Raw genomic sequence first — 68,927 nt, forward strand, 5'->3', positions numbered from 1 at the left:
TACCTTACAAAAGCACCTCACAATGGTACCTCACCACTGTCCCAAGGTACCTCACAATGGTACCTCACTACTGCCCCAAGGTAACTCACAATGGTACCTTATAATGGTACCTCACCACTGCCCAAGGTACCTCACAGAAGCACCTCACAATGGTGCCTCACCACTGTCCCAAGGTAACTCACAAAAACACCTCACAAAGGTACCTCACAAAAGCACCTCACAATGGTACATCACCACTGTTCCAAGGTACCTCACTACTGACTGCTACACAGGCACCAACTACCATGGTGAATTTATATAGTAACTCATTCCAGACACGACCATGCTGCTTTGAACTCCACACACACACACACACACACACACACACACACACACACACACACACACACACACACACACATGTCCCATCTGTGTATATAATGAACATGACAAAATGGACATAACTTGATACACACAGAGACGATATTAACACATACTGAGCCTCACAATTATCACATCACTCGAGGCTTTATCACCACCTTATAGTCAACACCCATCAGGAAGACACCAGCAGGAGGCGACGGTCACTGAGGTAAGAGTAACATTGTGACTCTGGTGGGTGGTTGTAGACCCGGCCCGGCGGACAGGATAGGCACTCGGCAACTCGGTCTAGTCTATTCTCTCTCTCTCTCTCTCTCTCTCTCTCTCTCTCTCTCTCTCTCTCTCTCTCTCTCTCTCTCTCTCTCTCGCTCTCTCTCTCTCAATTTACGAACCATTGAACATCGGAAAAGGATTTAAAGAGATTGGAATTATAGGTGAAAAAACACTGACTAGATCGCATTGAGAAGGTATCAGAATCCTTAAGAAAAAGACTTCAATCTCCTTATATCTATGGTAATGCGATCGTCTTCTGTCTTCACCGAACAATGGGAAGAGAATTGAACTCTCTTTATCTCTCAGTTGAAGAAATCAGTCACGTGTCTTTACCGGTGAAAAATGGTTGTGTTTGTTTGTGTTTTATTGTGAAGGTTGTCAGTGAAAAATAGAAATATTCATAGAGATAGAGATAAAGAAACCATACATCAATAGACAAAGACAGACAGCCTGACAGATAAAGATACAGACCGATAGACAAGAGAGAGAGAGAGAGAGAGAGAGAGAGAGAGAGAGAGAGAGAGAGAGGGAGGGGGTCGCCAATATCGAGATAGTGTAAGTCAACCACAAGCAAGGGTTGGTAATATAGTGTTGCGGGCAAGATTATTTGGGGCAATATTTTCCCCACAGGTAAAACCATTCACTTAACCTGGAGAGCGGACAAAGAAAGTGGGACATAGACAAAGAAAGTAGAAATTAGACAAAGAAAGTGGGAATACACAAAGAAAGTGGGAATACACAAAGAAATTAGGATTTAGACAAAGAAAGTGGAAATTAGACAAAGATAGTGGAAATACACAAAGAAATTGGGAATTCACAAAAAAGTGGCAATTAGAAAAAAATGGAAAATTGGAGAAAGAAAATAGAAATTAAACAAATAAAACGAGATGCGAGGCCATAATTGTAAGGAGGAAGACTTTTGACTAACTCCAGGACAAGTTATGGCGCCTGAGCCTGGTTTATATATCAGTACTTCTGGGGTTAATGGTGTCTAATATGGCGGAGAGTTTATGGAGAGACTTGACTTGTGTGTTGGAATTATTATGATGGTGCTTAGTGGTGGTGTATACCGTACCTCCGCCTCCTCCTTTATCTCTTCCTCCTTCTCTTCCTCTTCCTCCTCCTCCATCTCGTTATTATTATTATTGTGAATATTTTCTTCTTCGTCTTCTTCTTTACTTTGAGTGGAAAGAAAAGGTTTTAATACCGAATTAGTCTCAGGATAATATACTCTCTCTCAATCACCAGTGCCACAACAGCTGTCATGCGTGTCGTCAACATCATAAGACCCGTCATCATAAGGCAGAGATGGTGCTATGACAGTTTAATGCCATGACAGAGGTGCAGGTTATGTCATGTCATATGCCAGCCCTCAACTGGTGCATCGAGGATCAGTCTCAACCAGGAATGGGCGTTCGTTCACCTCAAGTATGTCAGTAAACGAGAGCAGCCGTTCACGATGGTTCTGTACGGTCATTTGGTCTCTTAACTAGTGCTAAATGAACCTATCTAGTTATAGTAGTCTCAGTTATACAAATAAACACTCGCATATACATAAAAGCAGACAGGCAGACAGAGAGACACACAGCCAAAGCAAAGATTACTTTCGTCAGGTGAAGGTACAGTAGTGTGGGGAATTTTCCCTGAATAATCCCGAGGTCGAGAATAGAAACATTTATTCAACGGCTTTTCCCCCGCCAATCCTCAGGGTGGTGGGATACTGTGTTTATGTCTGTCTGCCTGTCTCTGTCTTGTGAATTGATATATAATTAGACAATCTTTGATGCAAAGATATATATTTAGGTATTATTTGTGATTTGATCTCTCTCTCTCTCTCTCTCTCTCTCTCTCTCTCTCTCTCTCCTGGCACTAACTAATGATGCTCGGCATCACAGTCATCAATTATGTAATACATTCTTTCCCAGCCTCAGCCTCTGTAGTTCTTATAACACTTCTGTAAAACTATTATTATTATTATTATTGTTATTATTATTATTATTATTATTATTATTATTATTATTATTATTATTATTATTATTATTATTATTATTATTATTATTATTATTATTATTATTATTATTATTATTGTTGGTGTTGTTTTTGTTGTTATTCTTATTGTTGTTATTATTATTATTATTATTACTACTACCGCTGAAACCATAATCTCTAGTGGTAGTAATGGTAGTGGTAGTGATGGTGATTGTAGTGGTGGTGGTGGTGGTGGTGGTGGTGGTGGTGGTAATAGTGGTGGTGGTGGTAGTGTTAGTAGGGTAGTGGTGGTGGTGGTGGTAGTGAGTAGGGTGGTGGTGGTGGTGGTGGTGGTGGTGTGGTGGTGGTGGTGGTGGTGGTAGTGGTGGTGGTGGTGGGCTGTTAGTATGGTGGTGGTGGTGGTGGTAGGTTTGGTGGTGGTGGTAGGTGGTAGTTGGTGGTGTGGTGTGGTATAGGTGGTGGTGGTTGGTGGTGGTAGTGGTTAGGTGGTGGTGATGGTGGTGGGTGGTGGTGGTGTGGTGGTGGTGGTGGTGGTGGTGTGGTGTTAGTGGTGGTGGTGTTAGTATTGGTGGTGGTGGTGGTGGTAGTGTTAGTGGTGGTGATGGTGGTAGTGGTACTGGTGGTGGTGGTGGTGGTAGTGTTAGTATTGGTGGTGGTTAGTTAGTATTGGTGGTGGTGGTGGTGTGGTGGTGGTGATGGTGGTGGGATTGTGGTGGTGGTGGTTGGTATGGTGGTGGTGTGTTGTGGTGTGGTGGTGGTGGTGGTGTGAGTTGGTGATGGTGGTAGTGGTAACAGGTGCTGTTGTGTGGTAGTGGTTGGGTGATTGGTGGTGGTGGTGGTGGTAGTGTGGTGGTGGTGGTGTAGGTGGTAGTGGTGGTGGTGGTGGTGGTGGTAGTGTGGTAGGGTGGTGGTGGTGGTGGTGGTGTGTTGGTGGTGGTGGTGGTGGTAGTGGTGGTAGGTGTTGGTGGTGGTGGTAGTGGTGGTGGTATTGGTGGTGGTGGTGGTGGTGGTGGTGTTGGTGGTGGTGGTGGTAGTGTTAGTGGTGGTGATGGTGGTGGTGGTATGGTGGTAATTGGTGGTAATGGTGGTGTATGGTGGTGTGGTGGTGGTGGTGGGTATTGGTGGTGGTGGTGGTGGTGGTTGGTGGTGGTGGGTGGTGGTGGTGGTGGTGGGTATTGGTGGTGGTGGTGGTGATGGTGGTGGATGGTGGTGGTGATGGTGGTGGTGGCAGGTGGTGGTGGTGGTGGTGTTGGTAGTGGTTGGTGGTGGTAGTGGGTATTGGTGGTGGTGGTGGTAGTAGTGGTGGTGATGGTGGTAGTGATGTGGTGGTGGTGGGTAATAGTGGTGGTGGTGGTAGTGGTGGTGGTGGTAGTGTTGGTATTGGTGGTGGTGGTGGTGGTGTGGTAGTGGTGGTGATGGTGGTGGTAGTGGTGGTGGTAATGTTAGTGGTGGTGGTGGTGGTAGTGTTAGTATTGGTGGTGGTGGTGGTAGTGTTAGTGGTGGTGATGGTGGTGGTGGTAGTATTAGTAGTGGTGGTGGTGGTATGTTAGTATTGGTGGTGGTGGTGGTAGGTTAGTGGTGGTGATGCTGGTAGGTGGTGGTGGTGGTGGTATAGTGGTGGTGGTGGTGTGTTAGTGGTGGTGATGCTGGTAGTGGTGGTGGTGGTGGTGGTGGTGGTGGTGGTGAGTGGTGGTAAAGGCACAACAGACCAGCTATCAAATAATTTAGCTCTATTGACAACTCTCCCGTGTTACTCACCCCCTACTCTCCTGTCACCTCTCTTTCCCCAACTCCACAAACCCTCCTCCTCACCTCACCTCCACTTACCTCTCACCTCCCACCTTCACCCCACCTCAACCCTCACCCTCACCTCCACCCTCCATCATTACCTTCACCCCTCTCTACCTCACCCCCTCCCCCTTTTTACTATTACACATTCCATTTGTATTATTCATAAATTGCCAAACCTATAAACCATCTCTTGTCTCTTTAATTCTATCGATTTTTATTCTAATATCTTGCACTGTTGGCTTTATTTGGTGAGTATAATAGATAGATAGATATAAACCTAGGTCCTCCTGGGTAAACCAACATCTCTTTTAAGGACACAATCATTTTGACCCCTGACCTCCCAAAACAAATAGGGTGTCATGTACGTCCCTCAGTCACCTTGGTCAGCCATACAGCCATGACCTTGACCTTACCTTGACGTTCCTGAGTTAATAGAGTATTGGCTCTTCCTGCGGGTCTTGTACTGATGTAATATGACGTCTGGTGGTGTCTAAGATGGTGTTGACCTTCGAGCTGACTCCCGCTACAACCCGGGTCACAGGTTACACACAGGTATAGAGGGTCACGCAGGTACACACAGAGTCACGCAGGTGCACAAAGGTACACACAGGGTCACTAAGGTACAGACAGGGTCACGCAGATATACACAGGGTCACACAGGTACACACAGGGTGACACAGGTACACACAGGTACAGACAGGAACATTCATTACAAAAAGTATCTACAGAAAATTCAACTAGACACTATGACACATCGGACGAAGGATTTTGACAGCCCTACCGAGACAACAGGAGTCGCAGTGTTCATCCTAACAGCCCTCGGAGCCCACCCTGCTGTAGTTGGTGTACACAGGAGCGCCTCAACACCCGAGTTACACCTCAGAAAACACCCAAAAATTATTATTTTCAATTCCAGTAACATTAACCTTGATCTCTGACCTTGACCACTGACCTTGACCTCTAACCTTGATTACTGACCTCTGACCTCTTACCTCCTGTGGTTGTGAAATCAATAGGGAAATTGTTCGTCTGTGGGGGCAAGCGGCTATGTGATCTCATCCTCTCATGGTAAATCGCGTTAAGGTTTGGCAGCAAAATTTTTATCAGACAGACAGACAATTGTTTCTCTCTCTCTCTCTCTCTCTCTGTTAAGATCATTAAACACTATAAAAAATCAAACCTTAAATTAAATGATTACATTTTTGTATGAATTGGCTGCCGATGGCGATAATAATACCGACGATGACTAGTGACGAGGAAGAGTTGGATGACGATGACACTGAAGAAAATAACAATAACCAAAAAACAACAATAATGACGACGATGATATCTGACGATGATGATGACAAAATAATGACAATAAAACAACCACAATGATGATGAAGACAGCCAACACTCACCTATAACGAAGATACACAGGAGGATCCAGTCGAGGACAAAGAAGCGGTATTTCTCCAGCCACGGATACCACCTGTACACTTTCTTAAGCTTCAACTCTCGGATTTTCTTCTTGTCTGGCTCATCCATGGCTGCTATAGGGTCCATAACCCCTCACTCTCTCACAGCAGTATTTACTGTTTCTACGTGATTTCAAAGTCAAGGGAGTGTTTTTGATATTGTTTTTTATTTCCAATTTCGAGGTAATTTAAGGTCAACAAAGTGATCTTATTTGTATTTGCTTCGTTTTTTCACTTTTCAAGCGATTTTTAAATCAAATAGGTCAGGTTAGGTCAGATGAGGTTAGGTCATGTTAGGTTATATTTTCTTTGATTCTATGTCGATTCGATAGTTTTGCTGTTATGTTCACCTCACTGACCGCCCTTCCTGACCTTACTGGTTGTGTTCTCGTACGACGAATAGTTTTTGTTTGGGATTTCAAGTCACAAAAATATATTAAACTTAATTTTTTATTTCTGTATCAGGTTAAAGTAATATATGTTTTTTAATCATTGTCACAATTTTCCTAGGTTGACCTGACCTAACCTAGGGGAGAGGGGGTCACCGATGAGGAGGGAGAGGGAGGGAGGGAGAGGGAGGGACGGGGTAAGTTAACAAATATTGAGTCCTTCGTTTCACTCCACCTTAAGAGGTGACCTTGACCCACACCATTGTGACCTTGACCTTGACTCAGCTTAATACTACCAGGCACTTGGTGGGTCACTTGTGTTTGACCTCTGATCTCCACCTTACGCTAGGACACTCACACAGTCATGGTCACTTGTTTCCTCTTTGACCTGACACCAGACAACACTGCCAGGTCCTTGTGGTCACTCAGCCTCACCTTTGACCTCTTCCCACAACTGGACACTGTCAAGAGTTATGGTCATTCTGGTTAAACTTTGACCTCGTGAGAGCACAACACTATCAGGTCACACTCGTTCCATCTTTGACCTCGACACAACTCGTCAGGGTCAACTAGCAGGCGTGACCTCGTGACCTTGAGTTTGTGTCAAGGAGTGTGTTTCAGTTGACCTTGATTGACCTGGCGTCGTGGCTCAGGTCACCACCGTCTGTAAAATAAGATAATGTTCTTATTAATTATTTAGTGTGTGTGTGTGTGTGTGTGTGTGTGTGTGTGTGTGTGTGTGTGTGTGTCTGTGTGTGTGTGTTGAAAGAGGATACCGTATATGTTTAAGTGGGAATTAACGTCTGTGTATGTGTTTGTACATGTATGTGTAAAGGAGGAATGCATGAATGAATACGTACGTGTGACTATGTACACTATCACGTGATCCTGCTCCTCTTCCCCCCGTGTGCAATATTTCCATGAGTCACGAATATTAACACACAAATAAAAACAAGTCCAATTCCACTAACACACAAAGAAGTTTTAACCCCTTCACTACGATGTTTTAACCGTTTAATTACGATATTTAACCTCTTCAGTGTGATGGTTTAACCCTCCAAGATGATGGTTTAACAACTTAATAAACCACCATCCTACATCTAATGTTTTGATAATCCGGATTTACGTCTCGGATTTTCAGCGGATTCGGAATTGTCGGTTTACTGAGGGTAGCAAAACGCGTGTGTTGTGATAAGACGTAAGTACAAATAGACTCTCTCTCTCTCTCTCGTCAACGTTTGGAAGCAGTCATACACGTTCACATATGAGTGAACAGAAGAACATAAGAATGGAGGAAACTGCAGCGGGCCTATTGGCCCATACTGGGCAGTCCCGTTTACACCCAACCCCTATTGCTCATATAAGCATCCAACCTATGTTTGAAGCTATTCAGCGTATTCGAGTTAATGATGATATTTGGTAACTTGTTCCATTCATCCACTACTCTGTTTCCAAACCAGTGTTTACCTACTTCACGCCTAAATCTAAATTTGTCTAATTTAAAACCATTGTTACGAGTACGCTCCTGGTTGGATAGTTTGAGTACCTTTGTAATGTCCCCTTTGTTTAGCCCTGACTTCCACTTATACACCTCTATCAGGTCGCCCCTCTCTCTACGTCTCTCGAGGGAGTGCAAATTAAAATGCTTTAACCTGTCTCTATACTCAAGGTTCCTAATGCCCGGGATTAGTCTTGTCATTCTCCTCTGAATTCTTTCCAAGAATTCTATATCCATTCTGTAATACGGTGACCAGAACTGAACTGCGTAATCCAGGTGTGGTCTCACAAGCCCAAGATACAGTTTTAGGATGACCTCGCTAGTCTTGTAACTAACACTCCTTTGTATGAATCTAAGTACTTTATTAGCCTTGTTACGAGCAAAAACACATTGTTTACTTGGCTTAAGGTTCCTACTTATCATTACTCCTAAATCTCTCTCGCAGTCGGATTTCTCTATGGCATCATTGTTCATCTGGTATCTGGTTTCCCTGTTTACATCTCCTATGCTGAGTACTTTACATTTGTCCACATTGAATTTCATCTGCCATTTTTCAGACTATTCGAAAAATTTGTTTAGATCTTCCTGTAGTTTTGCTGAGTCCTCGTCAGATTTAATAACACGTCCTATTTTAGTGTCATCAGCAAATTTACTAATGTTGCTGTCTATGCCGATATCTATGTCGTTTATGTATATAATAAATAATAATGGCCCAAGTATTGAGCCTTGGGGAACTCCACTTGTGACGTTGCTCCAATGGGACTTAGTGCCCTTAATGCTCACTCACTGTTTCCTGTCCTGTAACCACGCCCTGATCCATTTAAGGATGTTACCTTTGATGCCATGAGCTTCTATCTTTCTAATTAGTCTTTCGTGGGGGACTCTGTCGAAGGCTTTGCTAAAGTCGAGATATACCACATCATAATTGTGCCCCTCGTCCACCGATTCGAAAACTGATGAAAAGAATGTTAATAGATTAGTTAGACAAGAACGTCCGCTTGTGAAGCCATGCTGGGAATCATTGATCAATCTGTGCTTCTCCAGGTGATTTCGAATAGAGTTTGAAATGATTGCTTCCAGTAATTTGCCTACTATTGATGTTAGACTGATTGAGCGGTAGTTAGAGGATAGTGATCTATCCCCCTTCTTGAAAATCGGTATTACATTCGCTATCCTCCAGGATTCTGGTACTACACCTGTTTTTAAGGACATGTTAAACAACTTTGCTAAGGGCATACTAAGCTCTTCCTTACATTCCTTTAATACTCTGGCAAATATCTCATCGGGAGCAGGTGACTTATTAGGCTTTAGTTTGTCTATTTGCTTACTAACATCGTTACTAGTCACTCTATCTCGCTTAATTTGTTGTTCTTCACTATCTCTGAATAGAGTCGGTGCCTCGGGAATCATGTTTAAATTTTCGGTGGTGAAAACTGTTGAAAAATATTTATTCAAATTATTGCTCATTTCTCCGTCGTTATCAGTGAGCTCGCCGGTATCTGACCGTATTGGTCCAATCTTTTCTCGTGTTTTAGTTTGATACATTTGGTAGAACCCTTAGGGGTTTGTCTTCGCCTTCCTTGCTATCCTTACCTCATTATTCCACTTGGCTTTCCTTATCTCGGTTTTAACCCTACTCGCCAGTATCTTATAATGATCCTAGAGGTAAACTTCGCCACGCCTTATCCTTCTACCTATAGCCTTCACACGATCGTTTAAGGCTGAGGCCGGTTTTGCTTACTCTCGACCCACCATCTGTTGAGGCCGTTACCAGGCTCGTAAAATGCGTTGTTTGGGCGTCATGGTGTGTATGTTTGTGTGTGTGTGTGTGTGTGGATGTGTGTGTGTGTGTGTGTGTGTGTGTGTGTGTGTGTGTGTGTGTGTGTGTGTGTGTGTGTGTGTGTGTGTGTGTGTGTGCGACCTGCTGTACTCACGCTAAAGAAAACGAGATACCAAAGGAACACAGTGACCTCCAAAACTTGTATTAAAGAGATTGGTGAATCAAGGTAAACATTGTACCAGAGAACACAGTGTCCATGTCTCTTTGTTTATACTGGTAACTTTCATGTCTTGTTGAACGTGAGCTAAACTGGCGTGTCTTGGTGAACGTGAACTAAACTGGCCGTGTCTTGGATAAACGTGAACTATATTGGCCGTGTCTTGGTGAACGTGAGGTAAACTGGCCGTGTCTTGGTGAACGTGAACTATATTGGCCGTGTTTTGGTGAACGTGAGCTATAAAGTCAGCTGGTGACGTTTGTTCAACACAGTGATCGATGTGTACAGTCGTCGCCACCTACCAGGCTACTTCACCCTTCCTACCTTACCTGGTCAACTGGGCCCCTGTCCTAGTGGCTTAGGTTAGGTTAGGTTAAGTGGGATTGGGGCCTCGTAGGTCTGCGGCCCACTCGTACCTGGGCCTACTAAAACTGGGGGCTACTGGGACTGAGGCCTATTACCTATTAGGACATGGGCCTATTAGAATTGGGGTCTATAAATATTGGGGGCCATTTATTATTGTCAATATGTCCGTCCGTCTGTCTGTCAGTCAGTAAATTCTATTGTGTTTGTCTGCAAGTCATTGTGTCTGTGTGTTAGTCATGTGGTTCAGCATTAGTCTATATCTATCTATCTGTCTATCTATCTATCTGTCTATATATCTGTCTATCTATCTATCTGTCTATATATCTGTCTATCTATCTATCTGTCTATATATCTGTCTATCTATCCCCTCATTCATTTTCTCTTCATGTTTATTCATTTTATTTATTTTTATTCTTTTTTGTCTTTATTGACTTATTATATATACTCAGTGTTTATTCATATGTATTATTTTATTTATTATCAGGTACAGCAAGATTACAGTCAGGTTACAGCGAGCCTACAGCCAGGTTACAGTGAGGGTACAGCCAGGCTACAACATGGGTACAGCCAGATTACAGCGTGAGTACAGCCAGGTTACAGCGTGAGTACAGCCAGGTTACAGTGAGGGTACAGCCAGGCTACAACATGGGTACAGCCAGATTACAGCGTGAGTACAGCCAGGTTACAGCGTGAGTACAGCCAGGTTACAGTACAGTGAGTACAGGTACAGCGTACAGGCTATGGGTACAGCCAGATTACAGCAGTGAGTACAGCCGGGTTACAGCGTGAGTACAGCCAGGTTACAGCGTGAGTACAGCCAGGCTTACAGCGTGACAGCGGTTACAGCGTGAGTTACAGCGTGAGTACATGGTACAGCGATTACAGCGTGAGTACAGCCAGGTTACAGCATACAGCAGATTAAAATAGTACAGCCAGATTAATTTACAGAAGAAATAAATCATCAGCAGTTGTAATTCCGTGGTCCACTCCCTAATGGCCAGATCAACTCGAAATAAACAGCAGGTCTGTATTTTTTGTATATTTTTGTATTTACGTGTTATTGTGTTATTGTGAGAGGGTCAGTGTGTATGTCTGTATTAGTGTATTTTTGTATGTCTGTGTATGTGGCTGTGTTGGTGTGTGTGTGGGGGGCTGTATTAGTGTATGTCTGTGTATGTGGCTGTGTTGGTGTGTGTGGGGGGCTGTATTAGTGTATGTCTGTGTATGTGGCTGTGTTGGTGTGTGTGGGGGGCTGTATTAGTGTATGTCTGTGTATGTGTATGCTGTGTTGTGTGTGTGTGGTGTGGGGGGCTGTATTGTGTATGTCTGTGTATGTGCTGTGTTGGTGTGTGTGGGGGGCTGTATTAGTGTATGTCTGTGTGTGTGTGTGTGTGTGTGTGGGGGGCTGTATTAGTGTATGTCTGTGTATGCGGCTGTGTTGGTGTGTGTGGGGGGCTGTATTAGTGTATGACTGTGCACGCCTGGGTGTATGTAACTGTCTTGGTGTATAACTGAATTTAGTTGTGAAGGGGCAGCTCACAACGTTAGGTTAGGTTAGGTTTAGGTTAATAACGAACAAGACAACGCAGGTAATAACAGATGATTGAGGGAGTGAGGGAAGGTGTGCATTATTTATTGTTGGGAGGGGAAGGGGGAGAGGGGAGGGGAGAGAAGAGGGGAGGGTTACAGGAGAGAAAAGAATGGGGAGTGAAAGGGATGGAAGGGAAGTGTCTGTGTGTGTGTGTATTTCTGAGAGAGATCATACATTATATTTGTGTACACCTGCTCTCATAATCACCTCACAGTACGCGTTCAGCTAATCAGGAACAAGAGTGTAGAGTAATTACCCATATTGCCTTCACAACGACAACAAGCACCCAAACAAGACGCAATTAATTACCTTAAATCGAAAAAAAATCGAAGTCAATGGTAACTAGTGGATAAAATATTAACTAATTAGTAAGGGTAGTTGAGGACGAATTTATTAATTAGGTCAATGTTTCATTTACTATCCGTGTAGTGACCAGGTGGTATTATCTGGTTTATGGGAGGTCCAGGGTGAGGAACAAGGTGTAGGTGAGGTACAAGGTGTAGGTGAACCACAAAGTGTAGGTGAACCACAAGGTGTAGGTGAGGAACAAAGTGTAGGTGGGGTACAAGGTGTAGGTGAACCACAAGGTATTGGTGAACCACGAGGTTGTAGGTGAGGTACAAGGTGTAGGTGAGGTAGAAGCTGTTCACACCTCCACGTTTTGTTGTAATTAGCGGCTCCTGTGTTTGTTTGTGTAAGACCTGGTGGTGTTCTCTCTCTCTCTCTCTCTCTCTCTCTCTCTCTCTCTCTCTCTCTCTCTCTCTCTCTCTGCTTGTTTTTGTCAGGAACGCCCCCCCCTCTCCTCCTCCCAAAGCGTTTCCATTCTAGGTTTCTCTAGAAATTCTCACCCTTCGTCCCTCTTACTTCTCTCTCTCTCTCTCTCTCTCACGTCTCTTGCCCCTCACATAAACCCTTCCTGCCCTCACACACCCTCCATGCCCCTTTCCTGCCCTCACATACACCCTACCCTTCCTGCCCTTGCCTTCACACATACACCCTCCATGCCCCTCCATACACCCTTCCTGCCCCTCACACCACCCTCCATGCCCCCACATACACCGCCCTCCTGCCCCTCACATACACCCTTCCTGCCCCTCACATACACCCTCCATGCCCCTCCACATACACCCTTCCTGCCCTCACATACACCCTTCCTGCCCCTCCACGCCACCCTTCCTGCCCTCACATACACCCTTCCTGCCCCTCACACACATGCCCCTCACATTTTGCCCCTCCTTTCTGCCCTCACATACACCCTTCCTGCCCCTCACATACACCCTTCCTGCCCCTCACATACACCCTCCATGCCCCTCCCTGCCACCCTTCCTGCCCCTCACATACACCCTTCCTGCCCCTCACATACACCCTCCATGCCCCTCACACTGCACCCTTCCTGCCCTCCCACATACACCCTTCCTGCCCCTCACATACACCCTTCCTGCCCTCACATTCACCCTTCCTGCCCTCACATACACCCTTCCTGCCCCTCAATTACACCCTTCATGTCCCTCATACACCCTCCATGCCCCTCACACACACCCTTCCTGCCCCTCACATACACCCTTCCTGCCCCTCACATACACCCTCCATGCCCCTCACATACACCCTTCTGCCCTCACACATACACCCTTCCTGCCCTCACATACACCCTTCCTGCCCTCACATACACCCTTCCTGCCCCTCACATACACCCTTCCTGCCCCTCAATTACACCCTTCATGTCCCTCACATACACACAGAAGGAACTCCCTCCTCTCATTATACACATAAGTGAAGGGGAAACTCGTCAGTCACTCACCTACCTCATCTTAATTGTTTCTAGAAAGTCGATTGATTACTTACTTTTCTTTAAGATTTTTGGGGCGCCCTCTACCGTTTTCTGCGTTATTTTTTGGATATAAGTAAATGCCAGAAAGATGTTGTCTCACACACACACACACACACACACACACACACACACACACACACACACACACACAGAAAACTGAAGACGGTACAATAAGAAATAAAATAGACAAATAGAAAATTATAAATATTTTACTCCGCTGGACAAGCTTTGATGGGTCCAGTATTTTACAGCACGGTGTTGTATAATACTGGACCCATCAAAAGCACTACACCTCCATCACACTACACAGCACCACAGCACTGCACAGCTCTACACTGCACCACATAGCACTACACAGCTCACAGCAGCACAAATGCACAATACTACACAGCACTATAACAACACCACACTGCAACAGCACCATGGCTTAACACAGCACCATAACACCACACCACAACACCACACTACAACACAACACCATAACACAACATTTCTGACAACTAACTTGAGATACCACACAGACAGACACACACAGATACATTATATACTGTAAAATATATTATAAACAGAAATATACTGTATTCTTTGTGTGATATAAGTCCTGAGAAAATATTGTCGATAATTAAAAAAATATATAAAAATCAGAGTAATTTTTTTTCAATTTGTGTTAAAAAGAATAAAGTTGTGGTGACTTAACTTACATTTCATAACCATTGAGTCGATTTAGTCTTCCTGTTATGTGTAAATAATAATGATGTCGTTTGTTGGATAATATCTTAACAAAACACAGATTAAAAAACCCGGGAGGAGGAGCGCATCCACCTCCTTCCGTGGTGTCGAGGTGACTGAGCTCTCGTCCGCCCTGTTGTGTGTTTACATCGCGGCCTGAGGTGTCGGATGAATAATTTGGGGGATGTTTTTTTATATCTAAGCCAACATTAAGTGAAACCTGAACCCAAAATATAACTGGTAGAGTAAAAATGTCACATATTTACTGTGGTGTGGTGGATGTAATCCTAGACAAGGTTCTTGAAACTCCAGGGCACGAGCAGTAGGTATATTCAATAAGTGGTACAAGGCTGGGCGTGATAGCCAACCGATACAGGAGCGATTACTAGGGACCCCGGACCGTAGGTAGGCCGAGGCCGATCTGAGGGAAATTAGCTAGCCAGGCAAGGGGAGTTGCTAGACATTCCTAGGACAATAAATGAGGTCTTCTAATTACTCGACTAGCGCGGTACAGACATAGTACATCGGGACATAGTAAATGAACATAGGCATTAGACATAAGCATGGACATCAGACATGCTATAATAATATGTAGTAATACAGACATGTGAATAAATGGTACAATGAATGGTAACAAGAGTCCTGGTGTCAGGCGTGTTCACATATCTTGGTATGTACATATCTATACACCTCCCTCCCCCTTTACGCTCGTAGTGCAATCTCGAGCGGCTACGGACTCTTTTTCCATGAGTCGGGGGGAGCGGCGAGGGACAATGGGAGGATCAACTGACGACCTTCGTTCCTGGTCTGGGCAAGGGGACACAGGGGACGGGGAGGAAGGTTCGTCACTAGAGGGTGGCACTGGGCGGAGGTGGCGTCTGTTTCGCCACCACACACGACCACTGGGGAGGCGGACTTGGTACGAACGAGGCTCGCCACGGCCCATGACGACCCCAACCTTGTCCCAGCGGTGTGACGTCGGGTCCTGGATTCGTACTTGCTGGCCGACGGCCAACCTGGGAAGGGGGCGGGCTTGGGCGTCATAGTGGCTTGTCACTTGGGCCATCCGGGCAGCCTCACGGCGGTCACACTCGTCCGCCTTGATCTGCCATTCATCTAAGAAGGACTGGGGGTGGGCAGGCACACAAGTACGAAGGGGGCGGCCATACAACACCTGGGCAGGAGAGCGTCCGGCAGGGGTAGGGGTGTTACGGAGTTCCAGTAGGCCCCTGTCGAACTCCTCGCAGTCCAGGTTCCCCGTCGGTGCTGTCTTGAGGATGAGGTATTTTACGGACTTTACCGCTGCCTCGGCGTGGCCATTCGCCTGCGGGTAATGAGGGGAGGTGACGATGTGGTGGACGCCCCAGCGTTCGGCGAAGCTCTTGAACTCGTGGCTATTGAACGGGGGCCCACCGTCGGTTCGGAGGCGGAGAGGCACTCCGACTTCCCGGAAGAAGCAACAAAACATCCGGATGACCCTGGAAGAGGTGGTGTCCCGACCACAGGGAACTACCACGGGCCATCCAGAGAGCCTGTCGGCGACCACCAGGAAAGACTTTCCGGCCACATTAAAGAAGTCGGCGGACACGGACTCAAAGGGCCGCTTTGGGAGGTCATTGCACAGGTACGGCTCTTGTTGCTGGCTGGGTTGGAGTTGCTGGCAAGGCTCACAGGCCTCAACCGTGCTCTTAATATCGGCGTCAATACCAGGCCAGAAGACGGTCTGACGGGCTCTGCGCCTGGTGGCTTCAACGCCGCGGTGGCTGTCATGGAGGCGGGATAAGGTGCGCCGGCGGAGGGCAGCGGGAACGACGATCCTGGGGCCGTACAACACCAGCTCTCCGTCCGCATAGAGGCTATCCCTTAGCTTCCAGAAGGGGAGGGCGGAGGCGTGAATGTCGTAGCGGTTGGTGGGGAATCCAGCGGAGACGTAGTCGAGGAGTTGGACGTATGCCGGGTCTTGAGCGGCGGCGATGCGAAGCTCCTGGAGAGTCCTATCGTCTTCGATGGAGGGCGTCGTCGTCGTCTTGTCAGCAAGAGAAGTGGCTGTGTGTGTCACTAAAGACCGAACGTGAGCAGCGGCCGTGGTACAGTCGACTTCATCTTCAGGTGTGGGGCGACTAACAGGGGCTCGGGAGAGGGCGTCTGGTATGCACAGAAGCTTCCCGGCGCGCCACACAGCTGTAAAGACGTAAGGGGCGGTCTTCTCTTTGAGACGTTGGAGGCGAGGATTTTCGATGGCGTCCAACGTGTAGTGATTAAGAATGGGTATGAGCGGGCGATGGTCCGTCATGAGGGTGAAATGCCCAAGGCCGAACAGGTAAAGGCGGCACTTGGCCATAGCCCAGGCGACTGCCAGCATCTCTAGTTCAATGGTGGCGTATCTGGTCTCCGTGTCCGTCAAAAACCTGGAGCCACACTGAACTAAGCACAGTCTACCCTGGCCGTGGTCTTGAAGGAGGGCATATCCGAGGCCGTATAGACGGGAGGCGTCGGTCTGGAGGACCACTGGTAAGGACGGGTCGAAGGGTGCCAAGACTGGTGGTGACAGCAACGCCTTCTTAACATTCCTGAACGCTAGGTCGTGGTCAGGAGTCCAGAGGAAGGAGCGCTTGGGGCTCATGAGGGGGCGTAGAGGTTGGGCTGATGTGGCGATTTTAGGGGAGAAGTCGGCCAGCTGATTTACCAGGCCCATAAATGAGCGAAGGTCGGTCAGGTTCGCTGGAGTAGGGAAGTCCCTGATGGCCTTGACCTTCTCCTCATCAGCTGAGATCCCCTCTGGCGAGATGTTGTAGCCGCAGTAGTTAACTTGGGGGGCGGCGACCACAAATTTATCTTTGTTCAGGGTGATACCATGGGCACGACATCTTGTGAGCATCAGATGAACTCGGTTCAAGTGGGCCGGGAGATCATCGTCGAAGAGCAGGATGTCATCTACGACCTTCACGCAGTTGGTGACACCCTGCAGAGCCATATCCCCACGGAGGCAGTACGCATCCCCCGTTGCTGCGAAGCCCATGGGTCCGCGGCAGTGTTGGAAGCGGCCGTAGGGCGTGATGAATGTAGTGAGGTGGCGATCTTCTTCCGCCAGGTCGACTTGCCAGTACCCATGTAGTGCATCCGCCGTGGTAAAGAACTTTGCAGACGGGGTGACGCTGCGGACTGCTTGGATGGGCGTAGGCGATGGATGGGCGGGACGGGAGACCTGCGAGTTGAGATGGGTGAGGTCCACTGTGATGCGAACACCTACAGGCTTGGGTGCCAAGACCATAGGGTGGCACCACTCGGAGGGCTCCTCGCCAGCGTGTCTGATGATCCCCTGCTGCACCAGAGAATCGAGCTCTGCCTTCACCTTGTCCCGTATGGCAAAGGGGATAGGCCTGGGTGTGTGGATGGCGAAAGGCGTCGCGCCAGGCTTGAGGTGGATTCTCATCGGGGGGCCTGTCATCTTCTTGAGCGGCGTCTTCTGGAGGTCGGGCTTGGAGACAAGGACGTCGCTGAACTGACGAAAAAAGAACTCCCGGGCGGCAGCAGGTGTGGTCATGGCTGAAACAGGTATCTCTGCACACCTGTTGAGGTGTGTCACAGCGAGGATGGGCTTTGGGAACTCGGATGAGACGATGGCCAAGTCCTGACAATGGCCACATGACAAGAGAGGGGTTTGGATGCCCTCATGGACGTGGACTGTGGCAAGGCAAGACTTGGGACCGAGCTGTAGTGTTGCCTTGAAGCAACCCAAAGGTGGAGACATCGGGGACCCGTCCGCTGTGAGCACGTCGTTCATGGCTGTGGGTGACAGGCTACTCCTGGGGATGTTGAGGGCGTCCAGGTGTGTTGGTCCAATCACCGTGATGTCCGCGCCCGTGTCAGGTATCATCAGGAGGTTGGAAGAGTTGGTACCGTAGGACAGACGAACATTGACGGGCTTGGGGGACCTGTCACTCGAGGTATCATCCACGCGTCGGCATCCTTTGTTATTCTTGGGAGACGGTGGTGTGGACGTTCTGTCGGGCTGTGAAGAGACGTTTTGACCTGGAGATGGAGGCTTCTTGGTGGACCTGCAACACTTGGCGAAGTGTCCTTGCTTGTTGCAAGCGTTGCATGAGACCTTGTTGGCAGGACATCGAGGTGTGCGGGGCCAATGGCCTTGAAACCCACAGTTTCGACATGTACTATCAGCCGCAGGGCACTTTCCTGGACCATGCTGGCGCTGACAGTTTCTGCAGGATTCGGGAGAAGAAACTGGTGACTGTGACGGGGGCTGTGGAGAGGACGCCGTCTGCATCTGGCGTTGATTCCTCTTGTAGGTGGAGACGGCGTGGACTTGAGATGGCGATGAGTGTATAGCTGAGGCAGCCTCTCTTGTGGCCTCATACGACCTGCAACAGGTGACGAAGTCGGTGAGGGAAGAGGCGGCGTCGAGGGTGAGGAGTTTCTGGAGCAGGTCCTCGTCACGTACACCCATCAGCAAGATCATCTTGAGCTGGATCTCAGCACAGGTTACAGGATCGCCTGTACATAGGTCCACCTCGGTTGCTAGGTCCTTAAGTCGTGCATAGAAGTCTGAGAATGATTCCCCAGAAGCTTGTTTGCAGGATAGCAGTTCCCTACGACGCAAAGCTTCATTGCGGAGGCCACGGAAATGACTCTGCAAGGCGTTTAAAACCTCTGTCACTGACCTGGGGGAGTCAGGGGGGATGGCTAGCGTGTGCTCTAGGAGGCGTTGAACATCGAGGGAAATGCACGATCTTAATTGGATGAGTTGTTTATGAGGGGGCATTCGGTAGAGGTCAGACATAACAGCAAAGTCTTCGAAACGACGTCGCCATTGACGGTATACTTGATATGTTGCATCAGATTGAAGAGGTGGGGGACTGGGAACTGAAGACTTGCTGTGCAGGGGTGTACTCGAGACGGCAGGCGGTGGAGGAGGCACGGAGAGGTCGACGAGAGTTGAGACTGGAACGGGTGGTTGAGAAGACACTGAGGCATACCTAGGGGAGATAGGTGACGTGTGAGGAGGCGTTGTCTGAAGGATAGATGAAGAGGCTGAAGCTGGCGAGTTGGTTGTGGCAGCTGGTGAAGTCGTCCTCGTTGCCAGCAATTCCAATAGGTCCAGGAATTTGCGGTTATCAGCTTGGTGTTGTTGTTGAAGTTGAAGGCGGTAAGCTGATTCCTCTGACTGTCTTGACAATTCCTCTTGACGTCGTTTTTCCTCCTCTAATTGACGTCTTTGGGCTTCCTTCTCTTGAGAAACTTGTAGGAAGTGGATTAACTGACGTATATCCTGGCTCCCATCCTTTGAATTTGGCGCGCCCGGCGTGTGAGGCGTGAGGGGGGGTGGGAGGGTCTGTGAGGCGTCGTCTTCCTCATAATCCTCATATAAATTTCCCAGCAAATCGTCGTGGTCAGACATCTCGTGCTTGGTATTGTTGCGATGGGAAGGACAAGGAGAATAAGGTGAAGTGCTATATTTTCGCCAATGGATTTGCTTAAGTGCAGGAACTGGCTGGCAAGTAAAAGAGTACTGACTGTAATATTTGTGAAGTGAGAGGAGGCGGCTAGCGGCGGTGTATTCCTCCGCGCGCCCGGGCGAGATGCTGGTTCAGTGGGAGGGGACGCGGGCAGTGGCTTGCGAGCCTCCGTGGATGGGGGGTGTATGCCGGAAGTGCTGTCTTGGAAACTGGGCTGAAGGCGTGTCTGCTACCTGTAGGGCCGCAAAGAGACATGAAAGGCACTGCACTTCACTTAGGGCACTTCACAAGGTCACAAAGCACTTTAAATCCAGGGGCACTGTGGAGTATATCTTCTGGGCGGGAAACAGACGAGGCCGGAAACAGACGGGGCCGGCTCTTGAGGCTTGTAAACTGTCGTGTTGGAGCTACTCAAACTGCGCCATGTGGTGTGGTGGATGTAATCCTAGACAAGGTTCTTGAAACTCCAGGGCACGAGCAGTAGGTATATTCAATAAGTGGTACAAGGCTGGGCGTGATAGCCAACCGATACAGGAGCGATTACTAGGGACCCCGGACCGTAGGTAGGCCGAGGCCGATCTGAGGGAAATTAGCTAGCCAGGCAAGGGGAGTTGCTAGACATTCCTAGGACAATAAATGAGGTCTTCTAATTACTCGGCTAGCGCGGTACAGACATAGTACATCGGGACATAGTAAATGAACATAGGCATTAGACATAAGCATGGACATCAGACATGCTATAATAATATGTAGTAATACAGACATGTGAATAAATGGTACAATGAATGGTAACAAGAGTCCTGGTGTCAGGCGTGTTCACATATCTTGGTATGTACATATCTATACATTTACTATATTTTTAACTGGATATCTTAATGGAAGTTCATGGGGTTCAAGGTTTAATTTTTTTGATATTTGAGAGAAATATTAATTTTCGTCTATGTGAGTTGAAGCGCAACACAACACGACACAGTACTGCTAATAACGCTCAACACTGCACTATCGAACCATCGCCTGAATACTGCAGGTCCCACGACCACTTGTGCCACGACCACTAGTGCCACGACCACTTGTGCCACGACCACTAGTGCCATAACCACTAGTGCCACGACCACTAGTGCCATAACCACTAGTGCCACGACCACTAGTGCCACGACCACTAGTGCCATAACCACTAGTGCCATAACCACTAGTGCCATAACCACTAGTGCCACGACCACTGGTGCCACGACCACTAGTGCCACGACCACTTGTGCCACGACCACTGGTGCCACGACCACTTGTGCCACGACCACTGGTGCCACGACCATTAATGAGAATACTACACTGTATCACATTATTTGAGAAAGATGGTTGAACCATTTGAGGCTCTCAGCTCGAGTTAAATTGTGTTACATCCACGATATCAAAAACACCATAAATTTTCCTGGGAAAAATCATAAATGACGAATAATTAGCGCTGCAAAATGATTTTAAATTTTTCCAGGGTTGTTACGGCAAATAATTAGTCAAATTTCTAAATTCTGACGACTGAGTGTTCGTCTGCAGGTTCAGGAGTTCTCATACTGACGCTTTCAACAAAATCGGTGAATCAAGATTACGGCTGAATCAGCAAACCCTTATTTTTCATACTCTTCGCCACTGATCGTCTCGTTAGCTTGATTGCTTGATTCACCTTCTCACAATGGCCCGAGAACTTCAGTTCGTCGTCAACATACACACGCAAGTCCTTTTAACTTTTAGTCTACGGTAATGCTGTTACCTTGTCCCGTTGGTACGGCCTATAGATGCATCTTCTTACACTTCGTGACATTGTATCTCAGCAGCCATTTCTTCGACCACTTTTGAAGCTCACAGAGATTTTTCTGTGGCTCTTCATAGTCTGTTTGGTTCTTAATTCCCTGGATAACTTGGTATTATCCACAAACATTTGTATGTAGGAGTGTATAGCTTCCGGCATGTAATTTATGAAACAACAATCAATGTCAATGTTTTAACAATATTAATGAACAAATGTAAACATAAACTTAATTATCTTACTGCAGCTTGAGATCTTAGAGCTTTGATACATAGATATTTATTAAGTAAAATACAAGTTGACTTTGGATTAACTTAGTACATAAATAGTCGACCCTGCAACACTACAGTAGATCAACACAACAATCCAACACCCAGACCCTGCAACACTAGATCAACATAGCAATCCAACACCCAGACCTTGCAACACTAGATCAACATAACAATCCAACACCCAGACCCTGCAACACTAGATCAACACAACAATCCAACACCCAGACCTTGCAACACTACAGTAGATCAACACAACAATCCAACACACAGACCCTGCAACACTAGATCAACACAACAGTCCAACACCCAGACCCTGCAACACTACAGTAGATCAACACAACAATCCAACACCCAGACCCTGCAACACTAGATCAACACAACAATCCAACACCCAGACATTGCAACACTACAGTAGATCAACACAACAATCCAACACCCAGACCCTGCAACACTAGATCAACACAACAGTCCAACACCCAGACCCTGCAACACTACAGTAGATCAACACAACAATCCAACACCCAGACCCTGCAACACTAGATCAACACAACAATCCAACACCCAGACATTGCAACACTACAGTAGATCAACACAACAATCCAACACCCAGACCCTGCAACACTAGATCAACACAACAGTCCAACACCCAGACCCTGCAACACTAGATCAACATAACAATCCAACACCCAGACCCTGCAACACTAGATCAACATAACAATCCAACACCCAGACCTTGCAACACTAGATCAACACAACAATCCAACACCCAGACCCTGCAACACTAGATCAACACAACAGTCCAACACCCAGACCTTGCAACACTAGATCAAAACAACAATCCAATACCCAGACCCTGCAACACTAGAGCAACATAACAATCCAACATTCAGACCTTGCAACACTAGATCAACATAACAATCCAACATTCAGACCTTGCAACACTAGATCAACATAACAATCCAACATTCAGACCTTGCAACACTAGATCAACATAACAATCCAACATTCAGACCCTCAGCTGTGTCAAAAGTGATAACCAATCATTACTCCCTCTTCCACTCCAGTCTCCCTTCCCTCCCTCACTTCTCTTCTTCTTTCCCTTCCCTCCTTGCTTCTTTCCATTCCCTCCTTCCTTATCCTCCCTCACTTCTCTCCCTCTTTATCCTATCCCCTTCTCGCTTTCCTTAAACTCACTTACTTCCCTCCCTTCCTCCCTTCTCTCCCTCCTTAACAACCCTCACTTCTATCCTTCCTCCCTTCCTTTCTTTCCCTACTCCTTCCCTTGCCTTACGCCTTCCCTCCCCCATAAACCCCTAATAGAATAGACGGTAATGTCAGAGTTTGCCATATGCGTTAATACATTTTTTAATATTTAAAATTTGTTCAGTTTTCTTTCGTAAATTTAATGGTGGACTTTAATATTTTCTGTAAATGACGTAATATAAATATAGACAATGTAGGTTTACAGTTCAGCATGTATATAGACTAGACTTGGGCTGATAGACTGTTCCATAGGCCTACCTCCCTCTGTGAAGAAGTGTTTCCGTACGATCGTTCAGTATGATAACTTGAAGAGCTTGTAGTTGTCCCCTCGTGTTGGTGGTGCGTGACAATCCGTGACATTAACATAAGAAAATAAAGAGTCTGCAATAGGCCGGTTGGCCTGTGCATGGCAGCTCCTGTCGAGAGTTACTACCACTCTCTATCATCCATGAATCTATCTAGCCTCCTTTTGAAACTTTCCAGAGTTCCAGCACTTACTACAAAGTTGCTAAGCTTGTTCCACTCGTCCACCACCCTATTTGTGGACCAGTTTCTTCCTATCTCCCTCCTAAACCTAAACTTATCCAACTTAAATCCGTTGCTCCGAGTCCTATCCTGCTCGGATATTATAAGAACTTTATCTATATCCCCTTTATTGATTCCTTTCACCCACTTAAATACTTCTATCATATCTCCCTGCACTCTTCGTCTTTCTACGGAATGCAAGTTAAATTTCTTTAACCTATCCTGATATGGAAGGTTTCTAAGTCCCGGAATCATTTTTGTCATTCATCGCTGCACCGACTCTAGTGAATTTATATCCATTCTATAATAGGGGCACCAGAACTGAATCGCATAATCGAGGTGCGGCCTGACTAGCGCAAGATATAGTTGCAATAAGACCTCTGCACTCTTGTTACTTACACTTCTAGATATATAACCCAATACTCTGTTTGCCTTATTTCGAACATTAACGCACTGTTTTCTAGGCCGTAGATCCGGGCTTACAAGTACCCCTAGGTCTCTTTCACAAGTCGACTTCTCTAGGTTGATGTTGTTAAGGCTGTATACATTATAAGTATTTGTTCTTCCAATATTAAGTACGCTGCACTTGCTGGTGTTGAATTTCATTTGCCATTTTTCAGACCACCCCTGCAGTTTATTTAGGTCCTCCTGTAATGCATTTGCATCCTGCCCTGAATTGATCTGCAACCTATTTTGGTGTCATCCGCAAACTTGCTTATGTCACTGCTGATCCCAGTATCTAGATCGTGTATGTAGATTATGAACAAGAGTGGGCCTAGTACTGACCCCTGGGGAACCCCACTGGTTACACGGCCCCACTCAGATTTAACACCACCTACGCTGAGACTGGGGTGGGGATGACTTATGTCACTTCATCCCTTTGAGATGTATTAATGTTTTTTGTATCTCAATAAACGTATCAATCAAATCTACGCTGACCCTCTGCGTTCTATCGGTGAGCCATGATTTTATCCAATTTAAAACTTTCCCCTCGATGCCATGAGCCTTAATATTTCTCAGAAGCCACTGATGAGGTACTCTGTCAAATGCTTTGCTAAAGTCTTAGTAAATAACATCGTAAATTTCGTCATTATCTACTACTTCGAAGACTTTCCTAAAAAACGTCAGCAGATTTGTTAGACAAGATTTTCCCTTTGTAAACCCATGTTGAGAGTCGTAGATTAATTTGCTTTTCTCTAGATACGATCGGATGCTATTTGCTATAATTGATTCAAGAAATTTCCCCATTACTGACGTCAAACTGATCGGCCGGTAATTTGACGCTGATGCTGTCTCCCTTTTTGAATATGGGTACTACATTTGCCTGTTTCCACAAGTCTGGCACAACTCCCGTGTCTAATGATTTTGTAAATAAATTTACCTTAGAGGTGCATCCTCTTACACTTCGTGATACTGAATCTTAACAGCCATTCCTTTGACTATTCCTGAAGCTGATAATTTGTTTCCAAGGAATGTGGCCAGCTGCTACAAGGAGCGTGGCCAGTTACTGAAAGGGGTATGGCCAACTTCTGAAACGGGTGTGGCCTAGGGTGGCCATTTCCAAATTTCCAAAAAAGGACATTTTTTAAAATTTTACGACACTTATTTTTAACCTAAATTAAACATGTTTAATGATGAGTTGAAATATAACAAGTTGTATAAAATATACAAAATATACTTAGAAATGATGATTTGTCAAATATCACTATAATGTAAAGAAGGCTATTTTGTGGTTTTTCTACAATTAATTGTTTTTAAAACGCATTGTATATATGTTACATACATGATACATGCATTCATACAGTACAGTATAAATAAGGAACTGAAAGAAATGAATATTAATTTTTACTCCTGCTGGAACAACATACTGTATGCTAACCAAATTAACTTACTTCACAAACTAAAGGAAGTAGCCTATTTACCAATGTGGCCTTCAGTTCCCACTGTTTTAGTATACGTAAGGTAATTTATATAATTCTTTTTAGACAGGCCCAAAAGAGAAGGACAAATTAAGGTCCTGCTTGAAGTGACGCAGGACAGAGGACAGAGTGCTCAAAAGCAGGGCTGTCCTGCCTAAAGCACGACGTCTGGTCAGCCTAGTGTGGCCAGCTACTGGGAGGGGTGGATGTGGCCAGCTCCTGAAAGGGATGGGTGTGGCCAGCTGCTGAAAGCGATGTGGCCAGTTGCTTAAAGGGTTGTGGCCACCTACTGAAAGGGTTGTGGCCGCCTGCTGAAAGGGGTATGTATGGTCCAGCAATTGAAAACGGTAATATAATGTATTTCTTATCGCCTTCTGGTAACAATATACTGTACAGTACAAACACACAAGACACTTTATTAATGGCACTATTTTATGTTCGTCACAAGAAATACAAATAATATAAAAAAATCATTTTTTTTTTTACATTTAAGTTCTGTTAATTTATATAAAAAATAATTCGTTTAATTTCTTATGTAAATCCTCAAATATTATACGAGATATTTAGCGCTGTTCGCGAACACAACAACCTTAACTACTCATGTGTCAGTTGGTGGTTCCTTTCACCTCACACATGTTTAGGAATAGGCCAGCATTTTAAAGGTGTTACCTGAAGGTTTAAAACTGTGTTTTGATTGGTTTAAAGATCAGCGCGCATGCTTACTGGCGTCCTATCGGCATCGACCAGTTGGGGATGATGTTGCCATATAATAGTATTAAGATATATTTAAGTTGGGTTTTAGACATCTGTGAGTTATTCTATTGTGGTGGGTAGCATTTTATATTGTTATTATGTCGTATATCAAGTTTTTATTATAAATAAATAAATAAATATATATATATATATATATATATATATATATATATATATATATATATATATATATATATATATATATATATATGACTGTTGTTTTGGGGTTTTAAAGCGATTTTTGTGTACGGTTGGTAAAAGACTAATAGGTAACTGTGGCAACGTTTGGCCGGCCGTCAAGTGAGTGAGGCAGACTCAGAGCTCAGTCAACCCTCACCGTGTGTACTGGTAATCTGCGTTGTTGTGTGACGCGGCAACACTTGTGGATGTAGCAAGAATTATTATATTACCCGAGTTATTTTATTATAAGGTGTTGGTCGTGTGCGTATAGCTTGCCGCCATATTGACCACAGGAGTGTATCTGGCCAGTAACCAGCGGAGGTGGAAGTAACCATGTCTTCACTGCTCCGAGCTCTCTTCAACGGAACTAGCAAACACAAGAGTGAGTATTTAACTCGAAAAACTGTTTATTAAGACCGTAGGTAAAGATTCACTTTTAATAATAAATCAGTTTTACAATTGTTTTCCGTAAATACAGAAAATTAAAGCCCTTTTCCATTTAAATCTTAGAATTTTTGTCCAGGTAACAAAAATACTCGTATGGTGATTATTTTTAAGTAGACTTTATTTTCTCCGTTATTGTTTGGAAGAACTTTGGTAAAGGTGTAGAAAACGGTTAACAAAGCTGGCGTCCTGCACAATGTTTTAATGCTTAATGATTGTCCAGTGTTTTTATTTAAATGCTGTCTTAACTTGAAGATTAATACTCTTCATAATATCTTGATGGGACCACCTGAAGAATCCCCACCCCCAGCTTATTTCACCAAAATATTAAACCCAACAACGCTAACCTAACCCACCCTAACTTAACCCCATCCCACTCAAAGTGTGTTAGGGTGGTTAATCTTAGGTGAAATAAGTTGGGGTGGTGATTCTTCCGGTGATTCCTTCAAAATTATCCACATTTTAAGGCAAACAATTCCGTCGACAAATTCTCGTTAGATCAAGATTTTAAATTAAATTCTATTTCAGGATTTAAATTCGTTTAAAATTAAAAAAAACCAAACAAATGGGACCCGGAAGTGATAGGTATCGGTTCCTGGTTAATCGGATATGAAGTACGATAATGGTTATCGGCACGTGGTTAATTGGGCAGGAAATAGTAATTGGTTATCGGCACGTGGTTAATCGGACAGGGAATAGTAATTGGTTATCGGCACGTGGTAATCGGATAGGAATACAGAAATTCGTTATCGGGATTTGGTTAGTCGGACAGGGAATAATAATGAGTTATTGGGTTGTGGTTAATCGGCCATCATCCGGTTATTAAGAACCTACTTGTGTTATCGGGACGGCAGATACGATAAGATTATTATTGGTATGTTTATCGTGACGTAACGCTCTCTCTCATCCACCCACCTACCTACCTACCTACCTACCTACCTACCTGCCTTCCTTCTCTTTCACTCAAACCATCTGTACTATCCCTTCCACGCTCTCCTCACACACACACACAAACACACACTCTCCTCCCTTACACACACACACTCTCCTCCCTTACACACACACACACACTCCTCCCTTACACACCCACACTCCTCCCTTACACCCCACACATCCTCCTACACACCCACACCTCCTCCCACACACACCCACACCTCCACACCCACACACACCTCCCTTACACACACACGCCTCCCTTACACACACACACACTCCTCCCACACACACACACACCTCCCACACACACACACACACATACACACACACACACACACACACACACACACCCACACACACACACACACACACACACACACACACACACACACACACACCTTACACACACACACACACACACACGCCCTTACACACACACATATACACACACACACACACACACACACGCGCTCCTTACACACACACACACACACACACACACACACACACACACACGCGCCTCCCACACACACACACACACACACACACGCCACACACACACACACACGCGCCTCACACACACACACACACACACACCTCACACACACACACACACACACCCTTACACACACACACACACACTCACTCACTCACTCACCACACACACACACTCCTCACTCACTCACTCCTCCCACTCACTCACTCACTCACACACACACACACACACCACACACTCACACACACACACACACTCCTCACCACACACACACACACACACATACCACCACACACACACACATACTCACTCCTCCTCCTCACCACCCCACACACACCCACACACACACACTCCTCCCCACCTCCCTTACACACAAACACACACTCCTCACACCCACACTCCCCCCACACTCTCACGCCTCCCAGCTTCTGTACCCCCCCCTCCCCGTCACCTACCCTCTTTTCCTTTCTCTTTTTCGAAACATTTGAGCCCTCCCCCCCCTCCGTCTCCCTAACCTAACACCTAATACCAGTAACCTAACCTAACTCAACCTAACCTTTTATTTTCTTTTTATGAAGGGTGGACTAAGCCGAAGGAGGGGGACTAATCTTCATGTGACGCCTAAACACCTTGTTCTTTGTCAATACTCTTGAACACTTCACTTGTTCTTTTGTTTGTTTGTTTTGTGAGACTGAAGACGTGAGTGACTGTTTTAAAAAGTTGAAATGTTAAGCGCTTGATCTTAGAACCCTAGGTGGTGGTTAGGGCCGCTAATGGGATTGCCTGAAGATTAGCCACCCTCAAGTTATTTTGTCTCGAGATTAACCACCCTAACGCTAGCCTAAATTAACCTCACCTCGCCTTAACCCCCTCACAGGTAGTCTTAAGTTGTTTATTCTTCAGGTTAATTAAGCTGTGGGTTAAGCTTCAGTGGCTGGTCATATGTATTGCATCCAACGCGAACTCCACTTAACCTAGTGTGTGCGCCTGTGTAGTGTACGTGGGTTGGTGTATTGTGTGTTTGTTTACAAGTTTGGTGGAGGTTAACAACAGTGAATGAACGTGACTAGTAGTAGACGAGGGAGACTCAGGGCCGTGTGTGAGGTAAGTCAGCAGCTGATCACGTGAACAGTTTCTCCTTCCCTCCTCCCCCCACCATTTCTCTCACCTCTACCCAGTTCTCCGCCTGTGTACCTTACCCACCTCCCCCACGTCATACTCTTGATTACAAATGTGTGTGTCAGTCAGTCAGTCAGTCAGTCATCCCATTTTATTTCACCAGATTTAGAATCCTAATTTAATTTAAACCTAGCTTAAACCAAACTTAAACTCCAGGCAGCGTTAGGGTGTTTAATGATCAGGTGAAATAAGCCGGACCGCGAACAATATCATTCGGTCATAACTTGTCAATACAAATTACATGTCAATGAATCAATTCCTTAACACATGCTATAAAGTTTTAACATTATTATTGTAGACACAGTAATCATAGCAAGACACAGAACAGAACCACATTTAGCTATTCATCAAATTATAACACCTATAATGTTGTCTTGACTTATATTAAAGAATGTGTAATTATAAGATAAGTAATTCTCATATATGTTAATTATTTGGTACATCACAATCACACTAACGTGTTACGGGTCTAAGGCCAACAGAGGTTTAGATGTTCACGGTATGTCTGTAAGAGGTGGTCTGAGTACATGCAAGTCCAGACGGTCGTCGCCATCCGCAGAATTGTGTATTCAGCAGAACACCAGGATCGCTCAACTGTAAACGCCCTCCCAGCTCGCTTCACTCCCCTCCTAATATCTTCACCACTCTCGTAACTAAATTATATCTAACAATTTATTAACACTCCACGCCGTTTCCCGTGGGCGGTAACACACACACACACACACACACCAGACACACAGATGAGAGGTTAAATGTAGGTTCGATTAGGGTTGGGTTAAACAGGGTTATAATAAGTTGTCTGGTTTAGGTCAAGTTAATTTAGCTTAGATTAGTGGATGGATGGAACAAGGTGCCAAACATCATCATTAACTCGAATACGCTGAATAGCTTCAAACATAGGTTGGATGGATATATGAGCAATAGGGGTTGGGTGTAAACGGGACTGCCCAGTATGGGTCAATAGGCCCGCTGCAGTTTCCTCCATTCTTATGTTCTTATGTTACGGTGTAGAGCAGACGAACATGGGTTAGTTTTACTTGATTAGTGTAGGTTAGGTTAAGATTGTTAGTTTAGGCACACGAGTCTTAATGTAATCCAATATTCTTAGTGATTGAGACGACAGATTAGCTGATCCCTGAACTGTAAACATAAGAGATTGGGCGAGTTGTGACGGTGTTGTTGGCTTCAATATACTGATACTGTAGTACTGTCAGTGTTATCCGACACGGGGGTGATAGATAACAAGTTGTGTAGCATGTATAGTTTATTGTTGTGGTGTAGTGTAGTGTTATCCGAGTCACGTACTGCTTCTTGGGTCATCTGAAGATTAGCCCCCCCCCCCTCAATGTTTAGTTTACCATGATTAGCTTGACCTCTTTTCGTATCACATGGAGATTAGACTTCCCAGTTTACTTAACCATATTAACCTAACCACTCTTCTCGGATGTGCTTTGTGTGTGTGTCTGTCTATAATTGTGTGGCATCCTCGCCTCGCAAGCGAACGGACCTGAGTTCGATCCCCGGGCAGGGTGAAACTATGGGCAAGTTTCTTTGCGCCATTTGCATCTGTCTGCCTGGATGTTAATCGATTTGCGGATCGTATTCCGGGGTAATGGTTAGCCAATGCAGTTGGCGAGTTGTCCGGTCTTCTCGGACTATTCCTCGACACTGGGTCATGCATCTCGTTAACTCAGGGTGTGGTTGTTGTGTTGGCGACAGCTTTTACTCCTTAAACAAATTCACGCCTTGGGCCAGCCATCCTCGTCACACGAGAGGCAACCATTAATTGTGAAGGTATGATCTGTAATTCGCCTTGCCAATACAAGAGATGGGGGGGCAGGTGGGTGTTTTGACGACAAAAAAAAAAGCTGTGGAGTCCTCTTACACGCACACAAGCTTGACCACAGCTAACTCACTTAACCCCGTCTACCTTAATCTAACCTAATCGAGGTCACCTTCACCCAACCTAACCTATCCCAACCCAATGTCACCCAACCCACCCTAACCTAACCTCCATCACCACCACCAGATTTAACTTAGCCCTGGGCCCTCTGTATCACAAGCCACAGCTACTCTCGCCAGGTGACGTGTGACACGCTGGCCGGACCTGAACTTTACCCCGGCTGGAATATTTTATGAAGATGATCAACTGGGTGTGGGAGTCTAGCGCTAGTCTACTGTACGTAGTAAAACAATCGTCACTAATCAAATGGCCTTAATTGCTTGTTTGTTTGGGTGCTTGGTGTTTGTGTTTCGTTTCGATTCTGCATTTGTAAGTTTCTGTTCAGCTGTTTGGTCAAAAATTGACTCTCTCCTATTAGTCTGTATGTTTTAGCCCCTCTGAATGATAAATAAATTAGAATGGCCTTGTTGATTATGTTAAAGTGCGTGTGTGGGTAGTTACAAGCATTGGTGGACGTGGGTGGGTGGGTGCGTGCGTGCGTCCGCGTGTCTTGGGAAAGCATTAAGTGACCAACTAATACCTAACAGTTGCTTTAGTTATAACATGATCGTGTACAGTAAATAACATCCTAGACTGTTATAATCACAACTCAAAACAATAACTGGCAGTTTTTCCCCTAGACCAGTTATGGGACAAATAAAACTGACCGAGATTCTACGTAACGCGGAAATGTAACACAGGATCGAAGCATTATATATGACCCGAAATTAATATTACTCCAAGATCTAAAAACTTGTATGAACCGTAAAACTAAATGACTGATATTTAACTCGGGATCGAAAAACTAAGGACTCGGACGTGTTACCCAGAATCGAAAAGCTTTATAATGACCCGGAAGTATTAGCTACCCAGGATCGAAAAACAATCAGGAACCGTAAATATAACGCAAGGCTGTTAAATTTAGTGGACGAGGAGTATAAATTATCTGGACGCGTTACTCTTGGGGTCGTATGGTGGTCTAACCTTGTGTGGTGGTGAAGACTTAAACGTGGTGGACCAGGGCCCGTGTGTGTGTGTGTTGGCAGTGGTCTACCTTCCGGGGAGGGGGGGAATTGGGAGAAGCAGTGTCTTCCTTATTTCTTCCCCATCCCGTCTTCCTCACTTTCCCTTCATCCTCCTTCATCGTCACCATTGTTATGTGTACCTCCTCGTCACCATTGTTACCGGTGTACCTCCTCTTCACCATTCTCATTAACACCTGTGACCGTGACTGACCATCTCTGACCTCCAACAGTGGAAAAAAAAACACCACTTCCGCATCTCCCTTTCTCTCTAATTACACCGTAGAGTACGTGCGTGTTTGGGTCAGACGCCACAGAAGAGAGTAGCATCAGGCATCTTGGCTGCGGAAGTTCCAGGCAGTGTAGTTGGTCGATTAGTGACGTTTATACGAGGATGGCGCCACCATCTGTCGTCATACGGGCGCGAGTGTCCGTGTTGCTGCTCACACGGGCACCGCCATGATTAAAGCCGAGAATTGTACTGTACTTGTGGTTATGTAGGATCTCAGCCGTGTGGCACTGTCAGCATGTGTGGCACTGTCAGCATGTGTGGCACTGTCAGCAATGGGTCTGGAAACACGTATGGGTCTACCAACTTTACGAGTGCTTGTTGGGGAATGCTTGCCAACATTCACACAGTTAACAAGTACCAAGAACACCACATATCGTTGTTAGACCAGATGCTCACAAGACCTCCCCACACCAGCTGTTTAGGTGTTCAGGGACCAATGTCGCAGGATTAAGATCGCCTCAATATTAACCTAACTTAGCTAATATTACCTTATGACTAATATATTTAACTAGACCTTACTAACATATTTTAACCTAATCTTACCCAACCTAACCCCCCAGGTAGCGTTAGGGTGTATTAACAGGTAAAATAAGCTGGGGGTGTCCCATCGTCGTGACCCCAAAATAAGAATGACTCCCTGAGAGTAATATTCTCAATCTTTTCGTTAAGTTAGTACATTATAAAGGGCACATAACTATAGTGGAAAATAACAAGGTCTATATTGAACAACGAACTCTTGACCTAAAGCAATGTTTACAAAAAAGTCAATGTGACGTCAGTGTGAGTTGCCAACTACGTACTTGAATATAACAAGTTGGTCGCTGTGTTGTCATATTCGCGAGTAGCCAAGTAGCAAGTGCTGCTGCTTTTGTATGGGTTGTTATTCTTATATGGATGTTGTATGTGGTCTGTTTGTCTCTTGCCATGTGGGAGCACCGCCTGTATCCCATTACCATCTTGCTGGTGAGTTGCCAAGTACTGTATATTTCAAGTAAATAAAGTACAGTAGTAGATTTGAATGATATTTGTGTATTCATCTGCGTGTGTATGAATGAATGGTTGTGTTTGTATTGTTTGAACTGAGAAGTCCAAACGATAGGCGAGAGAAAGTATGAAAAAGAAGAGAAGAGAAGAGTAGGTGTAGGTTGACAAGACAAACTTAGAAAAGATAAATTCAATTCTCTCTCTCGCTCGCGTGCGCGGTAATCATGGTTAGTTGTCTTACTGCACCAGAATGTGTGCGATTGTGTGTGGGCTTGCTTGCGTGTTTGCGGGTGTGTGCATGAATGCCTGCCTGCTGAGTGTGTGTGTATGTATGTTAACTGGGTCGTGGGAGCGGGCACGTGGTGGTAGTGAGGTGTGCAGGTCTGGCCTTGATGCACCCGTCTGCTGGCTTCGTGTCACTGTTGAAGCTTACTCCACACTCACCTTCCTGCCACACCTCACCCAACTTGAATTCTAAGGTCAGTTTGTTAGTGGTGTTCCCAATATAGATCCTCAGCAAGTCTTAGGTTAGGTTAGGTCATCTTGGGTTAAGTTCGGTTAAAGGTTTAGATTACATTATGTAAAGGTTAGGTTAGGGTTGGTCATGTTAAGTTAGGTCAGGTCAGGTCAGGTCAGCCATTGCGATACAAATCACCAATTTGTATAATTTTATTTCCATGGCAACAAAAACCCAGCGGACCAGCCAAGTCTATTTTAAACTTGCGTGTCAGTTTATTCAGTGAGGCAGCATGAATTACAATATGCTGGTACAGGACCATACTTGTGTTGGTGTTAGTGGTGGTGAAGGTGTATGAACATTTACGAATATCATGCATTATCGATGTTTGTAAATATTTATACTGTGATGTATATCTATACCCTTCATAGCTTACTGGATACCGGTATACACACCCCCTCAACCCCCAAGCACAAACAGGACATCATCCAAGGACCAGATCACCATCTCGTAGGTAAATATTTTCCTAGTGATGTGTAACGTAAGAGGACTTCCTCTGGCTCCCTGAGTGAAACGAGGAGCCAGCTGTCAGGCCAGATGGTGACAACACTATACCTACGAGCCAGCTGTCAGGCCAGATGGTGACCACACTATACCTACGAGCCAGCTGTCAGGCCAGATGGTGACCACATTATACCTTCGAGCCAGCTGTCAGGCCAGATGGTGACCACACTATACCTACGAGCCAGCTGTCAGGCCAGATGGTGACCACACTATACCTACGAGCCAGCTGTCAGGCCAGATGGTGACCACACTATACCTACGAGCCAGCTGTCAGGCCAGATGGTGACCACATTATACCTACGAGCCAGCTGTCAGGCCGAGTGACCACACTATACCTACGAGCCAGCTGTCAGGCCAGATGGTGACCACACTATACCTACGAGCCAGCTGTCAGGCCAGATGGTGACCACACTATACCTACGAGCCAGCTGTCAGGCCAGATGGTGACCACACTATACCTACGAGCCAGCTGTCAGGCCAGATTGTGACCACACTATACCTACGAGCCAGCTGTCAAGCCAGATGGTAACCACATTACCTACAAGCTAGCTCTCAGGCCAGATGGTGACCACATTATACCTTCGAGCCAGCTGTCAGGCCAGATGGTGACCACACTATACCTACGAGCCAGCTGTCAGGCCAGATGGTGACCACACTATACCTACGAGCCAGCTGTCAGGCCAGATGGTGACCACACTACCTACAAGCTAGCTGTCGGGTACACTGGAATTTGAACTAACACACTTATACTCTCAGTCAGCTTGTATTACGTGTCTGTGGAGGTGTGGGTCTGTGTGTGTGTAGCAGACCTCAAACATTTTAACACGTCCGCGCACACGGGATCCAAGAATCCGTACTACTTCAAGGTCAACCTCCAAGGTGGTCCTTCAAGTACCTGACGTGTGTGTGTGAGAGGACGAGTTGTGTAACTTCTCGAGATTTAGGTTTTTTTAGATTGTCCCCGAGGGGGCTAGTTTATTGGGCACCCCTTACATCCTGTGCAACGTCTCGAGTCTCGCCAACAAGATGTCGAATATGGACCTTCTTAGTGACCCTTTTGTACCCTGTGAACCTGTAGTGGGTCTGTGGGTGGTGGTGTACGGGCTGGAGGAGTGGGTGGTGGTGTGGCGGAGTGGGTGGTGGTGTTACGGGGTGGAGTGGGTGGTGGTGTACGGGGTGGAGGAGTGGGTGGTGGTGTACGGGGTGGAGGAGTGGGTGGTGGTGTACGGGGTGGAGGAGTGGGTGGTGGTGTGCAGGGGTGGAGGAGTGGGTGGTGGTGTGGGGGTGGGTGGTGGTGGATGGGGTAGAGGTGGGTAGTGGTGTATGGGGTAGAGGAGTGGGTGGTGGTGGATGGGGTAGAGGTGGGGGTGGGTGGTGGTGTATGGGGTAGTGGAGTGGGTGGTGGTGTATGGGGTGAGGAGTGGGTGGTGGTGGATGGGGTAGAGGTGTGGTGGTGTGGGGTGGGTGGTGGTGGATGGGGTGGGAGTGGGTGGTGGTGTGGGGGGTGGTGGTGGATCGGGGAGTGGGTGGTGGTGTATGGGGTAGAGGTGGGTGGTGGTGTATGGGGTAGAGTGTGGGTGGTAGTGTATGGGGTGTAGGTAGTGGTGGTTGGCAGCTAGCTGGTGATGGAGGTTGGCAGCTAGCTGGTGATGGAGAGGAGGTTGCAGCTGGTGATGGAAGGAGGTTGGCAGCTAGCTGGTGATGGGAGAGGAGGTTGGCAGCTAGCTGGTGATGGAGAGGAGGTTGGCAGCTAGCTGGTGATGGAGAGGAGGTTGGCAGCTAGCTGGTGATGGAGAGGAGGTTGGCAGCTAGCTGGTGATGGAGAGGAGGTTGGCAGCTAGCTGGTGATGGAGAGGAGGTTGACAGCTAGCTGGTGATGGAGAGGAGGTTGGCAGCTAGCTGGTGATGGAGAGGAGGTTGGCAGCTAGCTGGTGATGGAGAGGATGGCCAGTAAGAGACTATGCTTAATATTTGGCACAAGTCCTACACATTCTTGGCCAGTACAATGACCAAGAAGTATTATGCATCAGGTGAGTCCTCCCAATAAGTACACGAGTACAGAGCTAATATTAGAACATAGCTGATTTGTACTGTGGTGTTAAATCTTGTTAAAAGATGTTTACATACTGTGTTGATAATGTACATTGTCTGTAAAGGTGTACTTATTGTGTGTAGAGATGTACATAGTGTGCAAAGGTATATATTCCCACGAATATTAGAAATGTAATATTAGGTGTTGAATATTGTTCACAACTGTACATTAACTCTTCTATGTGTGTTTAGAGGCGGCCAAGTAATGATGACTTGTTGCCAGACAGTTACCAGGCTGGTCCCCATGACGTACTTGTGTGTATGTTAGTACTGCCATAACGCGAAGAAAAAAAAATATTCATCTCAGGTTGCCAGTCCACCTTGATGCAGAACCTGCCACTCAAGGTCAGCTGTTTAAAGGACCAGCTGGGAGTTGCTAGGGAACTGACTGCCCAGGAGTTGCTAGGGTCAGAACCAGCTGCGTGATGGTCGTCACCAGCTGGTCACAGGAGGGTAATTGACGGGTTGTGGTAGTTCGGCCATTATGCCTTGTTACTTCCTGTGGTCGGTTAGTTGTACACACACCAAAAAGTATCTTGACGGGTCCGAGGAATATCAAAATGAACACTGCGGTAGGGTTGTCAAAATCCTTCTCCCTTCGTCAAATTGTTAACACAAAATCGTAAATATACTTTTTGGGTCGCCGTCTGGTTCCTCGGGAGATAAATATAGCTTGTAAGGGAAAATATAGGACTTCTTACATAATACTCCCTCCTCTCCCTCGCTCACCTCTCCCTCCTTCCGTCCCTCTCACCGTGGACCCCTCAAATATTCTTAAAGGCTTTAAGAATATTTAAGTGACCTTCCTGTGTGTGCTTGTTAGCGGGTTTGTGTGTGTGTATCAGTTTATCTAAGGCTTAAAATAACAGATATGTTCTCAAAGTTAAGAGAAATATTTTCCACTAAACGATGAAAAGGACTCGGGTGTTGCCCAGTTAACGCTTCGAGACAATGAAGATGGCGGAGAAACTATTTAGAGACTCACTACTATAAAATGTTGAAGTGAAATTTGTGGTCTGTCAACACTGAAATTTGGTCTTGGGTAAATTTTATTATTTTTTGAACTGAACATGTGGCAAGGAAGACTCGTAACATAAAACTCAGATGACACTAAGTAACACTCGTAGCTCACAAGTAACATTACTTGTAGTTTTCCTCATCTGTAACATCAAACCACATCTTTACAGAGTTGTCTGAGGAGTGGGCGACGATCCGTGAGCCAGTGGTGGAGGGGGTGACATTCTACTGCAAGTACCTGGGTTCGACGCTGGTGGATGATCCGAAGGGGGAAGCATCGACAGCGGAAGCGATCAAGCGCATCATTCACGCCGCTAAGCAGGTGGCCCGCAAGCCCGAGCGTGTCTCTCTTCATGTGTCTCTACAGGGCATCCGTATGTCCGACACTACCACCAACGACCTTCTCCTCCATACTTCTATATACAAGTGAGTTCCGTCCCCCTAATCTACCTCCTCCTAATTACCGGTACTCTACCTCGTCCTTCTTTCTCGACCCCCCTCTTACTCCACCTCCATCATTGATCTCATCCTCAGTAAAGAAAGGAGTTATCAATCATGTTCCCACTATCAACATTGTTAGTGCTAACGTGTATGATAGCTCAGCAGCGGCACTGTAAAACGTGGTAAACAGGTCAGCAGCAACACACTTACAACGTTTGATAACCTCTGCAAGATAACAAGTAGTGGGAGGGGTGCAGGAAGAGAGGGAGGTGAGCTCTGTGGTGACAACAAAAGAACGTCAGGGTTAACACGGCTCATAATAATTCACAAAGGTAACATTTAAATCGTCTTGGAACCGTATGTCCTGTGAGCTACCTGCTCACTCTCAAATAACAGCCCACCCGGGAGTGTGGATCCTGGAGATGGTGTTAGGTCAACGCACTCAATGCCAGCAGAAGCGTCATCATGATCAGGGGGGAGGGGGGTGTTAAACAGCAGTGGATCAGCCGCTTGGATCTTGACTTGCTTACAACTTGGGAGGCTGTGGCGTCATGTCCCAGTTGTCCGATTCCTCGACCGTGACTCTAGTGGTGATGGTGTTCGGCTTCGTTTCAGTAATCGGCATCAACTTATGTGGATTATGTATTTTGATCATTTTGGATTGGTGTGAGAGGACCGGCCAGAGTTCACCAGTGTGTGGGGAAGGTGGAACACGGGAAACTGAGATAGATATATATATATATATATATATATATATATATATATATATATATATATATATATATATATATATATATATATATATATATATATATGGGTTTAAACGCAAAGGTTTACTTTCCTTTAAGGACAATGTCTCAAAATCTGTATCAATATAATTATTTCTTTGAATCAAATTAATAAAGTAACTTGGTACTGAACAGTACACAGTAGATAGAACATGGCGCTATAACCCTAACACACACACACACACACACACACACACTTGACTTATGCGCTCTGTACGCAGTCAGCATAATGATCTAGTTCACTATAATGCGTAGTACAGTATTGTCAACAAATATTTAGTTGAAAGTTTAGTTTTTAATCAGTTTTTTGTTGTCTGTGAAATGAAGCTAAAATAGTGAGGCGTCATTGTCATCACCTATTAATATGCATTAGTGTCAGATTGGAAAAAAAAATTAAGTGTACCCTGAACACAGGAGAACTTGATAAAAAAAAATTCTATATTGTGAGTGTGTAGGGAGTGTTGGGTTGGCGCCACCACCAAGGGGCCTGTCTCGCTCACCTCGGGGAGGATCGGATATTGTTCTTGTCATCACTAGGAACTTACGGGTATCCTAATGTGTTCTATATTTGTTTACCTATTTCTGTAATATGCCTTTATGTACCCATAGGTGTATCTAAAGTAATTGAAGTTCCTCATAAAAATTAACAGGTACTTTGTGAGTTTAATTAAAAATTCTTGTATTATTTGTTAAGATTTAAAACAAGAAATATATGGCCGAAACGGACTGAGCTGAAGGTGATTTTTGATCGAAACTGATCAAATGCGAGAGAATTGTCGACTTTCGGACGAGCGTTGTTGTTGTTTTGATGTGATTGTTTCTCTTCAGTTATTGTAACGTTTTGTTCTGAAAAATTATCAAGTGCTGTACAGAATGTCTTTCAATTGGTTGATAGTCATCCATTATTGGTTCAGAACATTAGGGAATTAAGAGATTAGACCCAAGATGTGCTGTGAGGGTCTCTGCTGTCTCGGGGGAACAATTCAATACATTATTATTGTGTACATACTGTACTGTACAGCTGTGTCCAACCCGAGTGCAGGACAAAAGTCCCCCAGGAGAAATAATAAGAATTTTTAAAATAATTATTAAATTTTTTTACAGTTTATGAACACTTCTCTAACCTAACCTTCGGGAATTCTGTTATAGTTATAAAGAAGTATACAAGGAATGTTTATTAAATTTGCAAAGACGTATGTTTTGTCTACTGGGGTAAATTACTCCCTTGACATTCAGTGACCTCACTGGGCCCTAGGGTCACCTCCGTAAATACAGAATGAACATGAAGGTAAAATATGTCGTCTTTTTTTATTATTTATTTAATAATGTTCTATATCAAAATTGAAAGTTATAATATTCTAATTATTTAAATTGTAATAATTTCATGTTTAAATCTATATATTTTTAATATTTCTAATGACCCTCTCTTTAACATAAAAACAGGGGGCTTCTGTCCTATTTTGCACTTTTACTGAGGGGCTTTTGTACGGGCCCAGTCTAACCCAGATCTCTGCGAGACTTGAGCCGGACGTGGGTGGCCAGGTGGGGGCCCAGGCTTAATATTATACCACAACGTAAAGTAACGCTTGAAGAATGACTGTTGGGTATGTACACACGTGTTATTTCAATGAGAAGTGACAGAACAACGCGCATGAGTCCTAACACCCAGAACTTTGCGAACCAATTTGGGGGGTAAAATTGTGTTGTATTTTGTATGTAAGGCTAGGGTATGAATAAGTAATGCGTGGTTAATTTTCCTTCGCGCTCGCGCGCGCACACACACACACACACACACACACACACACACACACACACACGGAGTGAAATAAGGACAAGTCGTATGTGATACTTAAGGTTAAAGCGTATCTCGAGGCAACAACTAGAGTGATGGTTGTAGTTTGTTGTTATAACGTGTATTTGCTGGTGTAAGGTTTGTTCTGCCTTTGGTTGCTGTAAATATGAAGGATGGGGTTCAGCTCCGACGGGAAAAATCACAGTCCACGTGATGGTATATTGCCAGCAATTGGTCGTCTTGTACATTTTCTTAACAAGTCACTGGAATATCACTTGAAGAACCGGAGGCCGTCTGGAGGAGGAGGACCGGACGCCATCTGGAGGACAACGACCTTATCCATATGGAGGGGGACCTGCAGCCCTCGAGGAAGAACTGCGTCATACACACAAGACACTACTATGGCACGTAGTGAACACTCGACCATAATGTTGAAGCATCAGTTATAAAGTTACTGTTCCTGTTGTGCTGTGAATTTATCAGATAATTTGTTGTTTAATTTTATTTGCAAGGCATGTGTATACGGGGCTGCCATATCACTAGTCCCCAGCAACATAAATATCATAAAAGATTAATGTGTTAACTATGTTGAGTTTACAATGTGTTTTTACCAATATTGTAAAAGAATGACCTCAGAGCTCGGCAGTGGGGTTTCATAGCGCGCACTTAGCCAAGTGAAGCATTTGTAAACAAGATGAATTCTGGGTCAAGTAGTCTGATATCACCAACACATTGAGATGTCATGACAGATTTGGTTTACTGATAACTGTCTGTTGGCGGGTGACATGACTTAACTTCGCCATCAGAATATTGTATGGCTTTCTGGAACCTTGCAACACTCGACAAGGCTCGGCATTCATTAGAGTCTTCTGGGTTATCAGTATCATCGCTTTAGCTTTGTTTTATAATATCTGGTGGTGATAGCACTTATTTAGGGTTGATTTTGTCAGGGTAGAGAAAGACAAGGAACGGAAATAGAGGTGAAAATTAATGAAGTTTGTTTAGTAGCTGGCTTGGGCGGGTCTTGAGGGGTACATGATGCGTCATCTACCTCGGCCGCCCCCCCCAATCCTCCCTCCACACATCCACTCCTTCCCTCTTCCTCCTCCCTTCATACGTCTACTTCCTCTCTCCTTCCTTTGGTACGACTCTACGAGTTGGTGGGTGGTTGGGTGGGTATTTTTGGATGGTTAGGTCACTGAATGCGAGTTGCTTGGTGGACGAGTTTTAAGGGTGGGTATGTGTGTGTTTGTGGTGGGTGGATTAAGTATTAAGATTCTAGTCAGGTGTGTCGTTCAAGCCGCCCCAGCAGCACCAGGATGGGGGCAAGAGGAGGACTGTTCTTAGTGACCTTGGAGTCACGGCTACAAGATAGCTGGTTTGAGTAAACAAACAAGCCACACTTTTGACTTACGTTACACGACCGGTTACATAAGAACATAAGAATGGAGGAAACTGCAGCGGGCCTATTGGCCCATACTGGGCAGTCCCGTTTACACCCAACCCCTATTGCTCATATGAGCATCCAACCTATGTTTGAAGCAATTCAGCGTATTCGAGTTAATGATGATATTTGGTAACTTGTTCCATTCATCCACTACTGTTTCCAAACCAGTGTTTACCTATTTCACGCCTAAATCTAAATTTGTCTAATTTAAAACCATTGTTACGAGTTCGCTCCTGGTTGGACAATTTGAGTACCTTTGTAATGTCCCCTTTGTTTAGCCCTGCCTTCCACTTATACACCTCTATCAGGTCGCCCCTCGCTCTACGTCTCAAGGGAGTGGAAATTAAGATGCTTTAACCTGTCTCTATACTCAAGGTTCCTAATGCCCGGGATTAGTCTTGTCATTCTCCTCTGAATTCTTTCCAAGGATTCTATATCCATTCTGTAATACGGTGACCAGAACTGAACTGCGTAATCCAGGTGTGGTCTCACAAGCCCAAGATACAGTTTTAGGATGACCTCGCTAGTCTTGTAACTAACACTCCTTTGTATGAACCTAAGTACTTTATTAGCCTTGTTACGAGCAAAAACACATTGTTTACTTGGCTTCAGGTTCCTACTTATCATTACTCCTAAATCTCTCTCGCAGTCGGATTTCTCTATGGCATCGTTGTTCATCTGGTATCTGGTTTCCCTGTTTACATCTCCTATACTGAGTACTTTACATTTGTCGACGTTGAATTTCATCTGCCATTTTTCAGACCATTCGAAAAATTTGTTTAGATCTTCCTGTAGTTTTGCGAGTCCTCGTCAGATTTGATAACACGTCCTATTTTAGTGTCATCAGCAAATTTACTTATGTTGCTGTCTATGCCGATATCTATGTCGTTTATGTATATAATAAACAATAATGGTCCAAGTACTGAGCCTTGGGGAACTCCACTTGTGACGTTGCTCCAATGGGACTTAGTGCCGTTAATGCTCACTCGCTGTTTCCTGTCCTGTAACCACGCCCTAATCCATTTAAGGATGTCACCTTTGATGCCATGAGCTTCTACCTTTCTAATTAGTCTTTCGTGGGGGACTCTGTCGAAGGCTTTACTAAAGTCGAGATATACCACATCATAATTGTGCCCCTCGTCCACCGATTCGAAAACTGATGAAAAGAATGTTAATAGATTAGTTAGGCAAGAACGTCCGCTTGTGAAGCCATGCTGGGAATCATTGATCAATCGGTGCTTCTCCAGGTGATTTCGAATAGAGTTTGAAATGATTGCTTCCAGTAATTTGCCTACTATTGATGTTAGACTGATTGGGCGGTAGTTAGAGGATAGTGATCTATCCCCCTTCTTGAAAATCGGTATTACATTCGCTATCCTCCAGGATTCTGGTACTACACCTGTTTTTAAGGACATGTAAAACAACTTTGCTAAGGGCATACTAAGCTCTTCCTTACATTCCTTTAATACTCTGGCAAATATCTCATCGGGACCAGGTGACTTATTAGGCTTTAATTTGTCTATTTGCTTACTAACATCGTTACTAGTCACTACTATCTCACTTTGTTTTCTTCACTATCTCTGAATAGAGTCGGTGCCTCGGGTATCATGTTTAAATTTTCGGTGGTGAAAACTGTTGAAAAATATTTATTCAAATTATTGCTCATTGCTCCATCGTTATCAGTGAGCTCGCCGGAGTCTGACCGTATTGGTCCAATCTTTTCTCGTGACCTTTCCCCTAGTGAGGTCAGAACAGTAGTACGGTAGTGGATATTTTAATGAGCCTCTCCAATATTGTATATTTTTTTAATAATTTTTTGAAACCCAATGACTTGATTAATGATAACGTCTCTGGATGTTTAGTCCTGTAGTGGATTTCTCCCCTACAAACGCTGTTTGTCGCTGCGTAGCCGACCCCACGAATTCCCCAGTGTATGCCTCGTAGTCTGGGTCAACCAGCGCCGCCATACGCCACGGAGCGGGGGTCAACTACTAAGCCACGCCAACCCCTGCCATTTAAGACCTGACCTCGTGGTGATCGCTCAGTCACACTCTCCAACCCTCTCTCACCATGAACGGTTACGAGTTTGATAACGTGGCGCGGATACGTCCGGATACGCCGACCTGCCCCAAGAAATTAAACCTCCTAGTTCTCCAGAAGTTCTTTGAAACTAATGGGATCGTGGGGGTCACCAAGGTGGAACGACTGAAGCTCCATGGTGACATCAAGATCACCTTCGCGGAGAAGGGTATGCCCGTACAGCTCGCGGAGATTCCAGACATCAACGGCATTCCATTTAAAATGATTGCCTACAAGTGGGACAACCTGAAGCTGGGTGTAATCTCCCACGCCGAAATTGCCCACATGGACCAAGCAGAGCTGAGTGAGCTCCTCAAGGGGCAACTCCAAGTTGTGAAGAAGCTGTCCGACACTCTGCCCTCATCGGACACCATACAACCTTACCCAAGGAGGCTCAACTGGTGTGGGTAACTGTGCCAGTCAAGCCCTACTGCAGACCGAAACGCTGTTACAAATGCCAGCACTACGGACACACTGTCAACAAGTGTGAGGCGCAGGAAGACACCTGCTCCATGTGCGGCAGCCCCGGACACCGCTACACGGTCTGCCCCAACGCAGTGAAAAAATGCGCTGCCTGTGGCGGCCCACATTCCTCCGCCGATCGGACCTGCCCGAAATGGAAGGAGGAATGTAGGATAGCCAAGGCTCGACTCGACAAGAAACTGAGCTACAAAGAGGCCCTCCTTGCTGTACGCTCCCAAGACAAGAAAAAACCAGCAGAAAAAAAACCAAGAAAAGAAAACTCAAGAAAAGACACCCGCCACACAGAATCAAGAACACCACGAGGCCCGTGGAGCTGAAGCCCACGTGGTCAACCTCACCGTCTCCGACTTCTTCCACACCTATGAGGACATAAAACACGAGGAAGACGAACAACAAGACCCAAACACGAATGAATGGACACTTCAAGAGAGCAAGAAGAGGAGGAGAGTTAGAAGAAAATCTACATCAAGCTAAGAAGAATACCAAGACATTTCCTCCACACAAGAAAACAACACACACAATCTAGCCGACCAAGCACTGAGAATCCATGGCCCAACCCAACACGCACCTGACGCTTGACCTGACGCTAGCCTGACTGTCCTGTCGCCTCCTGGCCGCGTCCGGGTGAGTTGCTGCTGCCTCCAACTTATACTCCCTCACGCAAGCGGTGTTTAGCCACTGCACCTATTCTCTCCTCCTAAAATTCGCTTCAATCCTCCCTTTATTCTTGCCCTGAACCTCCTTCCCCCCTGTCACTAGCATTTCATGTCATGATCGCTCTCTTACTACCTACACCAACCAGCCAGCAACACCTCCTCCGCCTGCCTGGCGGTCCTCGCTCCCGCCAGAGAGCATGGCGACCCACAAGCTGGTCCTCCTCTGAGCATCCTCACCAACCAGCTCTCTTCTAGCTACAGCCGCAGCAAGCTACACCACCTCCTCCGCTGCTGCCTGGCGCCTCTCGCTCCCGCCGGCGAGCATGGCGACCCACAAGCTGTCTTCCTCTGAGCACCCTCACCAACCAGCTCTCTCTTCATCACGCTTGTAACCATGCTGCCTTCCCAGCACCAAGCTGCATTGTACATCCAATACAACATGTATACAGAGAGCACATTGTGAGTTTCCTTTCTCCATCCCATCCTGAGTGTGAACCCAAACAACCCATACCCCACGGTCCTAAACAGGAGTGATTGAATTGTCCATTTTAGGATTTGTGTGATTTGTCCAGTGAAACTGTTATCTACTGTGTGGAATATTGTCCAGTGAAACTATTCCAGGTTGAATTTTTTCTCCATTCCTGGTTAAATATTTTTGGGTAAAATTTTGTCCAATTCTAGTTAAATTTTGTCCAATTTTGGTTAAATTTTGTCTAATCCTGGTTAAATTGTGCCCATCCTTGTTACAATTTATCCATTCACGAATTTTTTTTTTGCCTATTTCAGTTCAATAGTTTATAGAAGATGGGATATTGAGTCAGATGGAACTAGTCGAGAGGAAGTTTGTTGACGGGAATTTAATATAGTATACTATCTTGGCGCCACTCAGGGTGACTGGCCAATTATGAGCTTCCTGTTGCCAATAACTGTATAGTTACCATTAATGAGTCTCTTGGTATCTTACAGGATCTCGTACTGCTCAGCTGACGCGCACTACGATCACGTCTTTGCCTTCATCGCCACCAACGATAATGAAACGTGCGAGTGCCATGCCTTCCTGTGCCCGAAGAGAAAAGCTGTGAGTACTGTACTGTAATGTACCTTGTCGAGTTTGATGAATAAATTATTAAAATGGATAAATTAATTCCTGGTAAATAAATTGATAAACCTGTGTGGGAAGGGGGTTACCCAGCCATGTGACTGCTAAATGTTTTACACTTACAGTAAACCTCTGGAACATAATTAAACCATACTTTCATTTACATACACTTTTGTTGGCAAATGGACATTAATATTTACAGTGGACTTGTGCATAATTCATCATATTAATTAAATTTGTATTGCCACGTTCAAAGTTGACTTTACACTGAATTGGAACCTCAGACACTAAACATCTTGATTACAAACAGTCCATAAACATTGATATACCAACTCTGCCTTACTGAATCATTCCCTTAACCCTTAACCGAATAAATTGTTTGGTGGGAGCCAGAATAAAAAACAATTCTTCGTTAGTACAGTACAGTACAGTACTCCTCAGGGTAACACATGTCATGGCAGATTGTGTGGTAATTAGAAGAACTGGGAGGAGTTGAAGATGTAATATATCAGGAATTATTGTACACTGTTTGATATAATGTACAAGTCAAGCTGTTGTGTTTATTGTGTGTAAGTTATAATAATTGACGTATTTACAGGCACAAGCAGTAACCATCTCAATTGCTCAGGCCTTCAACTTAGCGTACGAGTATTGGAAGATGGCCGTGGAAAACAAACAGAATGGGGAGATTTATGCACACGAGGAATTACCTGCTGAAGTTAAGGTAAAATGGGGTTTATGTCCCTAAATGAAAGAAAACAAGGGATCAATTTTAGAGGTAACAGCATTACAGTACAGTAGATACAAGTTATATTAGAATGTTGAGTGGGATCTTGTAGGATAGATCAACTACAGTATAGTAGCTATTGTATTTGTTAATTACTGGTGACTAGAAGGGTGTCAAGGTCGAGTCCATTCACCTCTCCCCCTGAACCACGAACCCCAAGATTCAGACTCCTGATTCTGAAGCCTCTATGGACAGAATAATACAGTATATCAGTACTGCTTCGGATTCACGAGTCTGAATCTCGGGGTTCGTGGGTCAGGGGGAGAGGTGAACAGACTTTGGTAGTTGACTGGGTTTGATATTACCTATTATTCTGGCAGTAGAGTAATAATGGTTGATTCTTGAAATGGTTGTAAATAAATTTATTGTAGTTTCAAGGAACATTGTAGAGAGATACACTTACTGGTAGCCCCTGGTGTATTGCTAATATGTTGTTTGTGAACTGAATGAAGAAAACCACATAACCGTCATGTATAGCCATTACCGTATACAGTGGCCCCTCGGTTAACGAACTCAATCCGTTCCAGAAGGTCGTTCGTTAACCGAAACGTTCGTTAACCGAAACCATTGTTTCAATGGGTTTTTGGGTAATTGGTTCCAGCTCACCGAAAATTTCCTAAATTCAACAAAAATGGTAGAAAAGTTCACTTACTTTGAGGTGTGTATGTAGAAGGCTCCTGGATGATGATGATGATGATGGGATTTAGAATGGGGGTGGAGGAGAAGGAAGAAGAGAAGGCATTGGGGTGGAAGAGAAGTCACCCCATGGTGCCATTTCACCCATAAAATTTTAGCTCTCTGGTTTAATTCAAGATTATTTTCTTTAAATCAACGCTGCACTGCATTATATATTGTCAATATATAAAATATATTTCAAAATGACCAATAATTTGCTTGGAAACACAGAAAAAAAGCGTTTAGTTGAAGAGAGTCTCAAGCAAGATGTTACCTCCAGTGAAAACAGAGAGACTAACGCCTGTTTGCTGTGTTAAGAGGCTGGATGCCGCCCATTAAACTAGTCACTTTACCTTCAATTTTGTTCAATAATTGTTAAAATGACTAAAAAATTGAATATTAAACTTTTAAAATTATTGAATAGTATAAACTTCTTGATATTTACAAAAATAGTAAGGAATTTAAGCCCTAGAACCGATTAATGTATTGGCGGACTGATACTAAAGCTGGTTGCCCAGTCAGTGCAAGCGAAAATATGTTGAGGTCGGTTCGTAAGAAGTTCGTTAAGCGAATTTTTTTTCGTTAACCGAATTGAAGATCCTTATGGAAGGCAGTTCGTTAATCGAAATTACGTTAATCGAGGTGTTCGTTAAACGAGGGGTCACTGTAACTGTATAAGACCGCCGTGTGGGTTATGCAAGTGGAAATTGGTTCATAGATAATTATAACCTGTATTAGTAAAACTCTGGAGCTACCAAATAAGAAGTTGTCATTTGAAATATTGTACTGTGTGTTAGTCCTCAGTCATGTTTTAAGTTGTTAGAGAAGTGATATCATATAAAGATTAAGAACATTATGCAGAGGTGATAATTTTGTATCATAAACTGATATGATCCAACAGGTGAGCTCGGCAGTGGTCCACAGCAGTAGTAGAAATGCCCACTCGCAGCCAAACAGCCAAACTTCGTCTCCAATTCCCATTCGTTCAGATTTTGGATCATCCGACATGAGCACTTCAGGTATGGTAATGTGATCACTGTCTGTAAGAGTCAATACCTCATTGTTCTGGTCTCCTTGAGCTTAAAGTCTTCATCACTCCTCCTGAGGCTTGATGGAACTCCCTCACTTCTACAACTGTTTTTTTTAGCTTTTTGTTTGGTATCTTGATTTTTCAATGCAAGATTTAGAACCCTTTGTACTCTTTGATCTCAAATTGTCACCCATCCCTTTGGTGGGAAATATGGAAATAGTACTTGCGTGAGATGTTTGTGCATGCATTGTCTGCCAGTTAAATTTAGCAGCACAACATAACTCTAGAAGTGAATTTCATTTTAAGTTAAGTTGTTGCTGTAACAAAACAAGATCTCAGGAGCTCAGAGTACGTGTTCTGGGTATCAAGTTCTATCTACAGGAGCGAACACAAACACCTGTAGAGTTTCGTAGGTTCTATTTACTGGATAAACAGATATGTACACAAGGGAGGTAGCGATCCTTACTCTGTCTGGGGGTCAACTAGTCTCTAGGCGACATGTGGTGAGTGATACATTAACAGCTTCCATATGTCGCCAGGCACATTAATTAAGCATGTGGGACATGGTAAATACATTGCCACACGCTGCTAGCTAGGTTGAATAAATAGTGTATACAAATGGAGCACATACATAATATACATACAGCATACATAATATACATACATAATATACATACACTCAGTAATCACGATTTTCTCATATTTTGAGGTATTGATCATCATTCATCTGTAGGAGGACATTAGATCCTTCATCACCACCCTCATCTCCACCTCTCTCCTGTATCATCACCGCTCCCTTGTCAATCTATGTATCTCCACCTCTCCTACCTGTATCATCACTGCCCTCGTGTCAATCTATGTATCTCCACCTCTCCTACCTGTATCATCACCGCTCCCTTGTCAATCTATGTATCTCCACCTCTCCTACCTGTATCATCACCGCTCCCTTGTCAATCTATGTATCTCCACCTCTCCTACCTGTATCATCACTGCCCTCGTGTCAATCTATGTATCTCCACCTCTCCTACCTGTATCATCACTGCCCTCGTGTCAATCTATGTATCTCCACCTCTCCTACCTGTATCATCACCGCTCCCTTGTCAATCTATGTATCTCCACCTCTCCTACCTGTATCATCACTGCTCCGTGTCAATCTATGTATCTCCACCTACCTCATCCTGGTATCATCACTGCCCTCGTGTCAATCTATGTATCTCCACCTCTCCTACCTGTATCATCACCGCTCCTTGTCCAATCTATGTATCTCCACCCTCCTACCTGTATCATCACCGCTCCCTTGTCAATCTATGTATCTCCACCTCTCCTACCTGTATCATCACTGCCCTCGTGTCAATCTATGTATCTCCACCTCTCCTACCTGTATCATCACCGCTCCCTTGTCAATCTATGTATCTCCACCTCTCCTACCTGTATCATCACTGCCCTCGTGTCAATCTATGTATCTCCACCTCTCCTACCTGTATCATCACTGCCCTCGTGTCAATCTATGTATCTCCACCTCTCCTACCTGTATCATCACCGCTCCCTTGTCAATCTACAGTATATATCTCCACACCTTCTCTCACCTGCTGTTATCACCCCATGCCACTTACTCAGGCTGTTGACCGAGTTACTCAGCTTTGTATGCTGTGAGTTAATGTAAATGAATTTGAATGTGCAAGTTGAGGATTTACTTTTTATGTTGTTTGAGGGAGTTCCTTGTACAAGAAAGTGTGCATGGAGTATTTTGTCTTGGCCATTTCCTGTTGCTTCTCACACTTGCCATGTTCCACTCTCTTTTACCATTGCCAACATTTGTTTTAATAAAGATAATACAGGGTGTCCATACATTTAATTATCTAACCCATTTTAAAACTTAATAACCTCAAAACACAGTATACGTACATCTACAAGTCAACTCGGAATTACTTTGCAATTATCAAGATAATATAATAAATATTGTTTCCAGGTTACCAGTCCAGCACACAAGCTCTGCTGATTGACCTGGATGATTCTTCTGACCATGCTGCCGCTGAGTCATCGAAAGTTAATCAGCTTGAGTGCAAGACTTCTGTTCTCAGTAAACCTTGGGTGGGTGCTTGTCTTGTGCTTATGTTCTAGTGTAGAGTGAGGGAGTGCAGTATTGTATTATAGTCAAGGTAGTATAGTGTATAGTCATGAGACTATACACTATACTACCTGGTACAGGGTTGGGGAAACTAGTGAATGTGAAACACTAGTTGTGCCAGATAGTAGATTTTTGGTATTTTACACATATTCACTGGAGCATCTATAAAGAAAGCTCTCGTGATAGTGCTTTATTCTCAATGACTTGGAGATAGACAGTTGGCTAGTACACAGTAATAACTTGACGAGATGGAAAGACTCTGAGGAAAATACTTTAAAAACTGATTTAGTATAAGGATTCTGCTGCTTACAATACTTCCCTGCAGAGACTTTTGTGGAAGCAACTCGGGACCTACTATTCATCTCTCGAGTTTGTCCTTAAATCAATTTATTCATCCCCTATCATAACCTAAACAGTAATTAACTTTTGTCTCCTAATGATAATTTAGTTTTAGCTGATGAGATTTTATATAAGGTCATAAGGAAAGATTCTATGTAATGGTGACAGGATTGCTTGATGCACATATACCTTAATGATATGCTGTCATTACTTGTTTTTTGTTTTTATCGATTCCTTTCCCAGACACAGTACAGTAGGCATGGGAGTGTAGCATATTGTGCATTTCGTTATGGCAAGGTAATGATACTAATTGGTTATTTCCTTTTGTATAAGGAATAGCGGAGACCATGTACTGTAGAAGGCAAGTAGATTAGAGGTTCCCAGTAGTTTAAACTGCTGCTTTGTTTATATTTTTCACCTTTACTTCCTATTACTCTAACAAACAGTTCATTGTCTTGTGACTTTATCACTGCCCATTTCTTTTGTTGTAATGGGTGACCTTGTCCATCAACATGCCAGGATTACTTTAGATGAAATTTCAATGTCTCTCAATGACATATAAAGAGTCTACAAGGAATTGAACAGGTTGACCTCACTCTTAAAGGTTTTACTGTGTGATGCATAATTATGAGGGTTGCTGCCCCTTTTTCTTCCTCGGTTCACATTATCACAAGTTCACCACTCCGTTTGCTGGGAAGTGCTCAGCTCGGTAGTGGACTCCACGTTGCCTCATCTTGCAGCTCCTATTGTTTTCTCTTAAAAAAAATTCCTTTAAGACTTCTATTGATATTTTTTTTTATTGCCTGTTTCCCCATTTGCTTCACACCTCAGTCTTCCTGTATCTTCACGCCTTTTCTTCTTGTTCTCAGCTTTGTATGGTATTTCATGTATTTGCCTCCTCCTAAAACATCTATTACTGTATTTACTCTCATCTGTATTTGACTGCTTATGTCATCTGCCTCATTCCTGTTTACTACAAGATGGATCCACCAACCTGCGGATTTATGATTACTGTACACTATGTACAGGGTGTATTTGTTTTTGTTGGATTATCAGCACGTGAGGATGTGTAGGTAACTGGTATACACACTGACTTTCAGATTTTCATGGCAGTGTGTGTGTACAATTACAGATTTGTGACATTACTTTATATATATATATATATATATATATATATATATATATATATATATATATATATATATATATATATATATATATATATATATATATATATATATATATATATATATATATATATATATATATATATATATATGTATATATATATATATATATACCGTATATCACGGCCTATAAGACGAAATTTGAACATTAAAAAAATCTGCCCAAAGTTAGGGGGTCGTCTAAACCACCAAGTTTAAAATTCTTACCTCTTAAATATTGTGGTTTAGTGTGTCAAAAGTGGTGATGAAAACATCGTAAGCCACTCACAAGGTCTTACCACTAATTATTTTATACTGAAACTTACGTTTGGCAAGCTGGATTCAAATTAAGATTACCGGTATATTAAAATAATAAAAATGTATTATAAACCTGTCTAACATACCGTAAAAGAGATTTATACCCCTATAATAAACACAGCTATCATCACACACCCCTCCCCATTTGCCAGTGAGGAGCCGTGGAGGTGGTCAGTAATGCATACCGGTATCGGTATATTTACTCATAATAATATTTATCTCCTATAAATAATTGATTTAAATTTTATTTTTTTCCAAAGAATATTCAGTAAATGAGTGCATTAATTCTTGAAACTATCGACGGTTAATTACAGACGCTCAAGTGACGTCACTAGTGTTTACACTACACCAGCTGGTAATATTTGATGCCATTACTTGAAGTGAATTGGCCTTATTTTAAGTAACTAACTATAAATAAATACAAAAATTAAAAAAAAAGATCAAAACTGAGAAATAATATACTGTATGTATGTTGTGTTGTCAAAGTAAGAGGAACAATTGTGTAAGTACGTAATATTTTTTCACTCAAATCCTAATGAAACACTACTGGAGAACATTCCTTTGTCGCAAAACAGTTTATAAATTAAAGAAAATAATTACAGTGTGTTTAATATATTACAGTATATTATAAATAAATAAATAAAACAAATAATTCGGTAAATCTATTTAAAGTAAATGGAAAATAAGCAAACATGTTATTTACCAAGACCCTTCCGTCTGGCTCAGGGTGAGATGTAGGGGAGATAAAGAAGGCTATTTATAGCCCATCAGAAGTGACCAGTACCCTAATGCACCATAAATAATTCATTGAACATTCATTTTTTGTACATAGTATATTCAGTATATATATATATATATATATATATATATATATATATATATATATATATATATATATATATATATATATATATATATATATATATATATATATATATATATATATATATATATATATATATATATATATATATATATATATATATATTTGTGTAATAAATGTATGTAGTAAGTACATACTGGTAACCTTTTTCACTCAAATCCTAATGAAACACCACAATTAGAATACGGTGGTTGCTGTTGAACCACATGTTGTATAAATAGTCACACCACCGAGACGAGGGAACACTCCCAACACGCTTCAGTGACGTCACTAGTGTTTACACTACACCAGCGGGTATAATTTGATGACATTACTTGAAGTGAATTGGCCTTATTTTAAAAAATCAAGGATGGTTGGTAAAGGACTACTGAGTCAGTGGGTAAGTGTCACATTTGGGGTACTGGTCTTATACAGCAAATAGAGCTCAAAAGCTACTTTTTAAATGGAAATTTGGGGGGGGCGTCTTATGCACCCCGCCGCCTTATAGGCCGTGATATACGGTATATATATATATATATATATATATATATATATATATATATATATATATATACATATATATATATGCTATAATAACGAATCTAATTGGTTCTAGAACCTTGTTCGTTACAGCATTCGTTCGTTATAGCATAGGATTAATCCGTTCCAGGCCCCCAAATACAACCACTTAACACTGAAAAATATAATATAAAATTGTAAAAATTGTAAAAAAGTGCATAAATATGCATCTAAACCCCTGAAATAAAGAATATCATTAATATTTGTAATAAAAAAACAATAAATTAGAAAAAAAAAAATTAAATAATGTTTGTTGTAGGAGTTTCGTTCGTTATAGCATTCTCAATTTTATAGGTAAAACCGTTCGTTATAGGAATATTCGTAGTAGGATCCGTTCGTTATAGCATACTACTGCATATATATATATATATATATATATATATATATATATATATATATATATATATATATATATATATATATATATATATATATATATATATATATATATATATATATATATATATATATATATATATATATATATATATATATATATATATATATATATATATATATATATATATATATATATATATATATATATATATATATACTTCGTTCCAGAAGGTTGCTCGTTAACCGAAACCATTGTTTCAATGGGTTTTTGGGTAATTGGTTCCAGCTCACCGAAAATTGCCTAAAATCAACAAAAAAGGTATTAAAGTACACTTGTGTTTGTGTGTCCGCACGAGAATCTCGGAAACTACATTACCGATCTGTGGTGATGATGGATGGTGTTATATGTAGTGATGATGATGGATGGTGTTGTATGTAGTGATGATGGGTGGCGTTATATGTAGTGATGATGGATGGTGTTACAGTATATGTAGTGATGATGGGTAGTGTTATATGTAGTGATGCCGGGTTGAGCTGATCAGATGGCGGTGAGAATTCTGGTTCCCTTGTGAACTTGACTTCTCTTGGGTCAGGTCTGGACCTCTCCTACTGAAATGGGTGTCTCTTGACTGGGTTGTTGGGTCGAGTGACGGGTGCTGGTTGATTCGCAGTTCCTTGAATTAACAAGGTCATGACGCCGGGTTGAGCCGATCGGGTGGCGATGAGAATTCTGGTTCCCTTGTGAACTTGACCTCTCATGGGTCAGGTCTGGATCTCTCCTGGGACTGTAGGGTGTGTCAAATTATGGACCCCTGATCAAAATTGGCATGACACGGTCTTTAGAAACACATTAATGACTTTAAAACACACTTGCACACACACACACACACACACACACACACCTACCTTTAAAAAATATTATCTTGCCAACTTTGAGCTTTCTGATTTAAAGCCTTTAGTAGAAGTTTCTTTTGAAAAAATTAACATTATATTGGAGTAAGTAGACCATCCCAGACACGGATAGCCAAAAGAAAGAGATTGTGGCGTATACTGTATTGTATGCTTCATCTATGTACTGCAATTAGTTGTTTGTATTGGAATTGCATGTTATTTAACCCTTAAATGGCAGTTATCATCAGTGGAAGTTAACTGTAGGAATGGGGGACTACATCAGTGAATGTTTCATGTTCCTTGCAGTTCCATTTTGAGCATGTTGGGGTGTTAGTAGGGAATCCTTAGCTCCTTTTTAATGGTTAAGAAAACTACAGAGCTGTAGAGGTCATCTAATTCATTGCTTCTTGAGAACATTTGATATTTTACATAAAATAAACTGGATCAAATTTGTGTATTTTATTTAATTTTGGATTTTATCTCAACACTGAAATTGTAAAGTGTGTGTTGACCTCCCCAGCCTGGAGGAACAATATACTGTATAATTACCAACTACAGCAGAAAAGTTTTAGGGGAATACTGTATGTCTAGTGTGTGTTATAGTAGTACTGTTGAGCATAACTAACCCCTCATTTGTGTGACTACTTAGCAGGATGCCTTTGGTGACTTCGATGACATTAGTGATGGCTTCTCAAGGTATGTTCCCATGCCTCGCCTCTTATTTGGCTACATCTGTGTCAAGTTGAAGATGTATATTTGATATAGAATTGGCCATATCTTTTGTAGTTGTACACGAAACTCCTAATCACAACTGAAGGGATCTGGTCCTAAAATATTACATTATTCTTGTATCAACTTACTATGTATCAGATATGAGCGACATGTTGCCTTAGTTTACTCCTTGACAAACAAATAACTGGGACAATTGTTAGCTTTATCCACGACTTTGGTGATGACCCAATGGTCCATTTTTTAGGTTGGCCTTAAGGCGAGAAGACCAGGCTCAACTTCTGCCTGGGACATCCCCACCGGGATGGGTCGATCTCGATCTTGCAGCATTCACGGATCACCCTCCAGCTTCTCCGACCGGGAATGGCTTCTGGCCGTCAGCTAGTTCCCCTCTTCCAAGCTCTACAGCCAGCTCGCCAACAGAGCCCTGGCTACTGGGTCAGTCTCCACCACATGCTTGGGAAGAATTCTCCAGGTCACCTAACACAGCCTTCCTTCACTCATGCCAGTCTCCTCCAACACATTTAGCATTCTTAAGGTCTTTACGGTCTCCTGCCAGTGTGACGAATAACCCATTTGTTCCTTGCGAGTCGGTAAAAGACCCATTTGTTCCAAGTGAGGTGGTGAAACATCCATTTGCTCCTTGTGAGACAATTAAAGACCCATTTGTTCCATGTGAAACAATGAAAGACCCATTCGTTTTATTAGACAGAGGGAATGATGCATTTAACTCGAGCCACAATTCAGAGAGTCCGTGTTGTCGTGTACAGTTTACAAGTGACCCATTTACCTCCAGTCATCCGGAGACCTCAAGTGCTACTGTTAGCCCTTCATCGCGGTCCATCAATGGCTGTGGGTCCGGCCAGCCAGTGTGGAGCAATGATTTCTTTGATAGTCCTAAAGGGAGCAAAGTTATATGTTCTTAAGAAAAATCGATAGAAATATTATAAACATTTGTATGTAATTTGTAAAAAGTAATGTTTTGGATGATTTTGCAACAAATAGACGAAAGGTTGGTGATGTAGTAGTAGTTGTATCTAAACAAGAATCTGGTTATCTGTCTTTTAAGTGCAGTTTTATTGGGAGTTTTCCGTAATACATTGGAAATACTGTACAGCTCTTTTTGTAATTACCGAGACATTGAATAATGCATGTAAAGTTTTAGTACTGTATTGCTGTTAAAAGTTTGAGTGGTGCTCTTAAAGTTTGTTCAGTAGTACAGTTTATCAATTTACGAAGTCAAAGTTTTGGTCATCATTCACATACATGTTACAAACCGTAGAACCTGATACCTTGTCATAAACATTCATTTAGTTGGTATTATTGTATTGTTCATCCTGGACTATGGAGAACAAAGGATTAATATACATTTTTAAATTTAAATTTAAATGCTTTAAAGATAGAACAAGATATATTTAATTTTGGTTGCTCTCGTTGGTACAGTATCATGCTAGGGACTTTCCTTATGATTTTTATCCTTGATACATGTTGAGTGTTGAAAGCAAATTATTATATCCATCAGGAATTGTTGGTCAATGTTGAGTTTTATTTATTTTAAAGTTCATATTGGTGCTGTTCCTCTCCAGTGTCATAACAGGAACATATTGTGGCAATAATTGTGGGAAAGTCATCTGATGTTTTCTTTGCAATTTATCTTCCCTAAATCCTTGTATACCCTGTACTGCACTCTACAATCTTAGAATATCAGTGAGTTTTAACACAGAATAATTGAGTATGCCGAGATGGTGCATGTTGGCGTAGGTTAATGTTTGAGCCTGGATAGGTATTCTGGCATCACAAGTGTTGGATCAAGAAATTTATTGTTCAATGTCAGTTATTGTAAAGGTACATGATGTAGCAGAAAAACATGGGGGTGATGTTATTGAAGTTTATTCATTGACTGTGGGTGGTCATGGAGGAAACATGCCAGTCTATTTCATCTGGTTTGTAATGCATATTTTTATTAAATATTCAACAGTTAAAATCTAGTACAAATGTTAAGGTCGGAATCCTCCACACTCAAAGCTCACAGTGGATGTGGCCTGGCAGTTCCTGGATTCCTTTTATTCTTGAAGTATTAGTTAGGATAGAAGATTTTATTTGGTGAATATTGTAAATATCAGTTAATATAATGATGACAGCAGTAATAACATTAGTATCACCTTGCAAACCCCCACACACAGCCCCACTTGTACATTCATTAACTCAAAACTGTATTGATACACGTGCACACATGTATGAACACTTGCACACAAATGCACAGACATGCTCGCATCTTTATCTTTTACCACTTTTCTCGTTAATATGGTGAAAGCTGCAGTATTAATCTCATTTTGGTGAATGATGTAGCTGTGCTGAATGAATGTATAAAAGATGATGAAGGAACAGTTCTTCACTTGTCCTAATAAGACAGTAGTAGGCAGGTACACAATTTTGTACTTAGCTGTACAGTATGTTACATTCTGGTCATAACAGTAGTCTAGAGTCAACTACAGTATTGTTTCTTCTACAAACTGCACTACAGTAAAATTAAAAAAAAAAAAAAAATTCTGTTAGGGAATAATTTGGAAGAGAGGTGTGTGTGTGTGTGTCGAAGATGACTGACTGAAGGAATGTAGCTCACAAGTTTAGAAATGTAGCTTGGTAAAGGATGTAAGAAGGTATCAGGAAGGTTATTGTTCTTTATTATGTGTGTGTGTGTAATGTTCTACGGGAGAGAGATTAAAGTTTATGCCTTACAGTAATTTCACCGGAGATGGTCTTGTTTACTTTGAAATTTTTAAGAAATATATGCAGGCATGGAAAGAATAGTTTGCAATGTGATGTATGATACACAGTATAGTCATAAGTGTTTATATTTGTCTTGGTGTATTTGGAACAAGACGTTATTTTTTAATGAAATGCTAAAATTTTGGTACTGATCTGTTATTTATTATGCCACGTATTTAGAGTTTGTCGAGTATTTGCCGTTTTGTCACTTGTTGATAAAATATCATATGTATTAGTATTAGTTTGAGAATCCTTTGCTGTGATATATTTGCTCAATGCTGCAAATTCCATAGTATTGAGTACATCCGCCTGTTAGTAGTTTTGTTCTATATTATCACGAATCATTATATTTAACCAATTAAAAAAAAGTTTAGGATTTATTTTTATGACAGTGATATTCTGTACTCAAGTTGTCTGGTAAAAATATTTGCACACTGCCTTATAGTGGGTTTGTGGAGATTGTGTGTACAGGATGTTTTTATTACAGCAGCAGTCCTCATGTGTGACCTCTATGGTAGACCTCACACATCAACAAGTGAGGACAGTGTTTTTGTTGTACTATAAACATTCATGCAATCTCTACAAAAGTCTGTAAGGAAGTGTACTATACACACCTAACCTAACCTGACCCTACATTAAGTATGTACTGTATATATACATATATATATACATATATATATATATATATATATATATATATATATATACATATATATATACATATATATATATATATATATATATATATATATATATATATATATATATATATATATATATATATATATATATATATATATATATATATATATATATATATATATATATATATATATATATACGCGCAAGTAAATCACTGTAGGTGTGCGTGATCTAGGTATATGCTGATAACCACAAGGAAAGAAGAAAACACGAAGTTCCCAAGTGCTTTCGTGTAATTCACATCTTCAGGGGTGAGTACAGACTAAAGAGAAGTACAAAACAAGGTGTATACATACAGAGGAGGGTGAGACCAGTTCCACAATGGTCAGGTATTAGGTAATGACCCTACTAATCTTTAAATAGCACAGCAATGGTCGGTAGTCAGGTCAGAGGGTAAGGTGACCCAACCTTCTCACCCGGTTACAGATCCTCTTAATTACAAAATTGTCCAGTTTGTACATGACATTACTCAAATTCATGTTGAATGCTTCGGTATGTTTAATGAGACTAGATTCTATGATGTTCCTAGATCTTTCATAGACAAATGGATGTCTTGCATGGTGTGTATTTAGGTTATAAGACTACGCACTGTCATAGTGCTGCCAATCTGTACTTTATACCTTCATTGAGAGTTAAAGCTGGTGTATTGCCCTCAACTGTAAGGTCATAAAATAATGTGAAAGTCACTGATTAAACCTTGGTACTCAAGGCTGAGGCAATGTAGAGTAAAAGGCTTCAGGTGTGAGCAAATGTTAAAGGACTGCAGTGCTTTGAGCCACAAGGTTTGATCACTGTTGTTGATGCAAGTCTAACTTAATATTTCTTGGCAGGTGACTGCTATTTATAGATTGTCTTAGGTGATGCTTTACCATCAAGTAATTTACTGAAGTATGACTTGCATAATCACATTTTGCATCCCTGCAGATGTTTTAACAGATGGTGTTGGGTTATGTTTCTTTTGTGGTCTCGAGACATTGGGTAGAAAATGTAAAGAAAATGTATCTTGATGGTTTGGATACAAATAATTATTAGTTTAATGTAAATTTTTCAATAATATTTTCATGTGTATAACTCGTTTCATTTGTTGACACTGTTATAGAGTGAGATGCCCTGGGGATCACAACAACTGACAATCTATATCAACCAAAACACTTCATATCCAGAGAGAGACACACTATGCCAGCTCATGTACATTATCACCTCCACAAGAAAGCCAAGTAAAGAAGTACAATAGGGTGCCTGGAGAGGATATAAAGGGAGAAATATGAGGTACAAGAATTTGAACAAGTTGATTGAAATAATAAAACACTACAGTACTTTACAGCCAAAGTCAGAGAAGTTGCAAGTATCTTAGGAAAGTTGAATTTTGTGAATCTGACATTTCCTATGACTTGACAGTACAGTATACCACCCTTACACTTCACAAACTATGTGCCCAGACAGTGTGTGTGGGGGAGAAGAGTTCTCCTCTTGGCCTGTCCCAGGTGGGCTGAGTTGGAGAGCAACCCTTTACTCTGTTTTGAGGGAGATGTATAAAATTATTAAGGCATTATTGGCAAACAACACAGTGACAAAATTTACACAATTTAAGGTAATTAATAATATTTTAAGAGTAATTTTATAATTTTTAGGCTAAAAATAAATTTAAGGTGAAACTATTGCCTTTTATGTAAAGCCTGACAAGGGAGTGTTGGCAGTGTTGCCATTTTAGCGGTTTTCTCGCTATATCTAGAGGTTTTGACCTATCTAGCAGGTAAATTTGCTGTCTTGCTGCTAGCGTTTTTTTTTTCTTTTTTTGCCGATTTAACAGGTGTCTGGTGAATTTCTATCGGTTTTAGTTATATAATTATACATGTATCTCCTGAAGAAATTAGTCGTATAGACAGTCGGTGGAAGGATCTCACTCACGTGAGGTGGAATGTAGTTTCACAAACTGCCTTGTTTTGGAATGAAGTACATAACTACATGGATGCATCACATTGTAATCCATTCAAGGAGTTGGCAGAGTTGCTCTATCAGTTCTCGTCATACCCCACTCTAATGCTGAAGTAGAAAGGATATTCAGCCAGTTATATATAGTGAAAATAAACTTAGAAACAGAAAGTGAACAAAAATGGCTAATGCTCTTCTTGCAATACGAGCAGGTTTGAAAAGAAATGAAAAGTCTTGTTTTGATTATGGGAGAGGTTTGAATAATAGACCAGGTTCCTTGCAGACTTTACTACTCCAGCGTCAGATGGTGACTGGCAACCGGGCGCTGCCACAGACAAGCTCCCACCTCAACACATGGGAAAACATATCGTACGATGGTACTCCATTTCACAATCTCGCAGATTATGAAATACCGGCTGATATCTTGAAATTGATTGGAACTAGTAATGCATACGTCTGCGAACCAATCCTGAAAACAAGAGCAAGTACATCTCTAGAGGAAACAGAGGCAGAGGAATTCGATTATTCCTCTCTTCTTGTTTTAAAGGTAGGCCATGCATATCCTTTGATGTTGATTATACATTCATATTACTTTGGTGATATGATTAAAACTACTTAAGTAATGTATAAGTGGGATAAACTTGACTAGAACTTAAAACTTTACTGTACTGAAGCAGAAGAGTGAGGGAGGACCTTAGATTAGATTGAAGTTTTAGACAAGTGAGGGAAGGATTTGTGCTACTTAATCTGCACTGGATTTATTTCCTTCATTTCTTACATAACCTAGGGTCAGGTTTCACTTTGTCTGAACCCAACCAAGAAGAATCTTCTTTTGACACCATCCGACCCATGGAACTTCATCTATCAACTAGAATTAACCTAGTGAAATCCAGTGTAAACAAATGGAGATGAAATTGTTCTGGAGCACCTGTACTGAGATTTTGAACAAAATCTATTTTTTTGGGACGAAATGCCAAATATTGTAAGGCTTACCCCTTACAGAATTTTTGGCCAAAATTTTTTTTTCTCAGAACTAAAATTTAATGTGCCTACCCGGTAACTATTTAAGTACATCCAGAATAGTACACAAGCACTAAGAAATGACCTTCAAAACCCAAAAAGTGGCAAGTAATTGGCATTGTCAAAAGTAATTCAAATTTTCTAAAAGCCATTTGAACAAGCAATAATCCAGATATCAAAATTTGGTTAACAGATCCTTACTCAGCATGTTCAGGAGTACCTAGACTGAGATTTTGAACAAAATCTAATTTTTGGACGAAATGCCAAAAATTGTAAGGCTTACCGCTTACAGGATTTTTAGGCCAAAATACTTTTTCTCTCAGAACTAAAATATAATGTGCTTAACTACTTAAGTACATCCAGAATAATACACAAGCACCAAGAAATGACCTCGAAAACCCAAAAGTGGCGAGTTATTAGCATTGCAAAAGTAATTAAAATTTTCTAAAAATCAATTGAACAAGCAATAATCCAGATATCAAATTTTGGTTAACAGACCCTTAAGCAGCATGTTCAGGAGTACCTAGACTGAGATTTTGAACAAAATCTATTATTTGGACGAAATGCCAGAAATTGTAAGGATTACCCCTTACAGGATTTTTGGCCAAAAATACTTTCTCTCAGAACTCAAATTTAATGTGCCTAACTATTTAAGTACATCCAGAATAATACACAATTTTAGCGGCCCATCTCCACCCAGTCTTTAAATGTAGAAGACCCAGTAGCAATGGTCATTATATTTGTAGCTATGTTGTGTATGATTGAAAAGTTATTGTGTTAGTGATGCATAATATTTAACTGTACAAGTATTAAGTTACAGGCAAAGTAAGCACTTGTTATTTAAAGGGAACTGATATCTTTTGCAGCTGCTGTAACAACAGAGAGAGAATGTGTTGCAGGTGAGGGCTTGCCGAGTAGAGAGAAAGTGAGATCACCTGAAGATTAGACACCCCAGCTTATATCATCTTAAGAGTAGAGTAATGATGCTACCTGCGGAAGGCTTGGTTACGTTATGGTGTCAAAATACAATTGCCGTATCCCCAAAATGTAACAAAATGGTGCAGTTGGGAGTCAAATTGATATCCTATGTGGTGGCAGAATGTGACAAAACTACATTGAATAGTGTGGTTGCTAGTGTAGTAAGCTGAGGTGTTTAATCTTCAGGTAATCCAGAAAGCTTACAATAATAAGTATGAGATTTCCAGATTCCTTATTTGTTCAATTTAATTGTTACACTAGAAAGAATTTAGTCACTGAGGATGCAGAGGAATATAGGTGGTACTATAGTATAAACAAGAATGAAGGCAAAGAATTTAGTACTGTACTATAATTGTAAGCACTAAATTTTATAATCTAGGAAGTTCTTATTCATATACTGTATAGTACAGTATTTGCTTATTGATTGTCCTTAAGTTGTATTACATATGTGTGTGGGAAGAGTAGGGGAGTACGGCGAGTTTGTCACTCATACGCCGGACATCTCGTATCGGGTCGCATTAAGTGTTGGCCTTTTTCATCTATCCATTCGTCAGGTTAAGGTTCTTCAACTAGCCAGCGACATAAGTTTAATTAGCATTTTCTAGTTTATTAATGAATGAAATGCTTTAGAATTTGTGAAGATTCAAAAGTAAATTTTAAATCGTTTTAATGTGTTTCAAAACCACCAATGTAAGTTTAAAAGATTCACAGTGAACATTTTATTTGTTTTTCTTCCAGCTTGTAGGTTTCTTCATTGCTTCATCATCAAGTAGACCCAAGAGCAAACATTCAAAGTCTGCTTCGACAGTGAGAATCACCATTCAAGTTTGAGAAATGGCCACGTTGTTTGAATACGCGACGTTGAGATGACCGCGATGAGATGCCATTTTTGCTGTGTTCTTGTCTTGGGTTGTAGCAGTCGTACGGAATGATCTTCATTATTACTTTAAAGTTGGGCTAAAGTGTGACAAAAGGGTAATATTTGAGACTGATTCCCCTTTGCTACATTATACTGCACTCAGTTTTCTGATAGTAAGTGTCTGTGTGCTTATTCTTAACTTCATTTTATAGAGTGCAATGATAGCTATCCCACAGGTGGATCATATTAATGTTTCTTTCTGCAGTGGTTACCCCATTAGAGGGGAGATCTAATGGCATAAGGTGTTACAGATAATATAAGAAGTTTAGCTTATTGTAGCAAAGTTCATTTTATAGAACTTAGAAAATGGAAGTACAGTACGGTAAACCCTATAAGATCCGGACCGGGGAAATCCGGATTTCAGAAGTTCGGGACAAAAAATTTGGGGGTTCTGGGCTAAGAAGCCTCCTAGAAGTTTCCCAAAGAAGCTTTCCCAAACTAGAGCAAAGAACACTTTAGGTCCATGCTAGACCCGTCGGATGCTTGGACACAGGTGCACGAGGAGGTGGGAAACATAAACCGAGTTGACAATTGTTGTTTGGGAATATTATTTCAAAGGTAAATGCATGGTTTATACAGTACTGTATATACAGAGATAGTGAAGACAATAAATTAAGCGAGATAGTAGTGACTAGTAACAATGTTAGTAAGCAAATACACAAACTAAAGCCTAATAAGTCACCAGGTCCCGATGAAATATTTGCCAGAGTATTAAAGGAACGTAAGGAAGAGCTTAGTATGCCCTTAGCAAAGTTGTTTAACATGTCCTTAAAAAAGGGTGTAGTACCAGAATCCCGGAAGATAGCGAATGCAATACCGATTTCAAACTATTAAAAATCACCTGGAGAAGCACAAGTTGATCAATGATTCCCAACATGGCTTCACAAGCGGGCATTCATGTCTAACTAATCTATTAACATTCTTTTCATCTGTTTTCTAATCAGTTGACGAGGGGCACAATTATGATGTGGTATATCTCGACTTTAGCAAAGCCTTTGGCAGAGTCCCCCACGAAAGACAAATAAGAAAAGTGGAGGCTCATGGTATTGGAGGAGTTATTCTAAAATAGATAAGTGTGTGGTTACAGGACAGGAAACAGAGAGTGAGCATTAACAGCACTAAATCTGATTGGAGCAACGCCACTAGTGGAGTTCCCCAAGGCTCAGTACTTGGACCATTAATATTTATTATATACATAATAGACATAGATATCGGCGTAGATAGCAACGTAAGTAAATTTGCTGATGACACTAAAATAGGGCGTGTAATTAAATCTGACGAGGACTCCGCAAAACTACAGGAAGATCTAAAAAAAAATTTGAATGGTCTGAAAAATGGCAGATGAAATTCAATGTGGACATATGTAAAGTACTCAGTATAGGAGATGTAAACAGGGAAACCAGATACCAGATGAACAACAATGTTATTGAGAAATCTGACTGCGAGAAAGTAGGAATCTTAAGCCAAGTAAATAATGTGTATTTGCTCGTAACAAGGCTAATAAAGTACATGGGTTCATACAAAGGAGTGTTAGTTACAAGACTAGCAAGGTCATCCTAAAACTATACAGTATTACCCCTAAGCTTTACACGGTTCACTTTCCGCGATTTCTCATTTACGCGGTACCTTGCCAGAACCGGACTTTCACTTTCCTTCACTTTCCGCGGTGCATCTACTCATATACGCGGAGAAGTATAATTTATTTTTTATTTTTTTTTATTTAGCTCATAAAATTCATACAAATTATCCTGCCAGAATATAATTTACATTGCTGGAATTCTTACAATATGATGATCATTTTGAATATAAACATTATGGATTTTGCATTAGACATACAAATTTTAGATCTAATGTAATAATTTGGTTTACACAAAGCAAATATTTTATCGTTTGTGCAAAATATAGGCGGTACTGTATATATACTGTACCTGTGTATGTAAAGTATGTATCCCAGACCCACTAAATAAAAATAAGATCAATAACAATCCCTCAAGCCTTGCCTGCTATCAAAGTTTCCCTGTTAATGAAAATAGTAATCCTAAAGAAAGTAAATATAAATTCCAAAAAGTCTTGTCCCCATTACATTGAAAGACAATATTGTATCCTGCATTATGGGTTTAGAGTTCAGAGTGTCGTGTGGGTGTTGTGTCGGACCATACCTCTGCTTGCATTCCTGAGCTGGTGCATCAGTGGTGAAGAGTGAGCTAGCCATTCGTACCAGAAAGGTTTGTGGAAAGAAAGTGTTATGAGAATTTGTTGTACTGTACATCTTAGATGTATTTTGTTAAATACATGAAGGTAATGTTTTCTCTTTTTGATGAATAAATTATTCTCAAGAATACCTAATTCAAAATAATAATATAATGTCCTGAATGGTATTTTTGAATTTGGCTTTTACAAGGAATTAGAAAAAGAGCACTGAACTGTAAAGAGGAGTAGCATTAAGAGCCACAGTCCTCCTCTAGCCAATTTACTGGTACTGTATATGCAATGAATAGATTATAATATGATCAATATGCAAGAGTTTCAGACTAGTCCTTGGGTAGTACTTATTACTAAGTTAATGAAAAATACTTGAAAGTCATTCATTTGCCTCACTGTGCAAAGAGTGTGTATGGTAATAATTAATGTCCCCAATTGGGCTAATAATACATTTTTGTAAATTTGGGCTCCTCATTGGTGCCTTCCTTATATTGTCATGTTTCACCATAGATGGTCAATATGATTTGGTTATTTGTCCTTGATGTTATCATTAAATGCTTACATTTGTTTGAGGAAAGGTTTGTGCTTTGTTTACAGCATTATGCATCATCACTGTTCCTCAAGTTCTAGGTATATGTGTGGATACCATCTAAAATATGCATAAATATACATTATGTATAAAATAACTTTGTTAAGTACTGTATCGTAAAACCTCTGCTAGCCTGAGGAATACGTGTACACAAGTTTGTGGTCACTGTTTTACCAGACGGGATAAGAAAAAATAAAGGAAATTTAAAGAAACTTGTGAATTATGTTTTGATTTTCACTGGGCTGGGCAGGAAGCCATCACCCATTACAGGTGTCGTCCAATGCTTAGTACAGTATCTTTATTAAATACAGTAGAAAAACAATTACAGTAATTGTTTCCCATTATTTGCAGCCATCTATCATCTTGTGGTCTGTAGTGCATCAAATTATTCCAGCTGACAGGACTAGTAGGAATATTTTCGCCCAATTTTCTTTGAAAAAAAAAAGTCCAGAAAAAGGAATACTGTACAGCATTTAGTTTTCTAGTTATCCAGCTAGCAAAGATTTTACTTGGAGACAAAGTTGTTTATATTAACCTGTATCAGAACAGTCCTTAAATTAGTTACTTTAAACATAAGTTGAACTTGATCCTTATTGATGTGAAAGCACATTGCAGTACACAGTATGAGTTTAATAAATGGTGCCTAAACAACAAAGGTGAGAGTTTAGCTCTTCAATCTTCTACGTAAATGACAAAATATACAGTACAGTACAGTACCTGTACTAAATTAAAGTACTCTACTGTGTGCCTGTCCAGGATAAAAGTCTGTATAAGTGAAGATGTTAAGAACTGAGGATCAGTCTTATGGTTATTGTCTCATAAATATAAAATTACTGATAAATTTAGTGAATATTAATTTTCGATCGTTTAATATGATGTGGCTGGAAATGTGTAAATACTCTCTTCATTCGTTATTACCCACAGCATTCACTCCTATAAGAGATGTGTTCTTCCAAAGTTGGGTGTATCTTATCGCTTCATACAATCTAACAAACGTCCCTCCTGAAATATAACTATGCTGTACTGTGCTTCATATTTACATGCACACACTTGCTTTCAGGATGTCCATTTCCCCCACTTTTATTTCAGCCCTCGCCTTATCCTTCCATCTGGGATATCCCCTCTCCCTACTTCTGTACTATGCTTCTACTCATCACTGGAACAGACCCTCTTCCTTATTTATGTTTTTCCTGTTCCTACTATCATGAACATGCTCTTCATTCTCGTCTATACAGTAATGTTGATTCAATAATTATCGTTGTACATCTCAATATTGCCATTTTTATATGGAACTCTGCATACATTTAAATAT

At 42.5% G+C, this 68,927-nt stretch overlaps 1 protein-coding gene across 7 annotated transcripts; it reads left to right on the forward strand.

Moving 5' to 3' along the window:
- The first annotated feature begins 26,580 nt into the window (after nt 1–26,580).
- LOC121855229 (low density lipoprotein receptor adapter protein 1-B-like) lies at nt 26,581–59,079 on the forward strand. 7 transcript variants are annotated; one of them, XM_042350102.1, is made up of 9 exons: nt 26,581–26,834; nt 38,047–38,302; nt 46,529–46,640; nt 47,260–47,385; nt 49,025–49,142; nt 51,123–51,244; nt 51,960–51,981; nt 56,428–56,471; nt 56,752–56,891. In XM_042350102.1, exons 1-8 carry the CDS (start codon nt 26,786–26,788, stop codon nt 56,439–56,441), a joined length of 819 nt encoding a protein of 272 aa, XP_042206036.1. In that variant the 5' UTR covers nt 26,581–26,785; the 3' UTR covers nt 56,442–56,471; nt 56,752–56,891. The 7 variants fall into 7 exon arrangements, with proteins under 7 accessions (XP_042206036.1, XP_042206033.1, XP_042206034.1 ...); XM_042350099.1 differs by lacking the exon at nt 51,960–51,981 and having other exon boundaries at nt 56,425–56,471; nt 56,752–59,079; XM_042350100.1 differs by lacking the exon at nt 51,960–51,981 and having other exon boundaries at nt 56,752–59,079.
- The last annotated feature ends 9,848 nt before the right edge of the window (nt 59,080–68,927 follow it).

Source organism: Homarus americanus, unplaced genomic scaffold (assembly GCF_018991925.1).
Source record: "Homarus americanus isolate GMGI-L3 unplaced genomic scaffold, GMGI_Hamer_2.0 scaffold60559, whole genome shotgun sequence".
Taxonomy (NCBI): Eukaryota; Metazoa; Arthropoda; class Malacostraca; order Decapoda; family Nephropidae; genus Homarus; species Homarus americanus.

Coding starts and splice junctions, on each gene's coding strand:
- LOC121855229 (XM_042350099.1), top strand. CDS start 26,786: ATGTCTTCACTGCTCCGAGCTCTCTTCAACGGAACTAGCAAACACAAG. Junction 47,386..49,024: donor AATTACCTGCTGAAGTTAAG/GTAAAATGGGGT, acceptor ATGATCCAACAG/GTGAGCTCGGCAGTGGTCCA. Junction 49,143..51,122: donor ATCCGACATGAGCACTTCAG/GTATGGTAATGT, acceptor TATTGTTTCCAG/GTTACCAGTCCAGCACACAA.